This window comes from Haliotis asinina, chromosome 3, assembly GCF_037392515.1.
Source record: "Haliotis asinina isolate JCU_RB_2024 chromosome 3, JCU_Hal_asi_v2, whole genome shotgun sequence".
NCBI classification, from domain to species: Eukaryota; Metazoa; Mollusca; class Gastropoda; order Lepetellida; family Haliotidae; genus Haliotis; species Haliotis asinina.
In genome coordinates this window covers 34,135,084-34,205,462 of record NC_090282.1, presented here as the reverse complement: position 1 = coordinate 34,205,462, position 70,379 = coordinate 34,135,084, and the positions used below count along the sequence as shown (strand labels likewise).

General features: G+C 41.0%; 2 protein-coding genes and 1 pseudogene across 2 annotated transcripts; all 3 read left to right on the top strand.

Annotated features, from left to right (window-relative positions):
• The first annotated feature begins 16,660 nt into the window (after nt 1–16,660).
• LOC137277854 (serine/threonine-protein kinase pdik1l-B-like) lies at nt 16,661–19,026 on the top strand. Its single transcript, XM_067809818.1, has one exon. It carries the CDS (start codon nt 16,745–16,747, stop codon nt 17,576–17,578), a length of 834 nt encoding a protein of 277 aa, XP_067665919.1. The 5' UTR covers nt 16,661–16,744; the 3' UTR covers nt 17,579–19,026.
• An 8,997-nt stretch (nt 19,027–28,023) lies between these two features.
• LOC137277852 (deleted in malignant brain tumors 1 protein-like) lies at nt 28,024–51,644 on the top strand. The gene is made up of 20 exons (XM_067809817.1): nt 28,024–28,204; nt 28,772–28,838; nt 30,521–30,651; nt 31,499–31,639; nt 32,642–32,732; nt 34,163–34,284; nt 35,184–35,315; nt 35,680–35,764; nt 36,487–36,602; nt 37,985–38,134; nt 38,689–38,770; nt 39,639–39,763; nt 40,325–40,489; nt 41,786–41,870; nt 42,485–42,609; nt 43,112–43,270; nt 44,132–44,222; nt 44,912–45,042; nt 46,132–46,284; nt 46,976–51,644. Exons 1-20 carry the CDS (start codon nt 28,147–28,149, stop codon nt 47,095–47,097), a joined length of 2,331 nt encoding a protein of 776 aa, XP_067665918.1. The 5' UTR covers nt 28,024–28,146; the 3' UTR covers nt 47,098–51,644.
• Nucleotides 51,645–54,843: 3,199 nt separating this feature from the next.
• Nucleotides 54,844–64,373, top strand: LOC137277853 (CUB domain-containing protein 2-like; annotated as a pseudogene).
• The last annotated feature ends 6,006 nt before the right edge of the window (nt 64,374–70,379 follow it).

The following is a 70,379-nucleotide window of genomic DNA, read 5'->3' as shown; positions in this document are numbered from 1 at the left end:
AACAGTATTTGACAGTATCAGCTAAAACCAGTGTTTCTCTGCAATAATTTATGGGTTACTGGGTGACAAGAAGACATATTGTATATGGGTAAACAAGGGAGATAATTTAAAGACATCACACACTCTCATGTCAATAAAATTTCTGGTCAGACCCACTCTACAAGGGTCAATTGTTATTATTTACATCTAATCAACTTCTTGGGTTCATGTACAGCCCTTAATTCATGTCTGGCAAAAAGAAATACTGCACAGTGAGGCATTAAGAGATCATGGTCAGAAACTTCCAATGGATGACGACGACCGAGTGGGGGAAGTTACCAGTCAGACATTGTGGTGTTTTAACTGGACTGGGGTACTTAAATGTACTGTATGTACCTACATATCCAAGTACTGCAACTGCTACAAGGTGGTAAGACATATCGAAGAAAAGGGCGTGTGCTTGATTAGACGCAGTCAACAACAGACTTCAGACCGGCTTGTCGAAATACCACATTGTATGTGAAGGCTTCTGTTTCTGCTGTATGTGTGCATACACACCTCCCCATTCATCAACAGGCATTCTGCAAGCTGAAAATAATGTTGCTATTATATTAAATGTCAAATCATAAAATCCAAAACAGCAATGAGACAGTTGCAGATAAAACAAGAAATAATTTTGAAAGTCATATGTGTTAAAAAGGGGGATTTTTTTTAAAATAAGGAAAGAAAATTAAGTTGATTCACATGCAAAATGGGTCAGACAGACAGAACTGACCATATGCTTCAATGTTTACATTTAAAACAAGGGTTTGTGACATGTTCTGCTGTGCAATGAACATATTTCATGATTTTCTTATCATTTAACTTTAATTTGACCCTCAGGGGATAACCTCAGACACTCACATTGTTATAATAGTGTTGATTTTGGCTTACTTTGTTGTCAAATTCATCAGTTCCAACAAATTTAGAAGCAGGTAACCATTAATCAAAGGTAGAACTCACCATAGGGGTCTATTACCACTGTTTGGCCTCAAAACGAAGCAACGTTCATATTCACAACACTAGAACAATCTATTCCACTCAATACAGCCCCATCTTTACTCCCATTACCTTTAAATTTGCCTCCACATTCATACTGACTTGTTTCCATGGTGAAATAAACACAGGAAAGCATGTAAAGTATGAATTACTGAAATGTGCTCGAACCCTACAGGTTACACAACACCAAATGTTTTCCCATAGACTTCTATAGTAACCTTATATTTTTTTTAAAATATCCAGGCTATCAACAGCCATTCCATGTACACATGGGCACAGTCTGGCCTCTAAACTACAATAAAACACAAGTTGTGGCCAACTTGTCCGGCACATTTGCCAAGCACAGGAAGCGGAACACATCAACCCCCAGCTCCGCACCGAATGTCACCTACTTCAAAATATAGGTACACACATAAGCATAACCCATGGTGATAAAAATGACAGCACTAAATACTTAAAATTGTGGTCAGTTTTAATAACAGGGTGGATGTGCTTTTAAAACACATACACATCTTACACTATTTCATCCAATCACAGCTGTCACAGGCCTCTGTCCGTTTGAGTTGTTTCATACGGTCCTCGCTCGGGCAGCATGTGATATTGATATAGTGTAGTGGAACCTGTAATATCTCACAGTTAGAACCAAGCGTATACGTTCCGTTTGGAAGCACCGAAGCGATACTTGAGTGAAAAAAGATGCCTTTTACCAAAGGGGACTATACGATTTATGAGGAACTTGGTAGCGGAGCCTTCGGGACCGTGTTTATATTTATGGCATTGTATTTAATGGACAATGCTACAGTATCATGCAGATTCATGAGGATTCGTTCTCAGAAACAATATCGCAAATACTTCACGGATGATCCGTATGCATTCGTATTCTCAAAAGTGAATAAATCTAATTTTCCAATTTCTCCTTTGTATTTTGCATGTTAAGGTGTTTGTTTAGATGTGTGTTGAATATTATCAGAATTAGGTGTCGCCATAAATGGTGTTGTAAACTTATGTGACATTTGCATTGAACTTATAGAAACCTTATTTCCATCAATCAATATTCATATACACAAGCGGAGCCTTCGGGACCGTGTTCAAGGCTAAAAGGATATAATATAAGCAGTCAAAGTGTTAATGTATTCATCATTAAAACAATTCTCTGCCTGACAAGGTTTCTCCTAACGCTTATAAGTTTCATTGTACGTTTCAGTGTTGGTTTTGTTTTGATGCGTCTATAAATATTCTTATGATTTTAGAATATCTTAATAGATATTTGCGCGACAAGTTAAGAACACGAAAGTGAGATTAGTGTTTGGTAGTCAAATAAACAGTCAAGTATTATTTTCTGTTGCACATATGGAGTAGTATATACAATGGGGGTTCTGGACCACTTTCAAGAAAAGTCTCTACAAAGCCTTATTTAGTAAATAAGGCTTTGGTTGGGACCTTAGCTCTTGCTACTATTACCCCTACTACAAAAAAGTTGGCGTGCCTATGTCACGTTTACTGTGTGTTGGTAGGAGGTAACACTGTGCCGTACGGTACGATCAATAATTCTTCTCTTACAAACCCCCTACCCGGCCCATCCCTCAAGTAGTACAAGTTAGGTTCGTCGGCTTTTATATCCACTTTATCTATGTTGTAAGTTTTGACTGACCATATAGGATCGGTGGCCCGCTTACGGCTATCACCCTCGTGTTCCCCCAGCTGGTATAGATACCTCACTAGGGCCCTATCTGGTATCTGTTTCTCCTTCCCACGCAATGGAGCGGCCGACTCTGCAACTATTGATTTTAGTTTGATAGCGTCTGCCGGTTTCTTACCGGTGAGACGGGTGACTTCATGGTTGATTGCCGACACCACCTTGGGTAACCTCGTGACCCATTCAGTCGATCGTTTTCCAGGGGTGACCATCTCCCTAGCATACTGATGGCCGAACAAGCGCTCAGCCAAAGTCCTATTAAATCTCTCAACTATGGCTTGGCTGCGATGGGCTCCGGCTGTGCCACGCCTGACCTTTGTATCATGTTTGGCTAGCAGTTGTGACACGGCACCCATGAACTCCCGTCCGGGGTCAACTTGCAGCTCTGTTGGCCACGTCAGCGGACTGCGTTTGTATATGCGTTCGAATCCTCTGGCTACCTGGGCCGAATCTTTCGTGGTCAAGGGTTCGGCTTCCTTGTAACGACTGGCTACGTCCACTACGGTTAAGGCATACTTGTACCTCTTGTCGTGGGGTAGGAACAGTAGGTCTGCCTGGTGAACGCTATTAGGTATGTTAATACCGAACCTCCTTCTAGGCACGTAGCATGGTGCCGGCAAATAGATCTGCCACAGGGCTTGTTTTTCAAGCCACGCTTTGGCTTCCTCCGGGGGTACTCGCGCTAGTTTAGCTAGCTTATCTACTGCGCTAGCTCCTTTCCAGTACCCACGCGGGCTGTAGTAAATAGCCTCAAATTTTTTCATGTCCATACGCGTATGTGTTTATCCCATCAATAGCTATCCAACGTTTCGTGTCCATAGGCGACAGGGACGTCTTGTTTATAGTCAGTCCGTATATCTTATGTCCATCACTTCTAAGTGTGTTCATTTTATGCCTAAAGGTACGGGTCTTGAACAGGGCTTCCTTGAATCTGGCGTGTTTGATGTGTTGTTTCACCACATACTTCTTAACCCCCTTAGCCTTCCGGATCTCACTATTGTCGGCTTTCAGTATGGAGTACATCTTAGGTCTCAAACCTATGTACTCGGCTATGGGCGTGCCAGCACACTCGTCCTTCATCTTACCTAGGACCTTTTTATTTACCGTACTGTGTATGGCATGGGTCTTAGGGTAGTCGCTGGTGTCGTATAAATCGAGGTGTTTTTTCATGTCCTCGTACACGTCCTCGGTTCGAATCTCCATCAGCAGGGAATCCGTGTCAGTGTACAGCACTTCACACCTGTCACCGTACTGTTTCTTGAGCTCGTTGTAGTAAAAGTCGTACATCAGGTGTTTGGATAAATCGAGGATGCTCATCCCCACGTAAACAGGCCGGTTGAATTTTATGTGGCTTTTCTTCATGTGTAGGGCAACCAGGTTGTCTGTGAATATCTTACTACGGTTGAATGCCGGACTGGCTATCAATCTCCTGAGCTTGTCTTCCTCACTCGACCGAACCAGCTTCACGGTCACGCGTTTCCTCAGGTTCTCCATAGTCTTACCAAACACCGAGTTGTTCATGAGCTTGTAGAGATTTTTCTCAAAATCACTGGTGGCTTTTTTTCGTAGGTCTGTGTTCATTCTGATGTAGGGCTCCATCCATGGGCTCTGGTTGAACATGAGCACCCTGTGTATTTTGGTCAGCCTCATACCCAACGACAGGTACAGCTGTAGGTTGCGCTAGTGAACGATGTACTTGGTCTTATTCATTAAGTTAGGCACGAGTTTTTCAACGTCTGTCACACGCCCACCTAACAAGTTATGTTGGTACTCAGACATCCAGTCTGGGTTAACCCTCATACGTTCGGGGGCCAGGGGGTAGCTGTTGTGTGATGTGTGTAATTCCTTGGTATACTCTAAGTCAACCTCGAGGATATAACCTTTGTTCGAATCTGGTGCAACCCCCATAACATCAACGTGGGGTACCCATTCGAATCCCCCTGTAGGTAGATACTGGCTCATGGCCCAGCCGTACAGGTTGTTTGCGTCGAGGTAGAGAATGTGATTGGTTGGCTTGTTAGGATCGTAACCTTTCACGTATTGATTATTTGCTTTCGCGTATCGTTTGGATGCCATGGAAATCCCACCTCGCAAGCCTTTCTCAATGAATAGGTGCATGTCGTAATCTGTGAGCAATTCCAAATTAACTCCGGTCTTTTTAAGCAAGGCGTCCCACGACAGACCTGGGCTGGTGTAATACCATGCGGGGTCGAGTTTATACTGCTTGAAACACGTTCGCCTAAAGGTCTCAAACACGTCGGCTAACAGCAGTACATCTGTCCTCAAGTACAGGTCGTGATAATCACCCAGGTTCTTACAACCCAGTTTATTCCATACGTTAGTCGCGTGCGAGTAATCATCTCGTGAGACGGACGCCTCATTCAGCTTGCTATAAAAGCAGTCAATAGGGGGTAGTCTGGTCTCGGTGAACTTGACCCAACTATCCATGTACTCATAGGGGTACACACCCTTCCTCATAAGCAGGGGTCTAGTCTCGGCGCCTGTGTATCGATCGGTGATAGGGAAGGTATTGTTGGCCTTGACCAGACTGTCGAGTGACGACAGGAGGAACTGAAACGAGTCAATGAACCTAAGTCCGTTTAAGCTGAAGGAGATGTATCTCTCCATGTTGTTGGGGATGCACGTTATATTACCATCGATTTTCGCGATGGCCTGCATGATCAAGTGTGAGTCGTACCCTCTCAAGTTGTGAAAGACAACGGGGATGTTTATTGTCTTAGGGTTGATTTTAAGCTTGAGGTTGCACGCGCTGTGAGCGGCGCCTCTATACTTACCAGTTATGTGGCAGTGATCTCTCACCGAATCACTGTTAAGTGGTGAGTCACACACGTGACAGTTAGTGCTACTAGCGTGAGCTAGCCTGTCGACTCGGGTCATACGCATGGGAGCGATTCTATACAATGCATTCCTAATAATTTTTTCTTCCTCCTGCAAACACTTTAGAAACCTTTCAGCCGCGTCAGGGCCCCTATACACTACCGGAGCTTTCGTTTCCCCGTCACAACGGACGACAATGTATCCAAACGAACAGGCTTTATGCTCGTGTGTTTTGTGGGTGAAGCTACCACCACTGGGGGAATCCCCACCCACAACCAAGGCTTCGAAGTATATGATATAAGGCACAGACATTTGGTTCTTGTGGTTACTGAATTTTAGGATATTATCACCTTCCTTAGGCATGTCGACTCGTATGGCCGTCTGCCCCACACCTTGACAATCATCCCGGTGGGATTCTAATAAATCAGCTCGGGTGAAGCCATGTAGGCATCGTTCACAGAAGTGGGTCTTTTCTCTGTGTGCCGATTGGTCATACAACAGCCTGCTAAAGTGTTTTATCCATGTGTAGTGATACTTGTCACCTCGCTGGATCATGAATATATTGATAACTTGGCGATCCTTCACCGGGCTGACCCTGTGTACTATTGTTGTGTTACCTTCGTGCCCAAAGACATTTATAGCCAGATTATTCTGTTTTTCTACTTTAGTGATCTGGGATATGGGGGTGGGTTCATCTATACCATCCCAGTTGAGCCCATCGTCTTGGGGATAGCTAGAAAGCTTATCTGAATGAGTGTCAGCTGGAAATAAGGCTGACCTGATAGCTTACCTCAGGCAATCGTTTCCTCTATTCTCAACGTTTACTATGGCATGTTTGTTCCTATAGTAGGGGGGTAAGGCTAGGTATGATCCGCCTCTGAACGGCACGTAGTTAGCTATGTCTAGATAGACATTATCGATTTTATCTACAGCCCACCCGGACCCCAAGTGTGTGTAGCGTTCTAGGTATTCTCGTATCTGCTGAAAACTGGTATCGATTGATGCGTCAATGGTCTCTGTATGTGTGACAACCTCTTGTTTACCTCGGAAGTAAGGCTGAACATATTCAGTGGTACTCCCAACCTGCTTATCGAGCGACATTTTCACTGTGATCTGAAACTTGATACTTCCTAGGTTATTTAGTTCCTGGTTGACCTTATCAGCTATCAGAGGCTTGATATCTGTAATGTCTATGTTTCTATCAACGTGCATGCGCCAACCTCTCAAATAGTTGCCTACAGCGCGCTCAGTGCGCATGAACTGTAGGTCAATAGCTCTATTCTGTCGTAATAATTCTACAAGCTGTGGTTTTCTCATACGGGAATACCCGCCTAAACCCAAATCGTGTGCCTCGGCTTTCAGTTGTTTTACAGTGGGACGTGCTACGGGGGCATGTGATAACAATGCGGTTAACCCGGCTCTCCCCAGGTTTGAATAACCCGTGTATCCAAGCTGTTTTGCTTGAGCTTATAATTGTGTTACCGTAGGAGGGGCTTCTAAACCTAGTAATCTCAACAATGCTGACTTCCGCATTCGAGAATACCCGATCACACCTCTCTGTTTTGCGACCCGCTTCAGCTCGCGCACAGTAGTCATAGTGTTTACACCTAAGAGAACCAATGTCTAATTGGTTCACAGTAAAGGGAAAACATTTATTTGGTGTCTATCTTGAGCAGTCGCCTACGTTCTTTTATGTAGTCTTTTTTATTCTCGTAGATGAGTTGATGTCTGACTACGTTCGCTCCGTGAGCTTTACATAGACAGTAGTGCCCTTTAACCCCGATACCACACACAGAACACGTGTAGTTAGGACTTCCCATATGGAAACAACAGAGCCCCTGATTCCTGCATTTCCTACCACAGGCCTCGGTCTTCCCCATAAGTATGTATTCGCATCGGTATGGAGCGGGTCTCATGTTTACTTATATAGGTATTTTAATTTAATTGCTTAGCAACCAACGCAGTAGCTGCTATACCCAACACTATGAAGACCAGTTCACGATTCATTTGCCCCTTGGATGGTGTGTAGTACTGAGCGAGTGTGGGTTTATTGAGCGGTTCCAATCGTTTACCAGTTAGTAGGTAGTATTCTTTCATTGCTTCATCGACATCGTTGAATGTTTGAACGGCATGGTTTTCACGCTGGAGTTGTTCGTTAATAAAATCGATCCTCTGGAGGCGTTTTTTAGCGTACTCGGCCTGTGCCTTTTGTAAGTTCTCAGTAGCGAGATCGTGCCGCTTCCTTTCTTCCTGTATTTCAGCCGCGTGATCATCTCGTAGTTTCGAGAAGAGGAAATTACTCCCGGAAAATGCCAGGGCATTCACTAACGCCCCACCGACCATCATAGCTATCGTGGCCATCCCTATATTTATTTCATTATATTATCAGGTATTATTCCTTGTTTTACTAGGATGTCTTTTGTGGCCATCGCCATACCAAGGTTCATTATGAGCATACCCATATCCTGCAGGTTGAAATCTAGCTTGATAGTTGGTTGTTTAAGCACCATTTTAGTCAACCGAGCGTACCCTACGGCTAGACTGGCGACCACTGTGGCGTGGTATGCGTCGTTGACGAACGTTTTCTCCTCAGACATTATGTATATATAAAAATATTTAAATTATAACATGATATGCGGGTCGACAGTGGGGGTTACCACCTCAGGTACCACCTCACGGTGAGGGTTTCCCTCAGTGGGGGTACCCACCACACCCCCACGATATAACCACGAGATAGCCAAGGCAGCAGTTACGCCTACAACCAACAACAGTCGGGGGTTGGTCACTTTATGTTGGTTACACCACCGTTTTTTACCGGCAGCTACTCTCTTAGGATTCTTCTGTCTGGTCACTTCCCTCACTGTGGGGGTTTCCTCCAGTGGAGTTTCCCTCACTGTTGGGGGTACCACCACTGGGGTTTCCTCCTCCCTGGCATCCATTTATACTATTATTATTATTTTTTCTCTCAAATTGACAATGCTTTGCCGTGATAATCGCCGCCGTCACTGGAGCCAACAACATACCATATTTGTGGTACAGCCCGCAGCTGATAGAACTCACGGCGTGTTCGATAAAAGGGTCTTTCTCGAGGTCTTCCCACAGGTAAAGTCGGCGCTCTGGTGGAATGGGAAGGAAGTATGACACAATACCGGTGTATATCTGGGTCATAGCCGATCCTATTGTCTTTGTCATTTCTGCTCCGAGCCGGGACTCGTATCTAGCGTACAGCTTATCGATTTCTTCGGCTGACATTTTGTGAATGTTATCCGGAGTGTAGTCTCCAAAGTAATGTTTGGCTTTGCCGCCAACAGCCAACGCCACCAGTTTCTCTCGCTTATCATCAGTGGGGCCTGCCGGCAGCGTGGGGGAGACCCCCAACTGTTCGAGCAATTCCTCACACTCCATCTTATAATATAACAAGTAAGATTTAGTTTTAACTATATAATACCCGATGCAGAAAAAACACAGAGAAATGAAGGTTAAGTTGCACACGACAAACACTTCAAATATCATAGCTATATGCTTAGCTTTAGCTTAGCTTTGCTTAGCTTTGCTTAGCTTTGCTTAGCTTTGCTTAGCTTTGCTTAGCTTTAGCACACCCTATATGCTACTGGTTGGTCGGTCTTTAGCACGAGCTTAGCGTGTTTAGTTTCAGCGAGCTGTTTCTTCACACGTTCCCGTTCTAATTTGCTCATCACATCGTTCTCTCTCAAACACTCCTCGAACGAATCCCTGTCCTTGCAGTGAAATAAGGCCACCCATCGCGTCTGCTCCCTGAGGTCTTTCAACACCAAGTTGAACTTCTGCGTTAGCACCCAGACGCTGTGATTTGCATGCCGGCCGGAGAAGGCCAGGTACGATAGCATGTCTCTCTTTTTTGTTATCTCGCGATTAGCGCTGCAGTCGTCCAGTATGAACAGCGTCGGTTCCCCTTTAAATTTCTCATGAAGAGCTTTCAACCAGTCCTGCAGGCGTGTTCCAGGGTCGATTTTGTGTACGTCCGGGTCCGTCATCACCCAAGGTCGCGCGTACGTTTTATTCATGCTCAGAGTAGGGCACATGATAACGATGTTATCGAACACATCCTTGTAGTAACCCTCCAACATATCCAACACGAAAACGGTCTTCCCACAGCCAGTCTGTCCGCACACTATGGCGCAGTGTGGGTCAGTGGGCAGTTGTGGGTACCCCCGGGGGGTGTGGGGGTCTCCCCCACTAGTAGATGGCTTGCACGAATCTCCCATTGTCTATATTAAGTTGCGCGTCCATAATAACGTACAGATATAATTTCAACTTACCAGCGGGTTGAGCCTTCTTAGTAATCTGGATGGTTATCCCTTCGCTGCCGTTATCTATACGGCGCCCGCTACCGTGCAGTTTATCATCATCCGTGGATCGCATGTCCAACCATAGGGCGTACTTGGTGGTCAGGTATTCACCGATCTGCACGGAGCCGAGGTCCAGGTCCTTTGTTATGTAATCCCCCACTGGTAGCTTTTTTATCTCATCCCACTGCTGGTGTGGTCTCATACCATGACTGAACAGCTGGTTGGGCACGCCCTCGATGGTCACTTCCACCTTTTCAATCTCGGAATGGCTCGTAATCCTCCACGGGGATGACCAGGATACCTTTCATCGATCGCGCCGGCACGTTCAGGTTGATATTCCACACAGTGTCGCTCTTATCTCGCATGACTGATCTATGCCTCAGTACGCGATCGTACAGGATAGCCATCTTCCCAGAGTACTGGCTTCGAACCTGCCTGGCCAGCTCCGGGTTAGTGACCATGTCGAACTCCAGAGAGATGTTGTCTATGGTATAACTGGCCTCATCACCGTTCGGCGTACGCACTACTTTGCTATAGTCGTTAAACGTGAGCTCGTATTCGAGCCTATCACCCAGCGCGGCCTGGTAAAACGGCGCGTGTCCCGTGAGCAACTCGAAGTCGAGCGGCACGCAGAATCGATTCCCGTATGCTCGAGCGATGGCCTTTTCACCGTCCGATAGCTTGTCTAGCTGGTCTTGCGTGAAGGCATACCCTATGCGCGACCGGGTTGATTTGCTGATGCCCTGGTACACATCATTGACTCGTTCTCCCTCGCTTTTCCAGAGATCCCCGTAGCAGTGAAACACGTCGCTGTCGTCGATGCTCAGCACCTCGTTACCGCTGATCTTGACGGTCGTTTTCTTGATGATAGCTCGACCCACGTTCCGCACTAGCTCGCGTTTGTCGTTGTCGGAGGTCAACGTGATATTGAACGCCAGTCGAACAGTGCCTGGTACAATGAGGTCATTCTCACCAAGGTTTGGAAATCTAACCAGCAGAGTTTGATTCTGGTCTATCTTGCTGGTATTGTTGGTGATGGTCACCGACTGGCGCACGGCTCTGGCACCTAGTGGCTCTCTCAGTCTTCTGAAAGGATCTATTTTTCTGCCGTACATTGTTATATAAAAGAAATATATTTTTAATACTAATGGATGAAGACATAGATATGACGGAGATGCCGGGCGATAGTGCCCAGGCATTCGATGATGATCAGGAGACCTCATTCAGTACTGGCCTACAGCTGGATGACGAACTCATTAAGGGCGACCTAAGATTCCTCCGAAGTTAGTTCAAAGTCTGGAAGGCATCAGGGACGCCCCATCGGATCAAAACATGACTTATGATATTAAAAAGGTGTTGGCCGACTACGAGAACAAGCCCTTCCCGGGTCTCAAAAATACCTTTCGGGAACTGAGGGGGTTGGACCTGTTGATGCAAACCATTCGTGGTCATCTCTGGAAAAGCACGGCCAAAATTAGCGTGATAGACGACCACATCGCCCATGAAAAGGATAAACTAGGTGAAACTGAGGACGAGGCTCTGAAAGCCACCATCAAGAAACGAATACGTGATTTGGAAGAGGAAAGGCAGGCCTGGCTGGAGACAGCATCCTCCTTCAAAGAAAAGCTTCGATCCCAGGTCAGCCGTATACGGGAAACCATCAATCAAGTCCTCCACCGAGACACCACGTTAGCAGACAGGATTCGGATATTGTTCCGGGAGCAAGGGATCACCATCGCCAGCATTCTGACTGCATTGGGTTTCATCATATCAACCCTGGTGGTGCCACTGACAGGGGGTACCCCTGTGGGGCCTGCCGGCGGCGGGGGAACTCCCACACCTGCCGGCGGTGTTAAAGACTGGATAAAAAAACTCGGGGAACACCTAGCTAAACTGGCTGGTAAAGCCGCCGAAGCCCTTCCCGGCATCCTGGGTAGCATCGTCTCGTGGTTGTTGGGCGCTCTGGCTAAAACTGCCATGTGGCTCAGTCAAAACATGTGGGCAGCCATCGTCGCCGTGGCGGGTCTGGTGTACGTAGCGGCTAAGAAATCTTTAACCAAATAAGTCCCAAAGCTACCCCACCAACCACCAGGGCCGTTTTATTATCAATATGATTGGTGGCCTGAATATGGGGGTGTGTGTGGGGTACCTCCACATGAACTTTAGACTCCGGGGGTGGCGCCACTATACCCGTTTCACGTGGTGGGATGTGTGGGATATAGGGGGTGTTAATATCGGGGTTGATACCCAACTTTTGATCCGCCGTGGCTATGACTATTTTGTTGTTATAACCCACCACTTTTTTTACTCTCAGTTGCATATCACTCGGAGCCATGTACAGCCCCACGCCGAACACGTAATTGACTTTCGATCTGGCGTATTCTAACACGTTTTGGTAACGGTCGATGGCCTGCGGGAGATCAACTGGAGAATTGATAGCATCCTCAACGTTGGAAACGAACTGTTTCTGAGCGTCGTAAGCAGTTCCCTTACCTAGGATGTTGGAACGCGCACCCAACAGCGCCCACACGTACGTTCGAATTGAGTCGTTCAAGCGTATTGTACCAGCACGAGTGAATTCTTTCGATGTTTTTGAGATCATTTTAGTCCAGGCTGTGGCTGCATCAGGATTGATTTGCTTTATACAGCTGACATGGACCTTTTCATTCGTTGTGGGACCTGTAAATGTATGTTTGCTTGGGTTGTATGAACCATCTTTAGAACCGGCCTGATATGTTCCGGACCTGTAGAAGTACACGAGAACTATACCGAGACCATGGTTCACACCAGGAAGGCGAAAGTCTTTATTCGTTGGAATCTCAAACTCCCCACAAACACGTTCATAAGCGCGTTTATCATAGGGGTTATTCGTCATACTCCACGCTTTATCTTGGGGAAGAGGAGCACTTATTTCCTTCAATATTCGTCTCGTTTGATAATAAATATGAAACAAAATAACCGCCTTACTCAGTTTGTCTATACCCTAGTCTGGTGTCACACCCGACCCTGTCGTCGCACACCACACAGCAAAGTTGAGTTGGTTCTGCCAAAACTGCATTGGGTTTTGATTCCAGTTTACCACCGCCTGCGCGTTATTAACGGACACGATATAGTTTTCAAAGATATTAATAAAGGTTGTTTTAAACCCCGTACTACCTTCCACCACGATTTTCAAGTGTGCTAAATCCATATTATAATATATAAATTATATATTATAATATGTACATAACACTTCCAGGAATAACGAGCGGTGAGGCCGTTCAGCTGACGCACGCGATCGATAACACGTCAGGTCAACTCGAAGTCGCACTCTGCGATATCACCTACCTACCGCAATGGACTAACATCAACGCCAGCAACAATAAGCTGTTCGTCAGTGGGGCTCGCAGCCAGATAACTGACAGCTACTACAGCGTGTGCTCTCTAAACGACGAGGTCTTCAAACCCCTGGGAGCCGAACTCAAGATGAACGACTCAAACGGCACAGTGGTGTTAATCAACAACGGAAGAACCTCCTTGAGGTTCGGCCGACCATTAGCGAGGATACTCGGTATGTCTCCTGACGAAATAAAACCAACAACAACCGTCACAGGCACGAAGTTACCCGACCTAGTACCGTACCGAGAGCTGTACATTCATCTCGGTCAGGTGAGCACAACGTACAACATTCAAGGAGGTCACCCTTCCACTATACTGAGAGCAGTGCCGGTGAAAACTGAGAAATACAACGACGGTAGAACCGAGTCGTTTTCACCACGGCAGTATAAGAGATTAACCCAGGGCAACATATCTGAGCTGATAATATCGGTGTTAGATATAAATCATAATCCTGTAAATATAGGATACCTCAGCTTAACGCTTCATGTAAAATGACCAGCGCACAAGGGCCCGGAGTGAAAAAATGCGTCAATATCGGGATCTCCGACCTCGGAGACACGCGCGGTTTCGACGCTCCCGGAGTAGATGGTAAATCGTACGCCTTGCAACTGAAAAACAACATTTACAAACGCGTTGAAGTCTCCGGTGGAACCCTAAGTGATATAGTAGATACCACAAGAGCAACAGTCAACACTAAGTACTCCCTTGTCAACACCGGTGATAACTGGATAATATACCCATCGTTCGGGGGTAAACTGTTCGACTTAGACGATGTTGAGAGCACTACCGTCGCCCGAAACAAGCCATATATGCTCGTCTTCACCGAAGATGACAAGTGGGTGTTGTTACCCGATAACGACTGGTTTCTCAATATTAGGCTCGGCTCCCCTTACGTGTTTACTGATAACAAAGACAACCACCTAAACAAAGTCGTGAACAATGGAACCCTGCTCGTGGCTTATGTCCCAACTCAGAGATGTAGCGTAGTCGTCAGCCCACTCAACACTATGGCAGCCCACATGCTATCGAGTAAACTGACCATACAAAACGTGGCATTGCAGTTGGTGTCTGAATTCGAAGGCGTGGTCAAGATACTAGAGAGTCTACCGGCAAACTCAACACTGATCATCAAAGTCTACCTAGGGGAACCATCGGTGAATGATGTCGAGATCGTGAAGGGGATCAAACTGGGGTGGGTGAAACGCCACCAGTATCAAGTTTGCAACGTTTACGTGCGGGTGGGTGTTGGAGCCGACACCAGTCTGGAGGGGGTCAACGTGATCGTGGAAAACAAGATATCACTAACCAAGATCTTCCTGCCTGACAACATACACTTCTTGGGTATGAAGTTAACCCCTGAATTATTATCAAAAAACCAGTTGGAAATTATATCGTAATAGTATAATAATGACCAGTCATCCCAACACTACGCTTAACGACCTAGGAGATACGGAGGGATTCGATCAGCCTGGTGAGGAAGACGCCTTATATATCCTGCACTTCAAAGACAACGTGTACAGACGGATGTCGTTATCAGATTTTAAAGAGCCCAAATGGCTGCTCAACTTAACACCCACCTCACCTTATATCACATTAAAAGAGGAGTTGGTCTCTAAGATTAGGAACAACGGTATCTGGGCCGGGGATTTCATTCCGGAGAAGGAATTATACATGATAATTATGAATATCGAAAAAAATAGGTTAAAGTCTAGAGCAAAAAATAAATTAACATTTAGCAATAATGATTATAGTATATATCTTGATAGAATATTCTCCCCTTTCACACTCATCATAGAAGTCTTCTTTTATTTAGACAAGGAAAACACCCCAAGAGGACACCAAATTTTACCCGGGGTGTCAATACACTGGCAAACCGAACACTTACGCAAATATTGTCGTATTGTTATACAACAGGATACCACGGGTTCTATAAACCGCTTAATAAGCCTCAGTGGGGTTTCTATTACAACAGGAAATTCTATTAGCCTCTCACCTATTACCATGAGTAGAAGTCTAGATCTTGTAGACTTCAAATTCATTAATAGACTTTTAACTGAAACCCAATTAAAATATCTTTCAAAATATATATTATAGGATGGGTCTGTACCCAGTCGTAGAGGAAGTAGCGAAGACGCTGGAAACCGTAGATGGGTTCCGCTTGAGGCAGTTATGTGATGTGAAACGTCAACTAGAACAAGACCGTGACACGCGGAAAGCACTATGTAAGAAGTACAATAGAGCTTTCAATATCGTGGACGGGGCTGACACTACCCTTATGGCAACCAGCATGGGACTAGGGGCGGCAGGTGCTGGATTGTTGGCTACCATCGTGGCTGCACCTATAGTGCTAGGTATTGAAATAACGGCAGGGGTGGCAGGGTTGGCAGGGTTGGCGCTTAAGTTAGTATCACGCAGACTGCATCGTAAGGCATTGAAACACGACGAGATCAGGGTTCTGGCCGAAGCAAAGCTCAACACAGTGAGTGAGCGTATTTCCACGGCACTCTCTGATAGTAAGATCTCAGAAGAGGAGTTTCGTTCAATCCTCTCTGAACTCACAAAATATAATGGAATGAAACAAGATATTCGATCCAAGTCTCGTAAGTCTGCTATCAGCGAGGACGAGAAAAAAAAGTACATAGAACAGGGGATACAAAAAGCCCAGCAAGCCTTTATTACGAACACCAAAGTGATCGTAGGCGGTTCACGTTAAACTGTTTCATTGATATAAACGTGACATAGGCCGCCAACTTTTTGTAGTAGGGGTAATAGTAGCGGCCCAACCAAAGCCTTAGTTAGTAAATAAGGCGTTGTAGAGACTTTTTTTTAAAAAAAAAGTGGGATCCAGATAGGGCCCTAGTGAGGTATCTATACCAGCCGGGGGAACACGAGGGTGATAGCCGTAAGCGGGCCACCGATCCTATATGGTCAGTCAAAACTTACAACATAGATAAAGTGGATATAAAAGCCGACGAACCTAACTTGTACTACTTGAGGGATGGGCCGGGTAGGGGGTTTGTAAGAGAAGAATTATTGATCGTACCGTACGGCACAGTGTTACCTCCTACCAACACACGGTAAACGTGACATAGGCACGCCAACTTTTTTGTAGTAGGGGTAATAGTAGCAAGAGCTAAGGTCCCAACCAAAGCCTTATTTACTAAATAAGGCTTTGTAGAGACTTTTCTTGAAAGTGGTCCAGAACCCCCATTGTATATACTACTTATGGTATTATAGAAGTTTCGAAACAGACCGACGAAAAAAGTATTAGCAGTATGAAAGTAGAATGACATAGTGTTTAAATGTATCTGGTCCATTCGCGTCATCAGTCGAAATATACGCTGAGAGAGAAAACTGGGAAGTCCAGCCATGCTATAAATAGGAGATGACTTGGCAGCGTGCAGTGCACATATAAAACGTCTCACGGTGTCAGCCTGGCGCGGATATTCTGTTTGCTCGCAGAGAGGCGTTACTCGAGTGAAAAAAGATGCCTTATACTGTGGGAGACTATACCTTCTATGAGGAACTTGGTAGCGGATCATTCGGGACCGTGTTCAAGGCTAAAAGGAATGGACGCGGACGGTACTTTGCAGTGAAGCGAATCTCCCTAACAGACAATAATGTAGACAGGGAACTTGACTCCCAAAAGTCTTTACCGAGGTGTAGGTTTGTTGTCTCATTGGTCGACCATTTCTTCTCAAACAGGAACATGTATCTGGTCTTGGATTACTGCAACAGCGGGACACTTAACGACTACATGACAGAACACAGAGTTTCAAACAGACGTCGTCTCAGTTTCATGCAAGACATGATCAAAGGTTTAAAACATCTTCACCATCACGACATCGTCCACAGGGATGTCAAACCGGACAACATCTTGCTGCATACTCGAAAAGGAGGAAGACCAATCTGTAAGTTGTCTGATTTTGGCTTGGCTCGTTACAACGGGAGTGAGGCGGACTCCTATTACGACGAAACCTACTACCTCCAGACAGGCTGTGGCACAATGTATTACATCGCCCCAGAAGTCCTGACCGCACATTACACTGAGGCGTGTGACATATTCTCCCTTGGTGTGGTGTTCTATGCCATGTACGCTGAAGAAATGATGGAAGATTCCGACGGTGAAACCCTGATTGCGACCGTCGACGACGACACCCCTTTCTACCAAGCGTCCAACAAGACCATCAGACGGAGGGTGGACTGGGCTGTGGAAAACAGGGCTATCGCCGACTGTATCAAAGACATGCTTCAGAAGGACTGTCACAAGCGGATGGACATTGATGAGCTGGAAGTAAACTTCAAGATGGCTGCGTTGTAGTAATCCTATATGTATGATCGACGACACATTTGACATACGCTGGGGACGATATATTCAGTTCTATTACTACTGTTGTGCTTAATGGACAATGCTAAGTTCCCTTGCAACTCATGGGGATTCTTTCTTTGATATTGAACGTTTTATTCAGATAGCAAACAGGCTGTTTTCCACGCTTGTGATACGGAGATGTCGCTATCGTTCCGTGTATCCATGTCATTACTGATGATTATGATACGTGAACATTTAATTGGATCAAAGCATTATTACTCCATATTATCTCGAATGTGTTAACACCATGTAAGATAAAGGATCCAAGTCTTCCGTGAAATGCCAACAGCCGAGACCAGGTGTGCAGCTCTAAAAAGAAGTCTGAAGGACAACTGTATATATCTGGTCGGCCTGGCATGCGTCTTTCCTCTCTCACAGTCTACGCCACGCCTTATTGTAGTCACTGCTGACTACTACAGTTATACTGCTTTAATGAAAGAGGTTGCTGAAACCTTTCGTCATAGCTGTCTTATCATGGTACATCGGCAAAAAGCGGGATACCAAGAACCACCTTTCGTCTCCTGTAAACAAACCTTCCTGGTTAAAGAAACGGATTGTGTTGCATTCATTCTACACAGCTCTTGAAGGAGTGTTATGTTTTCTACTTGCCCTTGTTCGATGTACTTTCTCTTTTGCCTATTGTAACCAGGTATTACACTTCAGGTATTTTGATCATAACAAATAACAGATTGCGTTACGCTTGTGCATTCCATGTAATAATATACTTGTATTATTTTATGTTAATTGTATTAGGAAATTGTATGTGTAACTATAACATGTAACTATTCAGGGAGCGCATGTAGCTACTAATTGCCTCACTTTACTAGATATACCAAACCGAAGGACATGTAGACAGAACGTAAATCCTGCTGCTATGTGAAACGTCAGGGATAACAAAGAGCACCGACCTGATTGATGACAGAACTGTCCTAGGGCAGACTCGGACCATGTAATCGGAGACAGATCTAAAGTTAAGATTATGAAGTGGGGGGATTAGTTTGGTCGAAGTAGGATGGAAAACAAGGCGCATGGCCTGTCCACTGTCACTTAATCGTATATGAAATCTTAAGACAGTCAGGTGAAACTGTCACGATCTGCACATTGATGAATGTATGACATATCACGCTGCTGAAGACACGGGTTCGATTCCCCGTATGGATACAGCGTCTGATGTCCATTTCTGGTGCCCCCTACCTAATATTGCAGAGGGCGGCGTAAAACCGTACTCACTCACTCACTCACTCACTCTCTCACTTGACGTTGGAAAGTTTAGGAGAACTAAACTAGACACGTTGGAGCTCACTGCGGTCACAGACATTCAGGTTTACTTACACACTGGTGCTAATTACCTGGATTTTCTTTTGTAACTGTGTGATATAATAAACACTATCGCACCGATTCTTAAAGTTGGTTGTTCCTGTCCAGATGTTGCCTTGGAGAGATGCTCCAAAACAAAAAAATCTGCGTTACACAATATTCAGCACAGAATGAATGAATGGGTGGATGGATAAATGAATGAATGAATGAGTGGATGGATGAATGAATGAATCGATGAATCAATGAATTTTCTTTATTTCCTGCAGTAATTTTGCAGAGTACAGTGAATTATGACATGAATACAAAATACATGATTATGTACAACGCATTTAATAGTGGGAAGAAAATTAAGCGTATGCATGTATATTATATTGGGGCGTACCTGAATGAAATACGAATCATAGGTAAATCCTGCTCTGTAGGTTCCACGAACTAATGCTCCTGGCTACAATGTCAATGAATTGGGCCCACATGCGGATGTCAATGTTGTCTATGGTAGGGGTGATGCCACCACGTAGAGTAATAACCCTCATGTCATCAGTGCTGCTCTCCAGATTGGTGTATGTCTCTAGTGGCAAGATATCGAACAATCGTTCATACATGTTATTTCTGTGGCTAAACAGTTTATTGCAGTACAACAACTAATGCTGTACAGTATCATCTGTCTCTTCATCACACATAAGAGTCCAGCACTGACCGGTAGTATCTCCAGCTTCACCAGGCCTGCTGTACTGATCAAACTGAAAGCTCACGTAAGTCGGGCCGCATGGAAACTGCTGTCTCTATACTGACGTCTCTCTGGCAAACTCTGCTTTATTCAGTACCTTTTTGCCAGTCGTGACCTCGATGCTGCAGAGTCCTAGAGTCTGTATGGTAGCATCAGTTGGATATCGCACATGGAATGCTTGAATCATTCTTGCAAAGTATGTTTGCAACCTTGCGGTGTTATCCCACAGTTTGCATGAAAAAGGGCACTTGCTAATTATAAGGTAATACGTTGCCATGTCTTAGCACAAACTATGGATTGAACCCATCTTTGAGAGATGCTATTATACTTCTAGCAGAACAACAGGCTCGACTCGTTCTCTCACTTTGTGTTACGGCATGAACTTATGATCCTGAATAGATTGTACTATTTGTTTTACAAACACGTGAATGTCATTCATTTTACAGTAAGGTTCATTCGTATATTTCCCTCCGCTCCTTGAACACAAGAACACAACTCTTAGCCGGGTTGTAGCACGGTCTCCACAGGCACGAGTAATCATGCACAATGTTTAAGGAAGCCTGCAGTCCATGATTAGTTGTAGAGATCTAAACGTACGTTGGTAGAAATGAGACGTTCATATTGGTCCATATGATTTACGTTAATCACAGGTGTATTATAAAAGAAGAAGATATTTAACCTGAAAAACCGTCAACAAACTGTTTATCAGCTGTTTTTTCTGATAACGTTCGTTTTAACGTAGAGGCTCAGACACGTCAAAAGAACAGCGTGTCATTTGTAACTTAGCCCTGTGCGAGGATTCCTAATTTAGGTCGCCGACATCGTCGTTTGTTTCGGAATTGTCTTTAGAAAGTATTAAAATTTGGCATCTTAAATAAAAGAGATTGCGTCCGACCCACTATTCGCCCCCTCTTATGTTAAAATCTGTTTGGAATGTAATTTAATTATCTTGAAAGGTCAATTATACGCGTATTTAACATGCACAGATGCCATGTTTAGAATTTCAACGGGAAATACGTGAACACGATGCCCGCCATCAAAGACCACATTACATAATACACAGGTCTTCATGTGACCTCTCGGGTTTCATGGACCCGTGTAATAACGTTCTGACGAAGGAGAATGCTCACAGCAATTGTCATGGCTGACATTCCACATTCACAAGGACGGGCCTCTTAAAGATCAATAGCAACGTAACGAATTATTACACTGAACTGAACTGATGCCATAAAAACCGGAAGCCGGGTCATGACAGAAACAGATGTTGTGGAATTGAGCAACATGCGGTATGCATGAATCGTCACTTATCAAGGGTTGAATGGTGTGTAGCTCATGTAAATACACGTTTCTCAGAAATAACAAGAGTGGGAGTGTCATCACAATGTGTTGACAAACGTGACATATAGTGGCATACACGACAGCGCTTGGAAACACCAGTGATATAGACCAAACACCAAATTGAAAATGACAAACAAGAAGCACTCATTGATTCAGTATCTAGTATACCATCCACGCGCGTCAAAGACATCGGTGTACCTTGTTCTTATGCTCCTAATCAAGTTCATAAAGGAAGCTTGCAGAATTGCATTCCTCTACTAGACCTCTGCGGAGTCCTTGTAGATCTACCAGTGGTGAGTGACGTGTGTACACGAGTCAACCGGGTTCATCCCTGATGACTAGGAATAGATAAATCCATGGCAAACTTTTATGTCCATGCATTAATTTAGCTACTGAAGACGAGTACCATCTTTATTCATTTGTACATTATATAGCACGCTACGAATTAAATTAAATACTAAACCTAAAGCGATGCTGCAATCTATCTTTTGCAAATACAACTGTATATATTTTGCATTGAGGCCTTCGTACTGCAAATAAACACTTGACTGGACTGGTAATGGGTGACGTGTGTACTCACGTCGACCGATTTCATCCCAGGCATTCTCAGTTTTTCTGTTGTTTGCGGGGCATGCTGACTACTCTCCAGCTAACATAGAAAACGTTTTAAAATTTTGCGGAGTTTTTTTTAACGTTTTAAAAACGTTTTGACGAAACATTGGAAATCTTCTTAAAACTTTAAGTAAATTTGTTGATCATGTCATCCGTAATTATTAGTGAAAATGAAAACAAAACAATAATATGTTTCAAAGACTACTTCATTTCAACAATACGTAATTATGGAAAATAATAAGTCATCTTTGTCGTCGGACTCTTTTTGCATCTGTGCTGACTTCTGAAATAAACACAAACAAATTCAATACATATTCTTACCGTCACTTCACTGTTGATAATGCTAAATTACTGTTTTTAATGTTTCTGTATCGTGAAACTATGCTGACGAGTTCAAATTCCCACCAGTATTTGTCGAAAACTTACAAACTAAATCAGATAGACAAACCTCAGTAGACAATTAATCACATACAATAGGGATTAATTTATTACAAACCAAATAAAAACAATTTGTAAAATTGTGCAGGTGATTTCATCTGATTATATTGCATGATACGTTCCCAAAATATGAGCACTACATAACGAAGTAGTGCTCAACTTAGTTTTACGGAAGTGAATATTGTGTATTTCTTACATTTGATCCAAGTTAAAAATGAGAAGTTGTCTTTTAATGGCAGGAGGAACTTTTGCTTAATGGTATTTCTTCATGACACATCTCAACCTTTTGTTTAAAAATCGCAGAGTATATTTACTTATGAAGTTAGTGAGGAATTTGTTGTGAGGAATCATGGGATGATTGTTAAGGATATGACGAACTGTTTATGCTAGAAAATAAGGAACTGGAGTCACAGACTCGAATGTAACATTATTCCCCTATTTGCTGTCTCGCCAATATGAGTGAGTAAGTGAGTGAGTTTAGTTTTACGTCGCACCCAGCAATATTGCAGCTATATGGTGGCGGTCTGTAAATAATCGAGTCTGGACCAGACAATCCAGTGACCAACAACATGAGCATCGATTTGCGCAATTGGTAACCGATGACATGTGTCAACCAAGTCAGCGAGCCTGACCACCCGGGACCTTCAAGAGTGTCTGAATATTTGGATATGGGGCAGAAGACACGGGAAGATTCCTATATTTGAAAACATGTGTACGCTTTGGTAATTTAATAAATGCTAATATTATAGGTAAGGTAATAGTCGACGCTTCTTTGTAATTTAATTGATATCACTATGCACTCTACTTTGGATTATTTGCAAACACAGATATACTGTGCCATTGTTGAATATGAATGTGCATTAATTAATTTTTCCATTCTGCAAACCTCATTTTGCTTGTACTATTGATTTTGATCTTGTGTACATTGATGCCCATGTAGTAAACACTCTTTCTAACATTACGTCACAAAGTTTTTATGTCACCAAAAATATCTATTTCATATACGTTGAGAAAACATCATAGGAATACGTACAGTTACAAACTAAGGACGAACCTCTTTTTAGAAAAATGACGTCTTGTCACATGTACAGTCTTCTACATCCAGTAGCGAGCGAATGTTCCCACCTGCTATGTATAGAATTCGATTTTGAATGCCCGGGTTCTGTTGTGTACCTGATAAAGTTTCTGGGAACATTCCTGGGAGCTGACACGAGATAGCAAACTGCCCGTGCAGAGACGGCGCACAGCTGTAAAAGGCGGATTATGCTTACAATACAATGTTAGATATATAGTAAATACTATAGTTACATGTACAAAAATAAGTGATACTAATGAACATACTGTTCCACTTGACAAAATGCTCACAACACTTTCAGGTTTTTCTCACAAATATTTTGTACAGTTGGGATTTCATACCCAATATATTGAAGTTAATGTACATTCCTGCGGTGAACGGGGAATTCTCATCAGGAAAATTTAACCTCAACATGTTTTTTACTGTCAGTTTAATAACGTTGTGATTTGGTTTCACTGAAACTTTAGATAAACCTTCGCCAACGTTTTATTAACGTTTCTTAAATGTTTGTGTGTAGTAGTTAAGATTTTGTTTCTCGATAAAGTTTTAATAACGTTAGTTCAAACGTTTTCACAACGTTTCAAAATTAGGTTAAAAAACTTTTTAAAGACATTATCAAAATGTTTTTATGAAACATTTCGCTGCGAAAAAACAACAGAAAACGTTTTAGAAACTGTCTATCCGCTCTAAGAACACATGCATCGGCTGAGTTTCATGCAGGGCATGATGAAAGGTCTGAAGGATCTCCACCGTCCACCATCGTCCACATCCATGTGATATATTGTGTCTAGGTGTGGTGTTCTATGCAGTGTATGATGATGAAATGAAGGACGATGTACGCCCACGGTGAACGTCTGGTGGCGACTGTCGACGACGATACCCCCTGCCACAACAGCAACAAGACCATCAGAAAGAGACTGGTCTGGGCCGTGAAAACGGAGGTTGCTGGCTGTATCAAAGACAGCTGATTATAATGATCCAAATGAACAATGTACTTGTATTCACAATGCTTATTTCTTCACGACGCGCGTGCCCATGTGAAGTGTGTTGTAATATTCATTGCATACACAGGACAAACAGTATACTTTGATACAACATGAAACATTACAACCATAACGCGGATGTTTATTTAGGTCATTGACCGCTATTATGAACAGGACCCGACTCAAAATGGTTCACAGTACTCTACATCAGGACCCTGTGACTGTGAAGCAGTTCGAGTCGAGGGGTCATCACAAAGTTTTTATACAGTCATACTTTTTATACATACTCCTCGCAAAGACATAGGAGACTGTGCTATTATATTATGATGCACTTCAGTGAACATGTAACTGAGTCTACATTATCCAGGATGTGTGGAGATGTAAGTGACATAGCTGTCAAGCCAATGTAAAGTCTTCCGTGAATACTGTCACACTTGCAGTGAGGGTGCCTCACATGGCCTCTTGGTTCAGAGAGACATTATAACCCACCGTTACTGTTAAGAAGCCAGGGGACAACTATATGCCCAGAGAATTAAACTTGAGAGGACAGCGACAGCTACAGTGCATATGTCCAGATGCATGCCTGTAGGTAGGTAGGTATGCATGCTTGTGGCTATGAGTGCGTGCATGCATAATAAAATAAAACCCTTATATATATGTCTGTGTGTACGTGCGTGCGTGCGTCCGTGCCTGCCTGGGTGGATGGATGCATGTATGTATGTATATATACTGAACATCATTGAAAACGCACCACCCCTAAAATTGTGGATTTCTAAGAGCAGAAGTGAGCAATCTATGTAAATTTTACATATTTGTGTAGACCAATGTTTGATAAAGAAAAGAAGCAAAAAACAATCAAGCAAAACAGTGAAGATTTAATGCAGCTGACAATGAAATAAAGATGGGGTCAAAATGGAAAGTCAGTAGCGTGTATGGCCCCCGTTAGCAGCAACACAAGCTGTGCAACGTCTCCTCATTGAACGGATAAGTCTCTGAATAAAGTCCTGAGGCACTGCATTCCACTCTTGCTGCAAGGCATTGTCGAGTTCCCCAAGGTTGTTGATCTGCGGACGACGTGCGAGGCATTGGCCGATGTAATCCCACAAGTGTTCGATGGGTGACAAATCTGGTGACAATGCAGGCCAATGAAGTAGAGGAATGTTGTTGTTAGCCAGATACTGTATCGAAACACGTGCAGTGTGGGCTCGTGCATTGTCATGTTGAAATGTGTGCAGATCTTGATGCTGGTGAAAGAAGGGAACGACGTTGTTCTGAAGAATGTTGTCACGGTAGTAAACGGCATTCACTCTGCCACGACAAACAATCAGAGCGGTTCTGTGGTGATAACTTATCCCTCCCCACACCATAATGCTGCCTCCACCCCACCGATCGGTTTGCACAACACAATCCTGATGATAACGTTCACCCCGTCGACGCCATACCCGTAGACGCCTGTCAGCATTTCGCAAGTGAAAACGCGACTCGTCGGAGAACACCACACCATGCCAACGTCGTAACAACCACACACGATGCTGTTCAGCCCATTGTCGGCGTTCACGGCGATGCCTGTCAGTCAGGATGGGTCCAACGTAAGGGCGTCGACAACGTAACCCTGCCGCACGGAGACGGCGTCGGACGGTGGAAGCGCTGATCAAACCACGTCGACCCTGGACAGCGTTGGCGGTTCTGGCAGCGGGCAAGGTTCGATCCCGAATATGGCGCCGTACAATGTCTCGATCTTGACGAGGGGTGGTAACACGTGCCTGACCTGGGCGTTGCCGGTCCCTGCTGGTTCCTGTTTGTTGGTATCTGTTAGCAAGCCTCAGAATGGTCGAATGATGACACCCAAATCGTCGTGCAATGTTTCTGCTTGAAGCGCCGACCTGCAACATACCCAAGGCCTGTTCTCGTTCCTCTGGTGACAATCTTGGCATGGCGAAAAAACTTTACTTACGAAAGTACTGCGAAAATGAGAACGGTTTTGTGCCGAAGGTCATTTATACCCCTGAACAGCATGCTTTCTGCATGCAATTTGTGCCCTTCGTGTGTGATGTGCATGAATTTTGTTGTGTTCATGTGATGTGTTCGATGATGTGTTCGAACGATCCGTTTTTAACCATAGAGCGTTATTTACGATCTAGTGTGTTATTATCAAAATTCCCACCATTAATGTTCCATTTCCAAAAGATTCTATTGCCTTATTTCAAAATTTACAGGTGGTGCGTTTTCAATGATGTTCAGTATATGAATGTGTGTATGTCCATACGCATGCCTGTAGGAAGGTAGGTAGGTATGCATAATTGTGTCAGTGAATGCGTGCGTTCGTGCGTGCGTGCGTGTATATAATAAAATCCTGACGGTGCATATGCCTTCATACAAGACATAAATTACAGTTATAGGGTTTCAGCAAGAATCAAGAGGTATGTACACAGTCGATTCTAGGACAGACAATCCGCTAATCATGAACATCGATCTACGCTTGCTTGACTGTATTGATTTTCATATCACAAGGGATTAATATTTAATTCATCATCTTTTTACTGACACTGACGCTGATATTCGCCTGTTCTCGTACGGAAGATATGAATACTGGTGGGGTCATCACGAGTAGCTCATTAAGATACTGTAAGTCCCAACTTAGGTAATTTCCCTTCAGTTTCTCTCCATCTATAGCCCCTGTTTATGTTACATATTTAAATTTTATACTTATGATTACAAAATAGTTTTTAACAACGTTTTTTACAGGCCTTCGATTGCTGGAGTTTGGTATAACGTCATGTATTCATTATGTCTGCAGTACTATTCTAGTCACGATTTGACTTAAAATATGTGCAGCGTTTATACTCATCTCGACATTTTTAATATTCACCGGTCGTTACGGTAGAGCAATGGTTTCTCCCATCTTGTATTTGGCTGAGTATTGTGTCAATAGCAATGTATGTCAAGACTGCTGTTTCGTCTTTAACTTATGTATAATCTGTACACAATCTGTAGGAATTATTGACATGGTTTGTTTGTTCACAGTGATGCTCAGAATTGTCTATTGCTAGTAATGAAACGTATAGAACGTAAGTGCAAAATAACACCGGTGCTCATTCTCGAATATCCTCAAGAATGAAAAAAAATGTCTCTTTTGAGCAAAATGGCCACACATCCAAATGTTTGTGTTAATAGTAAATAGTAATAAATAGTTGTTTGATGGTGCTCTGTGAGCAGCCTTTTTGTAACAGCTAGGTAAAACATTCTCTCCGTCTTCAAATCAGATGGATGTCCCCTCACTGTTAAATGATTGACGATCCATTATGTCCAAAGACCGCAAGTTCATACATACATGGATGCCGCATTTTCAGCAGGCCTGTGGTCAGTAATGAGTACACTACCGGAGAACTTTGCCTTGTGTATGTTTTCAGGATGTAGAATATATTGTCGGCAAATTTCTGTGTGAGTGAGTATGACGTTTACTATATTCCTGCAATATCAGGGCGGTGACCCCGGAAATAGACTCTACACAGTGTACCAATACGAACCTGGATCAATGGCGTGACGACTGAACGCTGTAACCACAATGTTACCACAAAGCCCCGTATATTTGTGAGATGTATTTCCTCCATGCACAAAATATAAGTGGCTCATCTATTATATTATTATGTAAGAGAACATCGGTGCACGTAAGCACTCTCCAAAGTGCCCCACGCATTTCGACTAAAACAGACAGCAAGACACAGAGGCTGGGACACAAACACAATTCGATATAACCTTCAGTTCGGTTTAAGCGTGTTCCATAACAATGTAGGTTTTAGTGTACACAGTAGGTCTGTTAACAAATACATGGACTTTATACAGATAGCATATTTAGATCATGACATCCCAAACGATTCTGATCAGAGTCTACTAGAGGATATACGGTAAACAGTTCTCCGTGCAAATGAACCGACTGCCAGGTCGCCACGAGCCTTGACTTCACCTCGACGAGGAGAGACGAACAAATAACATTCCTCGTCTCGGCTGTGCTAACATCCTCCGGGTGAAGATGAGAGTATGCGTAAATCTGGCCTTATTTCTTCTATTCACAGCTACAGCAGCAAAAGGCAAGTTCATTTTTCATTAAATCCTTACACTTCATATCGACCAGTGGCGATGGACATGTTCACAATGTCGCCTTGACCTTGGGTGTCGATGTAGCGCAGCATGGTCGGTCGGCCTCGATCTGGCTGCATACAACTCAAGCGAAACTGATACAGTCCTCGTGCTGTGGTATAACGAGGATACAAGGTTGTGGTTTATTGTCCAGCTTTAAGGAAAATCTTTCACTAAATGAATGTGCAGTGTTTGTCTAAACCGATACGAGCACCGAATGACTGTTTCTATTTATAGCAACATGAAGCAAAACCGTTAGGCTTGATTTACATATGAAACCAAAGGCCATGCAATGCCATATCCTATCATGTGGTCTCTGATGTAACAAACACCGGACAACACTATCCTTATTGTGATCATTAATATAAAGCGGGGTAACATTACTAACAGCTGCTGCTGAAACCGAAATGTATGAAGATGATGAAAATATGAAATTTCAGCATCGCATGAAACTGTTAAATGTATGGTCTGGTTTGTAAAGTCTTGTATAACAAAACCATGATATATATTTTTGTCAGCCCAGTCATGCGACGCCGACCTCCAAGTATCAAGCGAGACAATGTTCAAGTCGGCTGTCGTAGGAAGGTAAGCCAGTGCATGTACCATGCATATGTAGATCAGCTTTGCCTTGGCTGTGTACTGTAAACAAACCACCCAGCTGACTACATGTGTTTCCGTGCTATAACATGTAAGGCTTCGTAAAAAAATAAATGTTTATCGGGCACGAGGTCGGTATGACTTTTTAAAAAAAACAGTTGATAAAATAATGACCCTGGAGAACACACTTCTATATTTTCTCTTGGAAATGCATCTCGGGAAGTTTAGCACGTGTTAATGAGTAGTGGATTCAGTCGCGCGTTCCCACAAATACCCATTCTTATAGTGGAAAAATGGATGCATGATGATCGGGACGCGACCAAGTCAAAATTATTGTTTTGAAATGGCAATAAAAATTATTACGCACACACATAAAAGTGACGCGGCGATGCCCGAGAAAATGTTACTTATTTTTAGCATAACCACTCTACAGATAAGGGTCACATGTTATCTTGATAAACTCACTGCCCAGCTCCCCTTCTCCCCTATAACTAATGACTTTAGTGTAGTCATAAATAGGGTCTCAGAGTAGATACGTGCGTAGAATAGATCCCCGGAATCCCGACATACTGATCGCCTGAGGCGACTGAACAGACCGACTGGTAAGATGATTTCATCGACTGTTTGTCATCACAGACGGTGTGGATCATTGCTTAACGTACGGATCACACATGCCGAGTCAAGAGTACATACAACCACCTGTCAGATAGACGGAGGAGTGCTAGCTGCATCGTCAGACATCACGCGAATACAAATTATTTTCGCATTCTGTTTTCTACATTCACGTGAAAATATTCATGAACATTGCTTATTGTAAGAATCTCAACGTGAGATAGCTACAGAGCCTATAACCCTGGTTCATAACAAAACGGACGTGCAATAAGTACACATTAAAAGAAAAATCTGTGAATATTTATGGGTGCAAACCACAGTGTATGGTGTGTATGGTTAATATATAATTGTGTAAATATTATAATTGATATACGTCGATATAACTGAGCGCATTGAAATAAAAGCGAAAAATAATGCTTATATAGTTATAAGAAATCCCTGCAGAAAGGTGATCGTACGTTCTGATATTTATTTTATGTGTACCTAAAAGTTAATTATCGGACCGGATCTCGGTCAAAATATTACAGAGGGAAAATTGAATATTTGAGTGAGTGTGTGACAATTTATGTAGACCAAGTTGCACAAGTCATTAAGGTGATAATTAATAGTTTAAACCATAAATCTCTCTCTCTCTCTCTCTTTATGGGAAATAGATATATCTATATTTATATCTATATCTATATCTATCTATCTATCTATCTATCTATCTATATCTATCTATCTATATCTATCTGTTTATCTATCTAACAGACTGACGTCCTTACTGTCCACTTATCTAGACTAGCCTCTTTAACGGAATGAACTTCTATACATCCATGGACCTAGCCCTCATTACAACCTTTGATCAAGGCCATTATGTATGCTGTTTGTAGCCCTTTTCAAACTCTTTCACAACGGCCAAACACGAGGAATAAACACCTTGCTGTGCACTCATTACGAGACTAGAACTTGGGCATTTGGCATAACGATCGGGTGCTTAATCCACGGGGCTACTTACTACCATCGTTATATATTTAATTCTATATTGAATGTCAAAGAAACTTCTACACACATTTCAGCGGCGGGACGTGCACGTGGACAGTAACTAACTCACAACTTTTCGGTTCGGTCCAAGTGACATTCGTTAACGTCAGCTTGAGTCATCACCCGTCATGTGACGACAGTAACAGCATCGTCGTACATGATGGTGGTACGTATTTTATGACGTCACACATGTATCCAGCCCTGCCGATTAAATTTGTACAATTTGATTTGGTTCACATATACACACTCTGTAGGAGGGTTATTTTAGTGTTCATGTGTGTGTGTTACGTTGATCGCCAAGCAGAGTTGCAAATATGGGACCGAGAAAGAGAACACCCTCCAAGACCAGTTTTCACACACACACACACACACACACACACACACACACACACACACACACACACACACACACACACACACACACACACACACACACACACACACACACACACACACACACACACACACACACACCACAACACACACACGCACACACACACACGCACACGCACACACACACACTGGTTTTGTCACTAGCGGGTGTGTTTGCATTTAGCAAATGGTGAAGCTAATATAATTCCCATAGACATTCCGATAACCGTCTTACCCGAGTTCATCCGGGTTAGTTAGATTGTTCTTCAGTAACCGATGCATGTCGTTAGAGGCGACTATCGGGTGGTCAGGCTCGCTGACATGGCTGATGCATGTCATCGTGTCACTCACTGATCGATGCTGATGGCGTTGATCACTGGATTGTCTGGTACAGACTCGATTGTTTGCAGACCGCCCCTATTTACATAATAATAGCTTTACTATTGCTGAGTGCGACGTAAAACTAAAGTCACTTGTATCCCTTTTCTGTTTAGTTAGTAACTGTTATTTTCGTCTTCTGCGGTGTACTGGTTGGTGTTCTTAATGATCATACTTCATCCCAGACATACACCTATCAAGACTAGTTCCAGACTATATTATTAGTCTTCAGCTAAGAGCCTATTGGTGCTTGGTCTTCATAGATTTGTCCGGCCTCATTCTCGGCTTGATATGTCGCAACATCTCCAGCACCTTCAGAAGTTCTGGCAGCGTCCTGACTGTGCGCTACCCTACGGCTGAAGTGACGGACACCGACGCATTTGTTCTACGATATAGTCAATCACGTTTGTATATCTGTAGCTTGTTTGATTTAACTTATTCAAAGTGACTCTAGCTAATAGCATATGGTCCTTGTATGTCTCCGAGTGTTAAATGGGTGGAACGATGCTAACACAGTGATGCGGGATCCATGGCCATGGATTACAGCCATATAACATCACGTAGAGCAATGCTCATTCTGTTGATCTCTGGATTATCTGATTATTTACAGACTGCAGTCATATAGCTGGAATATGTCTATGTACAACATAAGATAACAAACAAACATCCCACCACATCTCTAATTCTTAGGTCTTCTGTATACATTTTTTGTGTTTTTCATCTCCATCCTGACCCGTGCTGTTTCGGGTTAGAACTGATCTTCAGCAACCCACGCTTGTGGTAAGAGGCAATAAACGGGATCAGGCGGTCAGACACGCTGACATGGTTGGCACATGTCATCGTATCTCAGTTTCATCGATCGATGCTCATGCTGTTGGTCACTGGATTGTTTGGTCCAGCCTCGAATACTTTCTGACCGCCGCCATATGCATGCATGCATGTAACTGGAATAATGCTGCATAATACTATGCTCACTCATGTCTATCCTCCACCAGCTAGGGAACGGACAGGCGAAAAGAAATGAAAAGAATAGGGGAAGAATTCTCTATTTTATGAATTAAGACATTCAGACCACTTTCCTAGTGCCTCAAAAATGATAATGTATATAGAGTTGGTTTTCATTGGCAAAACGTTTTGTAGAAAATTAATTCGAAGGAAGATCAAGATGCGCTAGTATTTGTAAGAATTTGCAGGGCATTCAGTTCCACAGTGGCAGACAATATTAAGATGTCAAGTACTTTCATATATTTTGCATCGGGAAGAATGCGGTTCGGGAGGGCGAAATAACAGTGAAACAGACTGTGAAAAGAGGCTCGCCTAACATGGGGAAGTACTGAGGACCTTCTATCATCAGTAATACCACGTATCTTATCAACTGATTCTTTACATGTTGCCCACTGTTACAGGTGTAGCTACCTGTTCAGGACCATCCGTGACCGCTGTCTCAACAACAGAATATAGTATCCTTTCTAATGGGTATCCTGATGGCTTTCTTGTGTAAGTAACCAAACACCTTCGAGTTGTTATTTATGTTCAGTATGCATGAAACGAGACTGTTCTGTTATCAATGTTTTGACATTAAAATATTTGAAATGATTTCCGACTGTTTGGATACTCTATTAAACGTTTTAACTTGACTGTAATTGAAATCAAATGGCTAAATTTTAAATTTATTGATTTTTAGAGTAGGATTCTTGCACTCGGTGAAAGGAGTCAAGTACATGTATATATTTTACCCAAAACAAACTTTCGACGTGGAAACATAGGCCGTTCTGTACACGTCATGTATTTAGTTTCGTAATCAGGGACGCTACGTGTGATGGTTACATCCCTCCAAGTAAACTTCATAAAACACTCGCCATCCGTTTACAATAGTCTCGTCATATGTGGAGGAGCGAGGATTAGCCAGTTATAACACGACTCCAAGTTTAATTTGGAACAAAAATAAGTGTAAACCGTTTCGGGCTTTTCCCGAGTTCTACGTTTTAACTTTTCAAAAAATGAAAAAGACAAAAGGGTAAAAGAAAATTAGAGGAGGGGAGTTTAAGATAATCTCTACATCATCAAACCACAAGACATGAAAACAACCTCGTGATGCGTTATAGTGAAACAATATGGCGTGCCGTGGTATGAAAGAATTAACGCTAATTCACATACACTAGTGAGACCATGTGTGCGGACAAAGGAAGTTGAGACGTGTGACGCTAAACACCCCAACATCATCTACCCTGGTGGTGCATCAGGAATTAGCTGGTTAGATTTCTAAACATGGCCTATAAGGCTGTTAGTTCATTTTTTCATGTGAAAGATTGTAACCCAACATTAGATACATGAGATTGTACATAAATTCAATAGTAATTTGTAAGGACGTCTCACAATTCAAACATTAAATTAGACGGCAAGTACCAGTTGAAGGCAGTGTCTCTCCCAAGGGTTTATGAGGCAGAATATAAAGTGCAATACAATAAGACAAAGTGACACGTGGCTTAAAAGGTTGTTTTATCCGTATCTAAACCACGAAGTGTATTTCATTTAGAGAGAGAAGACAAACATACGTGACACACAACATTCCAAAACTCTTTAAAATATTTAAAATAATATACGTAAGCTATTTCTTTGCAATAATATCGAATATTATTCTAATTCACACGCGATTTCTCATTTCATTTTCTGATTAATGACTGTGTAAAGCATAATATATGCTCCAAACATTAATATGTTATTTTGGGTCTAACGGTGATGTAAAAAGCCAAGGGAAAAAATAGTCAGATTTGACTTGATACTATGTTTTTATGAAACAGTGCCACATGACTAAGCCATGTTAGCCGTGTGTGTAAAAGTAAGAGCATATAACGGCACTCTAGTATGAATGGTGCGTTTGGTGAGTTCGTCATTCACTTAGATACATCTTACTCTCCTTTATACAGATCAATCGAATGTACGTGGTACGTGCGAGCGCCGAAAGGTCAACGAGTCCGGTTATTCGTAGAAACCGCCGGCATCGCCAGCAATACGTGTGAAGACGCGAAAGTCACATTTCTTGAATTTCGTAAGTATGCTTATTATGTTCACAGATATACAATTCAACAGTCATCATGAAGCGTTAGTCATGAGGTATTAACTGAATGGACCTGTAATGCTAATTACGTGACGATGACCTGGCTGGGTAGTCATGCTTTCAGTCACACTTTACTGGTTCTCACACAGGGGATTCCACCTGTGAGACGGATCCCAGTCAACCATGCTTGTTGAAGGGGGCAAAATAGGATTTGATGATCAGGTTTTGTTATTTAATTGATTGACCTGTGAAGATCTGGTGGACAGTTGATCCCCAGCAACCCATGTTTGTTATAACATGCGAATAACGGGATCGGGTGGTCAGAGTGTCTGTGTTTGTTGGTGCGTCATCGACTCCCAGCTGGGTAGATTGATACAGACCAGGCCTGAAACTAAATTCACTCACTACTTAATCGATTCCGGGTCGTCGTAACCAGAAAATGTCGCTCACAACCATTTTGCACCCATGAAGGTCAGGGTTAGAATACTGGCCTTCAGTAACCCATGATTGTAAAGGTGACAAACGGGATCGGGTGGTCTGGCTCATTTTTGACTTGGCTGACAGATGTCATCGTTTCATAATTTCGTATTTCGATGCTCTTGCTGTTGATGACGCCTCCACATAGCGTGAACATTGTTGTGTGCGTCGTAAACTAAACTCACTCACCCATGACCATATTGAGTACTGATAAGCTATGTGTGTTAGTGAGAGAACAGAATTGACACCGCTTTTAGCAGTGTTATACACAGTACATCACGGCGAGGAACACCATTACTCGGCTTCACACATTGTTGCCATTTGGGGAACAAACCCGTGCCTTTAACGCTTTAACCACTAGACTAAACCACCGCCCCTAAAGGAATTCGAACAAGTTTGTGCTTCTTTTTCAGAGCACCCGCGAAGTAATGTGACATGGTGTCCGGGAAGAATCAACGTGTACCAAAGTTGGAGTTCAGTAGCCATTCTGCAGCTGGAAGTATCTAATAATCGTAGTGTCCGTGTGAGGTACAGAGCTGTTGAAGGTTCGGCATTCACATGTTTTGACATATATAACATATACATGTATGATGGTTTTATACATTTAGTTCACACAAGATCTATATGTCATATAATGAATACAGATATGGCAGACTGTCTGTTACGATCCTTAGTCAGATCAGTCCTTGCATTGCATTGGTTCAGACTCAAAGGATCGAGTGGTCGAATTCGCTGATATAGTCATTTGTATCGTGTTGCTTGAATATTGCTTTATTCTGGGTTAGAATTATCACACCAATAGCTTGACCAGTGACGTTTATACCAGTTACAGGTGTCCAGTTATATGTGTTTGGAATGTGCACACCCTTCATGAAATATATTGTGATCTTGTTCATGATTGTCATTCAGGGGATACATGTGGAAGTGAAGATCTTAGGGCTACACCAGAGGAGCAATTTCTCATGACACCCGGCTACCCAAATCCTTTCCCAAGGTACCGTCTAATCTGCTTCATTCCGCTGCAGTGCATCTGGGATTTGTAGACTGAGTTATCTCACATCACAAAGAACATCCGATATTTCCTGTCTCAAAGTGGTTCCAATATCTCCTGTTTCAAAGCAGTTCCAGTATATCCTGTCTCTACATAGTTCCAATATTTCCTGTCTTAAAGTAGTTCCAGTATCTAGTGTCTTAAAGCAGTTCCAATATTTCTTGTGTCAAAGCAGTTCCAGTATCTTCTGTGTTAAAGCAGTTCCAATATTTCCTGTCTCTACCTAGTTCCAGTATTTCCTGTCTTAAAGTTGTTCCAGTATGTCTCGTCTTAAAGAAGTTCCAGTATCTCCTGACTCTAAGTAGTTTCAATATTTCCTGTCTCAAGTTAAATGGCCATTTTTCTCCAGATCTGAAATTCTGCGTTGTCGAAATTAACTCAAAACGGCCGTAGAACAATTCTGTTTCTGTACGACGTTATTGGCCGAACAGTGCATACTCTTCAGGTTTGCGGGGAGGTGCTAAAGCGTATAACTTAGTGAAACATACAGTTCTGTTCTAAATACTTTAGCGTTTACAAATCAAGTCATTTTGTGAATTGTGTACTTGGCATATAAGGGTCTCAATGTTGCATTTTCATAACTGTTATATAGCTCAGTTATAGAAATGAAATTAGGGCCTTTAAGAACGTCCGTATATTTCCTTCCTTTCTTTTCCATGGCGCAGTTACCTTGAATGTCGATGGACAATACAGAATTCCAACCGCAAAAGTGGCGCGATCAGGATAGATATCTTGGAAGTGGATATGGAATGTTCGACAGATCTCATCAGAGTATATGATGGTAGGCCATTTGTCTCGGATAAGGTTTTTGTGCTCAAGTAAATTACAGCTTACAGTCAGAAAGTATTCAGACTGGAGAATTTATTCATTTAGGACAATGCTTTGTTTCAGGTCACATGCAATGATGAGGTTAAAGTGTGTCCTTTATTAATCTAATTAGTAAATTAACTACCAAACGTTGCTGTTCCATCAAAGGTTGTGTTCAAAAGGTGAAGGATGTTGGGACAGTTGAACACGAACGCTGCACATTTCCCTTTTTCTGATTTTGTTTTCTGAATCTTTGTTGTTTATCATGATATTTGTAAATAATTTCATAAAATGCACCCACATCTACAATTCATAATTTGTGAAACAGTTAGACACAACTGTAAGACATCATTAATGTATGTGAGACTCAGTGGTAAAACTTAGTAATAATTAATTCTAACATGTATGGATGAAGAAGGGTTTTACAACTTCACACCTCACTTTCATTTTTGAAATTGTAGATAATAAACATTAGTGGAACGTAATTAATAAGTTTTAATTTTTAAGTTCAAAATCTGTTGAGAAAATGTCAGCAGCATTATCTTATAACTGATTGTTAGGACATTTCGAACGTTTGACCACATTCCCTTGTAAACTGCTGTGTGCTCTAACTGTTCTGCTTCATACTGAATGTGTCATTTATCTGAAACGTTCAGTGCACGATTTTGAGGTGAAGACTGTCAGTGCATGACTGAGGGACTTTTTCACCTTATTGTGTATGATTAAAGGGAATTGTCCTCACCATTAGTGTATGATTAAAGGGAAGTGTCCTAACTATGTTAGTATTCGCTCTCATCATAATGTGTGCGATTAAAGGGAATTATTCTCATTATATAGGGAATATCATTATAGGGAATTTCCTACACATAGCACGACTGTACGATATTCAATCACTCTTTGTTTTCAAAAAGCATTTACCTATCAAAGTTCATACCTAGTCTTCAAATGAACAAGGCTGACAATTCCAATGAACTGACTGGAAGAAAACAGGTTATTGCAATTCATTACAACAGAGACAAGGCAACACACAGACAGACACACTCACTCACACAGACACAGACACAGACACAGACACAGACACACACACACATACACACACGCACGTTATGGCAGGTTGAAACTTGAATAAATGCGATACGACATTCATAAGACACCACACTTCAGGTCTGACCACACCATGAATATGTGTTATGAATCACTACTATAGTAGTTGTGATACAGGTGTTCTCCGAGTCTTAAATAATCCAACCTGCAACTTCGGTGGGATGTATTTCATTCACCCATAAGGTTTCTTATGTTTTCAACAGTAATTGTTTTAATGAGTTCTAACCATTCTTGTGAACATTCTTGTTTCAGCGATAACGTCAACCAAAAAGCTTATTGGGACGGTTTGTAGGGAGCTGAAATCTTTCTATGTGTACGGCCGTTCGGCAATGGTGGAGTTCAGATCGTTGAGGGACAGCAATACAAAATCAGGCTTTAAGCTGAAGTATTACAACACAACAGGTACAGGAATAATCGTAACACTTATATGAAATGATAATCGTGTTTTTATCTTCGTCTTTTTGACTGTTCAAAAGAAGGTATTCTGGGAGACTGACCCCAGTTCTAAATCGCAAAGATCTTTGCATCCAATTCTTGCCTTTTACTACAGCTTCTGGTGTCATTATGCTGTAATTTGAAAATGACATCGAGAAATTCTTCCTTCTATTTACGACAAAAATAGATCACCGAAGACACAAGAGCTGGAAAATATTGTATAGTACTTGGTCGTTGCATCCTTGTACTTTTCTGTGAAAACCACCCGTGAATATCCGGGTTAGAATTGATCTTCTGTAACCCATGCTTGTCGTAAGAGACTAACTGGATCGGGTTGGCAGGCTCGCTGACTTGGTTGACACGGCATCGTTTCATAATTAGGTATATCAATGGTCATGCTGTTGATCGCTGGATTTTTTTTATCTAGACTCAATTATTTACAGAACGACAGCATATAGTTGGAATATTGTTGAATGCTGCGTAAAACTAAACTCATTTACTTTTCTATATTTCTCATCCAGCTGAGCCATGCGGGGGGAACCTGGCTGCGAGCTCTACCAGACAGAATGTCACATCACCAGGATACCCTGTCAACTACCCCATGTAAGTGGAATTCGCTGTTATCTTGGGGAACGGCCTCTTTGGTTACATCTCCACCTACCACTGCCTTTGACCTATTCAACAGTCACACAAATGTCTATTGATGTAATCTGACATAATAGCCAGCGAATATCCCAATTATAGATTATTACAACTGGTTGAAAAAAGTTGTAATTTTTCTCAAAAGTAATCGTTCCCATTAAATTGTCTCCGCTTCCAATCTTGTAGTGCTATGTATGTAAGTTCACAATTTGACCTCTTCCTACTTTTTCAAAACGCACGTGACACGTAGAGTTACGTAATGAAATGATTACGACAAATCGTTCAATTTAGATAAATATTTACCGCACCATTTTGCCATTTGTGTACTGTAATGCAATGCAAAATTACGATAGTTTCGTTTTTCTAACCATCATTTTGTTACCTTTTTAGAAACGTTCCTAAAATGTGTAGAGATGGAATCATTATGTCAAAATCTATCTATGGGTCTAGCGCTTGTTAATTGTCTGCTTTGTGATCATATCTTTTATACCCAACCGAAACGGACTGAACCACATACCGTACATACCGTACCATGTTCAGAGCGTACCGTTTCACCCCTAATCACTGGCTTACTGGAATCATACATATGCCTGCAAAAACTCGCTATTTGCTCCTACCAGACAACAAGACAGTACTTGGATGACCACGATATTTTATGGAGTAACCCTCTTTAATCTTTCCACACATTGTCAACTCTCAGTTCACTTGATGAAGAGATCTGTAATGACCCGAAACATTGTGTGGAAAAGATTAGAAAAAAATAATCTTGATATCTTGATCATCTATAATAGCTACTAAAGGCTGCTAAACGACAACGATTGTGTTTCAGCTCCTTCAAATGTGTCTGGACCATCTCAGCTGAAAATCCGGATCAACACGTCAAGCTGACATTTTTAGCAGTAGACCTGTACAAAATACTTTCCTCATATGGTGACACGGTGTTCGTATATGACGGTATGTATGGTGCAGCTTAGTTTTCACTCGGTAAAGACAGACATTCCACATTCACAACTTGTTCGTAAAAAGCAGCAGATGAATTGTAAAAAAATTGTACATTTGTGAGTGTCAGCAGGCTGGTCAAGATTTGAAATGAGAAATTCCTGATAAAAGTGGAAATGGCAAACGTTGTCTCCAGTTTGATATGTGCTGCACCTTTTCACCATTCTAGACTACTGCCATGTGAAGACCACTAGGGGACGTCCTTGTTTTCATCCTTGGAGATCCGGATTAGAACAAGTCTACATCAAACAATGCTTGTCGTAAGAGGCAACTAACGGGATCGGGTGGTCGGACTCGCTGACTTTGTTGACACATGTCATTGCATCCCAAATGCGTAGATCGATGCGCATGATGTCAGTCGCTATGTTGTGTGGGCCAAGCTAAATTAGTCACAAACTGGCCTCATGTAGCAGAAACACTGCTGACTAGACAACAAACAAACTTCAAAAGTCATTCCCTCTTCGACCAAGTACTAATTAATTTTCGATGACAAAGTCACTTTCTATACCCTCTCAGGTAACACAATCGACGGCTACTTGCTTGGAACAGTGACTGAAAAAGACACTCCTACCTTCACCAGTCAGGAGGCATCTATCACCGTGCAGTTTAAAACAGACGACTATGACCAGCTGACCATTCTCGATAAAGCTGGCTTTATATTTGGATATGAAGAGGCACAGAGTAAATATATTCGTCGCGAAAATATGCAGTCTCCGTATGGTTGGGAGATGCTTTTCAGTGTGTGTAAAAGCTAAAAGAATGATTGATCTTTGACAGTCAATGGTGACACTAGGTGTTCGAGCGAAAAGACATTTTTGGATTACATGATAACGAATTATAAATTATTCATTGTGAAAAAGGTACTGTTTGTCAAAGATTAATCCCGATGTACGAATCAAGGGGCGGGTTACTATTAATCGTTTGGTTAAAACGTGATTACATTTTTCTTTGTTTTCGGCTCACTTAAAATACAATATGTATGAATAATAACAAATACTCACCAACTTTTCTTTTTACCATAATACTGATTGTGAACTGAACAAAGGAAAACGTTTATTATGGAGATCCATGCATACCGTAGAAGAAAAATCTTAGATAATACTTGTCTGTCATTTGTGACGATGGAATATTGCCTTCTGGCTGAAATAAAACAATCCCTTTTTAAATTTTGTAGGCTTTTCGATCACCTCGAGAGATCACGAACTGCTTTTGGAATTCGAAATGTAAATGCTCGGCACTCATATGTAGACGACCACCCATACTATCGCCTAGTATCATAATTATTATAAAATACCATAATTATTTTTATAGAAAGGAAAAAAAACATCCAATTTATTGAAGATGAAGATTTCTGACCTCAAACGAACATCCAGACTTGCTTCACTTCAGGATTAATGCATTACGGTTGCGGCTGGGTAGAAGGGAAAACAGAATGAAATGGTTCAGGGGCAGACACTGTATAATCCTGTAATGTCTGTCATAAGTAACACTGTTTCTATTAGGTAATGCTAGTGAATAAATACCGATATTTGCAAGTCTACGATGTTGCGTGTACATTCATCATTAGGGGCCGTTCATAATTTATGGCTACGGGGTGATGATGATCTTTATGGTTAAGCATGTAGGATGTGAATGGCCCACTCCCCCAACCCCCTTACCCACTTTTCTCCACTAAAATTCATGTACAAAAGAAATGACCTCCTGGATGTCATGTACAAAATCAGTGACCACCCCAATCCCCTTCCCATATTTTCTAAGCATACTTTTATACCTTTTTAAATGTACGAAATTGCTGACCCCCCACAGCTCCCCTGAACAAAATGGGTGACCCGCTCTTAAAACCATCATCACCATAAATTGTAAACGGTCCCTTTAAGGGTGCAGCTGAATATTGTTGTCACCTAGGCGCAGCTAAGCTATCGGTTACAAACAATGTCAATTGAACAAATGCTGATCAGTTATTAATTTTCGTTTCAGCCACGCCGCCCTTGAACCGTGTAATCAGAGTTCGCTTGTCTCCATCCACGTTGCTGTCGCCACGATTCCCAGATGGAGACGTGATGTACGGGACACATATGTGTTGATTGCGAAACCTGCCATATAGCTTGTCAACCATCTAGCATGTCAACTGATCAGCGAAGGGGACAGAACAGGATGAAGAGATCTGACTAGAACACAATGTTTTCAAATCTTTTCAGGCCTATGTAGGAATCTGTGCACATCGATTTACGTGACCTTTTTCGTTTATTCAACACGGCAGAAATGCAACTTGAGCCAAGCTCTCTGCTCTATGTTCATGGAATCTTAAGATGGGAATACCTTATCCATGCAGCTTAACAGATTGGGTCAATGATTTTGTACATGACAAGGATGGGTGGTGGGTGGATGTGTCACTTACTTTGTACATTCATTTTAGAGTGGGGTAGGGGGGCGGGGGAGGCATTTACATTGTATAGTAACACCGTAAAAATCATCATCACTCCACTAGTCAGAAAAGTATGGATTGTCCGTAAACAATACGCGACATCTTGTTTGGTGGAATTATGGGAAATTGTTCGTTGTTTTCCACGTTTCAAGATTCAAGATTTAAAATCATGTTGACATTGACACACTGAAAGGTTTTAGCTGTGACTTATTTTAAATTGATACTTTGTCAATATGGCTGCCTTTTTTCAGGAATATGAACGCCACCTGGACGTTGCGTGCCGACTGGGCCGGCCAGAAAGTGCTGTTGTCATTTGAGGATGTTGATCTTGGAGAAGCTAGTGACTGCAACAACAACTACATTATGGTCTTTCAAGGTGCGTGTGAAAATGTGTGGCTACAGGTCAGTGATGGACACAGCTTGTTGAGAAGGAGGTGGAGGTGGGGGTTTCCACAGAACATTTACACTCGTTTGACGAGAGTTTCAGTGGTCAATTGATCGAATGCCCGAGTCTGGCATCTTTCCTGTCGGGCTGCCTGAAAACATCTACACCAACCCGATTATCTGGCTGATATTTTAAATACGCCCTTTTTGAAAGCTTCGTATGAATAAGATATGTATGAAAATATATTTGATGCGGGTATCGCTTTAAACTCACTGTAAACAATCTTTCAGAAAATATTTCATTTTGTTGATGAATATTGCAAGTTTCTTTTTTCAAATGTCACAGGCTTGGGATGTGACTATTTCAATGCCTGTTGTTTTTATTTTTCATGCTTTAATTTGCGAAAGTAATTCACACCTGAAACAGTAATGCTTGTTTCATTTTGTTAAGCCAGTTCAATACCGGTTGACAGGCGTTATGCTCTATTTGACAGGCAGTACATCATCTGATGAGTTCTCGAAGATCTGTGGGAACGAAACAGGCAAATACCTCAGTCGGGACAGAGAAATCACGGTAGTCTTCAAGACAGACAGCAACTTGGCTAGACGTGGGTTTAAATCTGTACAAGCTTTCCCAAAATATGGAGCCTTCGGTGAGTAGTTACAAAATAATTTATACCAATAAATCTGATATATAATCCACAGCTCGATGGAGTGAGTGAGTGAGTTTGGCAATATGTTAGGGAGAGGACACCAGAATCAGGCTACATGCTTCAGCTTGTGGTGTCGGGATGTGACCATAAGTGAGAGCATAATTCAGGAAGTCCTGGACTGGCTGCAGTGTCATTAACGAAAACAGACTGGTTTTAATATGCTCTGAGATGATCTTGAGAATATACTTGATGAAATATCATGCGAACTGTTTGAACTCAAGGTGATTGTCAGCCATGGTTTGAACTGGGATCGTCAGGTAGACGATGTGCAATAAAATATCAACGTCCTACTATACAGAAAAGCAAACCGTAATACATCCAAACATGCAGCAACATTGTCAAACTTGTCATGCTCAGTTGTGAATGTTTTTGACTGCCTGATGGACATAATGCATCCTACCACACCTTAAAGCCTAATACCTTCGTTGCGTAGGTCCTGTGGGATGCTCTCAGTTTGCTTGCATGTATTGACGGGAGATCCATATGAGAATGCAGACATATCTTGCAACAATAGGCATTTAAACTATAACCTGTCCCACATTGCACTGCCGGGAAAAGGAATATGAGTTTTCCAACACATGTCTCTCACCCTGAGATACAAACTCAAGGGTGATTTGACTCTAACTTTTACTTCATGGTCAGTGTTCCTTACGCATGCCTATCCGGAAAATGAAGTCTTCTTCAACCTTTTCTCTTCGTCGGTACACCTCAGAATAACTCAGCAGAATATGTCTCCAAATGATATATGTGGACATATTTATACATATATATGTACAAATCCCTGTCGTCTATTAATTGCAGATGGCTGCCTCGGTGAAACGTATGAGGTAACAGCTTATTCGGGTAGCCCGTCAAAACTTGAATCGCCTTTGTATCCAGACAGTTACCCTAAGTAAGTTCGAAACTGCAGTTGTAGGTGGTGCTCAAACACATAGCGCTGTAAATGGGTGTGGATGTAAATGTGCAATGGGAGTGGACGTCCGTGTGTTATTTGTAATGAGTGTGGACGTCCGTGTGTCATTTGTAACTTGTCCATGTGTTATGTGTAATGAGTGTGGACGTCCATGTGTTATTTGCGATGAGTGTGGACGTCCATGTGTTATTTGTAATGAGTGTGGACGTCCATGTGTTATTTGTAATGAGTGTGGACGTCCATGTGTTATTTGCGATGAGTGTGGACGTCCATGTGTTATTTGTAATGAGTGTGGACGTCCATGTGTTATTTGTAATGAGCCCGGACGTCCATGTGTTATTTGCGATGAGTGTGGACGTCCATGTGTTATTTGTAATGAGTGTGGACGTCCATGTGTACATCCCTACTTCCCTTTTCAACGTGGGTGAAATATGCGGTAACAGCTGCCGAATGATTTCAGTATCATGAATAGGGACTTGATACTGAATATCCGAGAAAATGAAAGCAAATGTTCAAAGTATATGTATTTCAAGCGTATAGCACATATTTTCCAGTCGTCATATAATCTAGACAGGAAACTTCCATGGTCCAGATACACGATTATCAGTAGAAGGTGAACATATAATGTTTCCTGCAATATACATGAAGCGCCATGCTTTCTCCGCCAGCATGATGAACTGTTCAACGCGTCTGAAGTCTATCTTTGACGACTACTTCATCATGGTGGAGGTGACCAACATGAGCACGCCTCACCCCGAGGACACAGACTGCACCAGAGACTACGTGGAAATCTTTGATGGTGAGAATGGCATCGAAAACGATACCAAAGTGAAATAACAAGAGTGAGTGAGTGAGTTTAGTTTTACGCCGCACTCGGCAATATTACAGCTATATGGCGGCGGTCTGTAAATAATCGAGTCTGGACCAGACAATCCAGTGATCAACAACATGAGCATCGATCTGCGCAATTGGGAACCGATGACATGCGTCAACCAAGTCAGCGAGCCTGACCACCCGATCCCGTTAGTCGCCTCTTACGACAAGCTGAGTCGCCTTTTATGGCAAGCATGGGTTGCTGAAGGCCTATTCTACACCGGGACCTTCACAGGTCTGAAATAACAAGAAACAGCGATAGGGTAGTATCAACCCAAGGAATTGCTATCCCGTTTGACTTTTGGTTCTTTCAAGATATTCGGTCTTACTTGATATACATTTTCCATATTTTTCTTTCGATATTCCAGACTAAGTGAAGGATGTAATCTCAGTGTCCACGATATGAATTGTATTGACTGCCCAACTTGAGACTGGTGAATGGAAGTTATCTGTCTCTTGTGTTACCCGACAGGAGTCAGAAAAAATAACTTAGCCGTCGAGAAATGACTGGTCGTGGAGCCAGGTCGAGAGCGATTTAAGGTTCAAACATCAAGTAATGTGTCTTTGATGAGGTACCCTGCTAAGTGTTTGAAATGCCAAACAAAACAATATTTGTTAGCAATTTTCCAGTTATATGACAACTGTTTGTAAATACTAAAGCCTGGACCACACGATCAAGTGACTGACATGAAGATATACCTAAGCAATTAGGATACGAAGAGAACTCATGAGCATGACATTGTGTTGTTTGAGGGGGTTGAGCACGAACTGCTAAGACCAATTTTAACCCGCATCGTCACCAGTATACGGGAATCATATTACACATTGTACTTTATAGGAATGTCCAGACAAAAGCGATCTGACGCGAGCAAGGGACATTTGCAAATCATATTTGTTTACAGTTGTTGAGTGTGTATACACTAATGCAGCTTCGTGTGTCAGCACCATTTTTGTTCTCGGAGAATTCATTCTATAACAACATTCCCTAAACCACTGCTATAAATATGTTATTCAGGTTCGAGTCCTAATGATCCAAGTTTGGGTCGAGCCTGTGGCAAGTCGTTGCTGAAAGTCAAGTCAACGGGAAATGAAGTATTCATCATGTTTATCTCTGACGCGAATATCGGCGACAAAGGATATCTGATCCAGTATAGGGCCGACCATGAAGGTATAGTGAATAATTCTAAGATTATATTTCATGAAGGACAGGTTGCAGCTTTTCACGTGTTTATGTTTATCGCGCAACGTAATAGACTGCCCCTTATTTTAATAATTTTCCGTTCATCGTTTCAAAACTGAATGAAAGTCGGACATAACTGATATGTATTTGATACATCTGATGACGTTTGCCGACAGTACGTTTGAGATTCAATAGTCATGAGTATGAAATATGAAAACAATTTGTGAAAATAACCCTGATTATTCATGTAATATCATAATAATATAATCGTATAAGATAACATAACAGTATATATAATTTTTCCACTGGACGAGATTGTCGCCAGATGACCGCGAAACTGACGTCGCAAGTTACGATGGTCATATAGTTTGTGGGGTAGCCTAGTGGTTAACGCGTTCGTTCATCACGCAGACTACCCGGGTTCGATTCCCCACATAGGTATAATGAATGAAGCCCATTTCTGGTGTCTCCGCCGTGATGTTGCTGCAATGTTGCCAAGAGCGGCAACTCTAAACTCACTCCGTCACACTCATACAGTTTGACCCTCAGTCTATGAAGGTTCACGCCCTCGAAAATCACACATTTCATCTTTTTCTGTTCTGTTCTATTATAGATTAGCCAGACTTGTCATCACGTTCCGTTATGGAATTTGTAATCCTGTAATGTGTGTACATTTCAGAGAGACCATATTCTCCACCAATTGCCCTCATAGTTGGTCTCACCCTCGGCTGTGGTGCTGTGATAGTGGCCTACATTGTGTACCTAGTTTTGAAAAAGAGAAAAGGCAGTGCCCCTATTTGAACAGTTCTTCACATCACCGCTTGCCTGCTTGATGTAGGAGGAAATGCCGACTTGATGCATTTATATATATTTGGTAATAGCCAAATTGACAAAATACTGTCAGTAACCTCCAGGTGCGTATCCAACTCCTCGGAAGGTACTTATCTCAAACAGGTGCAAAAGCAAGAGAAGAGGACCCACTGGAACCCACACTATCGCAAACACGTTAGTATGTTGAACATAACGACAGAGAAAGCAGTCATACTCCAATTTAGTGTTAATGGAAGTTATTTGGCAGTTATAATCATGGATATACGCACTACCACTTGTAGAGGAGCATCAGTTACCAGTAACTGAATCAGTCGAGTTAAGGGACATCGCCCGTCGCTTTTGGTGAACAATATTTGGTTTAGACAAGCAATAGATTGCATTAATATAGAAGTAAACCATTTGCGGTAAAGCTGGTTTAGGTGCAACGTAACTATACGTCTTTTAAAGACGTTGACTGACGTTAAAGTTGAATATAGAACGTCACTGGAAAAGAATACCCAATCTTGACTATACTCAGGAAGAAATTCCTTTTGATGAAAAAAAATTACAGCGCTGAACACTAATCATATGAATGGATCACTGACAATTAGTGATGACACCGATGATGACGGTGATGACACCGTCGTTAATGGGCGATGCTGGGCGAAAACAGGGATCTTGTGTCAGAAACAAATGAAACTGATTGTCCATGAAACATCAATTTTCCTGTGAATCGGTAGAACTGAGCAGTGACAATAAGGCGTCTTCGTTCTACAAGCAGGTATCAGTTAGATATTGTAATATTCTTCAGGAGTTTTATATTTTATTTTTAACAACATTTCAGGTGCCGAAATTACTGTATACCACTTTGCTGATATTCTTGCATTGCATTTATTGGACGCAAATATATTATACTCTCCACATACATACATACATCGACTGACATAGAACTCGCAACGTTGTAGAGGCGTGCCTTTATATTTGTAAACATGTCATCAGTATCGGGAAGGAATCAAGCGATAACACCAATATTAATCGCTCTGTAATTCTATAATTCGGCCTTGTGTTAACTATACTGGGCATAAATAGTCAGGGATATATGTAAATTTGAAATTATGAATAATGATCTATTTATTCATTGATGTCACACTGTGATAGTAAAACCAAAATATTGTTATTTTGCTTCCTCTCGTCACGAGGACGTTTTAACCACGAAAACATTGTTTGAACCACGACACATTTTTGCCAAGCTTGTAATGTTTTGATTAAGTTTCTCACTGTCTGCCTTTGAATCAAACTGGGATAGTAACGTAGATACATGTTTCCTCTCTTCTTCAGGAATTTGAACAGTTTTACTACTCAGAGATTGTTTTGTTTGGAGCAGAGCATACTAATATTTGTTTTTTTGGTCTACTTTGAAGTTCCTTTTGATGGCATTCGTGGAAGCATGTTAACATTTATTATTGTTGCATTTATCTTTTTTGCATTAATTATGCTGATGCTATGGCCAGTTTTACATTCCCAAATCACACGTACATAATGTACACTGTAGTACGTGATACCCTTCAGGAAGGTTTTAACACATATCCACCATATCAGAATCTGAATGTGTCACATGAAGTCTCTGACCGAGAATCCGGCTTCTGTAGCTTCTCAAGCAATCCTTTACTAGTCACATCACTAGTTATTCGCTAGATATACTGCTTCCCTCTCCTACTGATGTCTGAAAAAAAAACGTAACAAAAATCAATAAAAATCAATCCATCACATGTATTTTAATTCTCGTTGTCAAATTTTTGTGTTGAGGTGTGCGTTTCATCTGAAATCAGCTTTGGGGCATTAACTAGTGTTAAATGTTTGTGTACTAGATATATTTGTATTTGCAACCAATGCAATGTAGATCCTGATGCAGAGAGGTGCTTAATGTACTAGGTGTTAGAGCTGGTCCAAATTGGAATCGGATGACTATGCTATAACATGTATCCAGTGGTGTGAGGCATCTCACATAGTAACTGGTCCTGTGAACATATTGTGAATATTTTGTATAATTTATTGTTGTCTTCTTCCACCTGCGCAACTTCTCACGTGCGTGTACACAACAACCCACTGTAACTAACAGACCTTGGCTTGGAGAATTTTATTCCCGAGATAAATAGTTTAGATCATATTTCATGGCACGGTTGGTGACACCTTTGAATTCGAATAACATTTAGGAGAAATACAATTTCACACCTTGTCGGTCCGTCGCACAGGTATAAAATAAAGTTAGAGCTTACTGTATTTGTTTTAAGCATTATTGTATTGACGCGGAATATGCCTCGAGACCACAGACGCGATGTGGCTTAATGTAGACACGTCTCAGCTTCTATTTAAATAGCACGAGGACGATACATGCATGTTTCAACGTACAGCTGTGTCATTTTACAACGTCTTGTTTAAAATGTTGAGCTAAGTTTTCTTTTAAATACAAGCGAAGAATTTAGCTCAAAAGCATTTTTCCTACGTGTGTGATGTATACAAAATAGCATTTATATGCCAGGTAAACTTTTATGTTTCTCTACCGTCGAAATCTGCACCGATAATTTAAAAATACGCAAAAGTGTTTAATGCAGCTGGTAGCATCCTCTCCCTTTTAGTCTTTTTGGAGAAGCCTATGCATGTATTTTTATTATGTAACTTTGCTTGATCAAACGACGTGAGACTAATGAAAAGTGTCTATTATTCACAAGTTGCCTTGTGCTTTGACAACCAGTGTATGGATGGTACATGTGTATTGTAAACACAGTGAGAATGTGACTAATGTCTATCTATACCTAATAGATGGTTTATCCAGTCATCTATGATGCCACAACTGCTACGTTATATTATTACATATTCTTCAGGTATAGTGTTGATGTACTTTACTTACCGGTGTAACTGAGATTGTACCTGATATGTTAGATTTTCAATATCTGAATTAGATACATTTGTATCAGAGTTTGCCGTGTACATGTGTCACGATCAGAGTTATACGATGGTAAGAGTTGTCTCTGCTTGCTGAGAGATTTGATTTGTTATAAGTGCTGTTTGTTTGCACTTCTTTGAAAGCTGTAGTTATGACATTCGTCACACAGCACAATGCACACTGTGCGCTAATATAGAATTTCCAAGTATCTGTCGATATGTAATGTGACTCACAGCACATTTGAGCAGCACCCACCCCCTTAGGACTTAACTATAGCTACTCACAACTTTAAGACATCTCTCAACCTCTGTGGTGCTCTGCTCTTAAAGTTCATTTAGGGACGGTCGGGTAGCCTAGTGGCTAAGACGTTCGCTCGTCATGCTGAAGATGCGGGTTCGATTCCACACATGGACACATTGTCAGAAACCCATTGATGGTGTTTTGATATTGCTGAACTACCGCAAAAAGCGGCGTAAAACCCAACTCACCTAAGTTCAGTTTATACTTGAATTGATGATCAATGTGTTGAAGGAACCTGTATGTATCCAAATCACATTCACCTGTCTGCAGCATGTTGAAGGTGTGCGGTAGTTGATCTCATGGCCCAGAATGTGACTGCATATTTCCTTTAAAGTTCGAGCTTACCCCAATGCCTTCCTGTTATCTATTCGAATTGTGTTCCGTCCAACAGGACATATCCCGACGTGCAAACGCCTTACGGCCATTTCTGATACAAGATGATATAAACATTAACGAAATAGCTTATACGTTGTTGTCTGGAGCATGTACTTTACTGTTAAAAGGATGAATAGTTCAAACATTCACTAGATCCGTTCTGATGTGACATGGGCATCGTCATGTTGCAGTAGAAAATTTATTATTGTTATCTGTTTCATTTGCCGATATTGTTTCTTGTTATGACATGAATGTGTTGATAAACTAGCTATGTATGCAATTGTTGGAATAAAACACCGCTGAGTGCTTATGTATTATTTTCTGAACTCTGAAATTGTAAAAACAAATAACAGAAACATTCTCAACCTCCACCCATTTAACAAATCTGTTTCAGTTTTCTGATATTGTTTTTTCCTAATACGACATGAATGTGTTCATGAACTAGCTATGCAGTAATTGTTGGAATAAGACACCGGTGAGTGTTTTTCTATTACTTTACGAATACTAAGTGTATTAAAACAGGAACGAATTAAAACAATTCACCCTTCGTCCTGTTCAGTCTGTTTCAGTTCCACGAATTCCCCTCCACCATCACCCCCACCTCCTCACTCCAGTCCTATTATGACATAAATGTGTTCATGAACCATTTATGTGTAATTGTTGGAATACATACCAGTGAGTGTTGATGTATTATTACCGGAATAATAAATGTATCAAAAGTAATCTCAACTTTCTCTACCTCCACCTTTTTTAATTCTTTTTCATTTCTCTGACAATGATTGTTTTCTGTCTAATGTGACTTGAATATTTTCATGAACTAGGGATGTATAATTATTTAAACACATACCAGTGAGTGTTGTATCTGAAATATTGTCTGAATACTAAATCAAAAGAATGGAATAAAATCGTCTTTTCCACCTCCGCTCGTTTGTCCATGCAACAATTTTTTAACAGTTAACAAGTGTCAATCTCTCTAACGTCGTCCTTACCACGTTCATGAACTAGCGCTGTAATGACACTGGAATAGGCAACAACGTTTATGCACTTTGCATGGATACCCAAAAAAATACAAACTTGGTCTCCAAGTCGGTCGTTTCGTCCACGTCATCAGTTCACAGATATAAATTCTGAAATACCGATATAAATATCTACATTGTTTTCATTTCTATTTTCGAAATAGTTACTGGAACAAAACAAAACAGTGTTCACACAAACTGCACAACATGTCAATCCAAAAATCCAATAAGGATAAAAAGAGAAATAAAGAAAAGGGACACAACAAATAGATCATAGCCAAATCATGCATTAGAAAACATCAAACGAAAGTATAACATCCCTAAAATATAGCTGATTATTTGTAAATATCCTGAGTGAGCTATTTGATATCTGCCCCATTACATGAGTCGGACACTAGTTCTAGTTAACCCATCACACATATTACCTCTCACTTTATGGTGAATCCCAGGGACTTTAGTCCACAAGAAACACCCACCTGGTTCAAATATGTATGAAACGTTAATACAAAATATTAACCAGTCAGTATCTTCAGAGCCGGTTCCCAGTTGATTGTGAACAAACATATGTATGTACATGTATATAAATGGACATATATGAATGGACAAATGAAAACGGTATTCGCAAAAATCGGTACAAAAATAAGCCAATAATAATTTTCACACAACACCTGTAATTTGAGTGTTTAAATATTTCATCAAATTGACCAGAAGAAGGCTTTGGGGGAACATTAATAGCAATGAAACGTAGCGTTGATGTTAAAATAGTTGGCAAATATGCTTGTAATTAAGAAAACCAAACAAAACACAGTGACTGCTAAGGAGTTATTTCTGCACATTAAAACGTGGGTAAAGTTTTAAGCAAAATACATTACGTTATGCAAAAGAATACCCCATCTTGAATGTTTTCAGAATCAATTTCATTCTGGTGTAAATGGAAAAACGTGTATATAAAAAATTATGATTAGATCACTGAATAGTTATTCGTAGTCACTTCTGCATTCCAGACAAATAAACTTACTCATTTATTGGTTTGTTCGTTCGTACCTCTCTGTGCAGTAAAATCTACACGGAATCAGTCAGCCATAAACTGCAAGAAATCTTGATATTGTCTGGCATGGGTAATTCCACACATGGCAATACTCACCTCTCAGAGTTGACACTGTCAACCCGTATCTTTTTCAAAGAATAAATGAAGGTGGTTTGATGAGGACAGATGATATCCTTTCAGAGGGTACCTTTATACGAATACATAAAGCTATTTTACCTGTCTTTTGATAGATCACAGGGTCAAGACATATAAACAGGGTCTTAGTTTGGTTTGTTGAGCTGGCACTTCCATACAGTTCATGATGAGGCATTTGAAAAGAGACGATACAATTAAACATTCATACTATTATAGACTGTAACATCTAAATCACACTGTAATGTATATATAGGTCAGCATGTTAAAATGTCAGCTTCTTATATATGACACACCTGTCCATTTCATTTGTGGAACATCCTTCTTTGCTGTCAAGACAAATGACCACAATCTAAAGAGAAAGTAACGTATGTTAAAACTACGTACACTTTTTTTATTCATTCAAATCAGTCGACACATACACAATAAATAATGCAACAATACAAGTACAGAATAAGTCACAATAAGACATAAGTTCACATGGGTAGATGTTATACATACTGGGGATATGGCAGCAATGGTGACCATTTTCAGGCAAATTGTAATACTTTATTATTCTTGTTAGCAATAAACGTTTCAGGTTTGAAAATATCACCTAGTATTTTTAGAAATGTATCCAGTGATAACTTGGTGTTTTAAATACTTGATACATGGATTTATTTTTTTTAACCAGCAAGAACTATACGGTTCATTATGTCAGTATTATGTCCGCAAAGTAAGACTGTATAATTCGTCAGGGTAATTGTTTTCTGTTGTTTGATCGTTAATTATACTCTTTCAGTTTCAGCCAGAATGTTTTCACACATTCATATTCCCAGTGTATATGTATCAAAGTATCAGACTAAGTAATGAAATGAGGAAAAAAAAAAACAGTAGTTAGACATGGTGCCAGTATTCACTTCAAGATCTATTAATCAGCAAACAGGTACTGTACTTTCGAATGGCGTTACACATTAAACACAAATCAGAAATGTACTTCACATGAAGGTTATATTACAACAGAATGAAATACGATAAACTTACGTTATAATGGTATTTACTTGCATGCAAAATATATTTGACAGTGACAGATGAAGCATCAGCTCAGGTGTTGCCTGTAACACTAAAAATATTGTATAGCCATAATCGTCCTGAGACAGCAAGTGCCTCAACTCTGTGTTTACATATACCATACGCCACCACCACAGTATTGCTGCACCGATAAAGCAATATCACCAACTTACCAGTCTGTGGTCTTCAGATTTTCAGTACTGCCATCCTATTCCTTTGATTCCCCATACTCAGCTTCAAGGTTCCGTTCTAATGTTCGTAATTTGTTCGTAAGGGTGAAACGCCAATGGCATATAGGGCCACACCTAAGGATTGTTGAAGGGTGATTTATCAGAAAATGATACCTAACATTGATTATAGCAAAGGAGTGATTGATCGGATTGGGGTTCTAAGGGATGAGGACACATTTGGGATAACCAACCCCAACGCGAACACAACTAACCCTGATGGTTGAAGAAGTAAGCTCATTCGTGCAAGTTACCGCTGCAATGATCTGCGACCGGTAAATTGCATTATATCATGTCAAATCACAAGGAGAGACATCAGCAATATATACTTGAGACAATCGGGAGTGTCCGTAACAGGCGAAGAAAGCCAGTTCCGTTTGTTATCATTTAATTCCACATGCCATGACTTTTGCTTGAATTTTAATCAGGAAAGGTTACTTTTAGGGTGCTTGTACAAAAAATATAATGATTACGTTCACATGCTGCTATAATTAATCATTGCCAGCATTGTCTGGCACATGACCAAGGCTGCACATGTCATTTTTCACCTGATTACACCACTTGTAAACGGGCTTGGGTTGTGGTCTGCTGCGGGCAATCTTGGTCTACGGCAGTAGTGCTTATCCAGTGATCGTTGCATTGATGATGGGAAGGTTTCTAAACCTGGCGTGTTGTCTGCATTTAACAAGAAGCATAACTTAAGGTATGACCTGTTTGATTGTCCGGCTGTTGTATACTTTATCAACATGCACAATGCAAGTATCAAGCGAAACCCCGTTAGCCCGGAAACCTCTGCTATCCGACGACAAATGAGCTGAAAGACAATAATGTATATGTCAGGATACAATTATCCATTAGCATAGACGACTAGCTGACCAAGAGACGATATTCTGGAAGCATTATAATTAGTGTGTGGAATTACGATGATTCGCTGTATTTGCTATGTCTGTTTTGTTAAGTGATATTGCTTTTACAAAAGGTGTACACGAGTCTTTTTTGTGGAATAGATCGTCATATAGTTAATGCTTGAAAGTCTAGTGCACATGTTGGCGAAAGTGACCTTGACTGTCAGGGAACACATATTTCCCGACTGTGTGGACGGTCGGACAGCAGCACTTAATCATACTGTCATTGTTGGAGTCAGCTGCAGGGATGTGTCAGAGCAGAAGACCACTTGCATTTATTTTTAACTGCAAAGGAATGCTCTGGTAGAAACAAAAAGAACTTGCTGGAATTTACATTCAGTTCCGATTACTTGTAAGTCACACAGTTGACACCTCTAGCCTTTCAAAGGTACTTGTTCCCAGTTGAAATTGCAACATGACATATCGCTAACAAAGAAAGAAAGCAGGAATACCACAGGGTTCAGTCTTAGGCATTACTTGTTGAAATCTCCCTGTAAATCTGGAAAGATCTTATATGTGTGTATGTGTGTATATTCGTGTAACAGGGTTTGTGTTTGGGATTATGTATTTTCATATGTGTATGTGCATTTCATTAAAATACGATGACACATGCATATATGTCCTGTCGAACGTTTCCATAAATGTTTATCATTTTCAGTAAGTATTTTTGTCTGTTTTATAACTAAATCTGTCCATCAATCACTTGCCGAATACCTTTAACCGTGTCAATAAGTTATGTTTTAAACAATTCCAACCAATACAAAATACCTTCGCAATCAAAATATTCCAGACAAAGGTGACCCACGTTGTTTTGATGGTCCATATCTTATGATATTTACATGTAGGGTATCTGTTCCGAAGCACTATACGCCATGATTTCATGGTTTAGATACAGGTTACAACAGGCACTGCTTAACGTCTATGGTCACCAAGAGCTGTAACATTAGAAACTTGTATTTAGAGACAAAACACGCTTAATGAATGTAGTTTTGGAACTTGCTTCCTTTCAAAGTACCAACACAACGAAACCGGTTCCTTTGAATCTGCATCTCTTAAACAATATGTTAGACTGAATTAAGGCGAGTACGTTGTTTGCCTTGAATGCTCAAATGTTTTTTTTTCAGTTGTTTCTCTGATATATGTGGCGAACATGTAACATATGAATAACAGAAATAGTTCAAATCCTTCATGTCAGTTTGGCCGTATTATTTCTGTTTTTGTCGATGTTCCTATTACTCAGCACTAGTATTTCTTTTTTTGTCTTAGTTTCCCCTGGAAACTAAATTGTACTCTAGATACATTATCTTACACACTAGGGTCATAACACGAAAATGTCCTCGTGTAATACCCGCCAAAGGAATGTTCTTTCTCAGAGTGATAGGAAAGAACATGTCTGATTTCTAGCCTGTTAGGTACAACTTTGATACACAACACCCTCGGACAAAAGTTAATCTTGCACGAGGCATTCTTGAAATACGTCACTGATTAAACAGTCAGCAAAGATTCTCAGCTCGGTGCAGGACGAACGTGAGTAACAGTCTAAAATGTGTAACAGTCTAAAATGTATAACCTATTTGTATAAAAATGTTGTTGTGTGATCATTTTGAGCAGGAGGAACGTGAGCAATAGTCTAAAACGTATACATACGAGTATATATGTTATTGTGAGAGTGTTTGGCTCAAAGCTCATAAACATATAACTTTTTGTTACGAACAGAAGCATGTTTATTATGAAAATCATCTGTCAAAAGGTTTCAGTATCATTTTCACAATGTTGTGTTCTGGACATGGATTCACGTTTCAGTGGAACGTTAGGATACTTCTTGTGAAGTGTTAAATAGTGTTATAGTGTTTCTACATCGCTGTATTGTAGAACCTTACATTTTGTTTGAAGTTGATGTTTTGCATATTGTTATACGTACTATTGTCAAATCGTTTTAAAATAACCCTTAAAACCAATTACAAATGTTATAACGCTAGTCACGAGATAAAACATTGACATAGCACAAGCCGAATGTGTTGGTTGTGTTGTTGTGTGTATTTTGAGGCCTACGCTCATAAAAGAGCACCAGACAAACTAAAGGAACTTGATTGAATGTAATAAAACGTGTATGTTTTACTGTCCAGCAACTATAGCATTTATTACAAAATAACCTGCGGTTTGACGGGATGACAATACATTTGGCAAGGTTTGTGTGTACATATATTCACATATCGTATACTGGTGTCAGTAAAGAGACCTCATGTTCTAAGGTATTCAGTTCATGGTCTTGCATACTTGAATCCCTTGTATGCTTGTATATCCACATCAAAAGCCTCCCTGAATATATTAACATAACCTGTGGGATGGATGTACATTTTGGGGATGTCAAACAAAACACACCACAACGTACATTACATACGCCATTCGTATAAAAAATACAAAACAGACAAACCATAAATAGTCCACAGTCAACAATAGGCGATGTTGACATGTCTAGATTAAGTTATTAAGTGAAATTTCATGAAAGTAAATGGATTGTTGTTACCCTCTTAGTCATTTGACGAACTGACTGCTTATAATCTGACTGTAACGTACATATTGTTACGTGCTGATATCCAAGACGAACCTTGGAAGTTATTCAATGGTATACCGTTGACGGTATACACATACGAAAGACGGATGATGTAATTATCTACTAAAGAGAAAAGGTTGCTGGAAAATACTGCAAAAAAAAAATCCGATAGCGTTACCTGCATCAGAGGAGAGTTCAGCCCATAACATATGCATGGACGTATCATCTGCGAAAAGACGACTGACGTTTCATAATTCAAAGCGAGATTTTCAACAAGAAAGGGTCACACCATGAGCACAAAAAAGCCACAACTTCCAAAGTATACTTTTAAATAAAATGTTCTTAGATCGTCTTCTAAAGATCATTTTACATTTTAGTTACAACTAAACTGTGTACATACATGTAATTATTGAAAAGACATACATGTACCATGCATGTATATCAGCATTCGTCACTTGGCTGTGCCTCATCATCCTTACTGCAGCTCAGTCATGCGGAGGAAATATTGTGGCCAGTTCCACCAGCCAGAATGTTACATCACCTGGATACCCTGCCAACTACCCAAGGTAGGTAATTAATGAATACGTTTCTGCAATAAGGCTCTGCAGGCAATGAATTGACGCGCCGCTGTACTCCAAAACATTGCAAGTTTCATGCCCTTCTGTGTTGCCTGTAAGTTCCGCAGCTCAGCTTTTGCATCCACAGCCGTATTCACAGATCACAAATCATACGCATTGCGATGTACCCAATCGAAGACCATATTCTGCACCTCTGCACAAATCTTCATTCACATCCCGAATACATAGATATCAGTGACTGGTTGGCTGTGTTTCAGCCCACAGAATTGTGTCTGGAATATTTCGGCTGATGACCAAGACGGTAAAGTCAGATTAACATTTCTGGAAGCAGATCTCCTTCACGGCTATGATGTGATGAACGTATATGATAGTATGTAACGTAAAATTTGGTTTTTAATACGACTTAGCGTACTCCCAAATATATATGTACATAAATCTGCATGTGTGTGTGTATGTACATCTGTGTATGTATATATGTATGTATGTATGTATGTGTGTGTGTGTGTGTGTGTGTGTGTGTGTGTGTGTGTGTGTGTGTGTGTGTGTGTGTGTGTGTGTATAAATGCTTATGCGTCCTATTACTGTGTCAGCTGTTCACTTGGTACTAAAAGAGCGCGCCCATGGCAGGTGCTCCAATATTAGATTGGAATTCGGCATAGCTACTTCACTGTTGTTTCATCCAGGTACTGTGAAACATAAAAATGTGCACTGTTATTCACCTCAATCAAACGAGGAATACATGTATGTGTGTAAATACAGGTGTATTAGTCTAGTTAGTCGATGTGTGTGAAGCCAAAGGTCTCACGATCACTATTGCAAGTCTGTCTAAATTTTGTTGAACTGTTGTATAAAATGTCAGTGCCAAACATTACCAGCCTCAGTTGCCACTCGGATTTTAATGGGCGTTAAGAGCGTGACAGATGTGTAAAGTATTTGTGAAAGGACCACTGGACAAAGATGTTGGCACGAGGCGCTACCTGTAAAGAATGCCACAAATGAAACTAATGATATAGGGTTTTAAAAAGTCGACACATCATACATAAACCTCATAAAAGATGGGGTTCTAGATTCAGGACTTCAACAGCTTTCAACTCAGTGATGATATTGTTGAATGACAGTTATACAGATTTTGTACCATGCTAGAACTGTTTTGTTTGTTGTTGAATGCCTCGCTCACAATGTGAAGGTACTCTTTAAGATACGTCGGCTCTGGATTACTCTAGCGACTGACACCATGAACAATGATCTACGTAATAATTTAGTGTGAGATGACAATCATCGGCTTGCCAGACAGCCATTTGATCCTCGTAACTGATATCTCACGACAAGCTTGAGTTGATGATACAAATCCAAATTCAGTACCGGTGAATAAACATGTAGGGTGAAAATGTGAAAATTGTCAGATACCCTTTACAATGGGTGACGATTCTGTTACACAGAACATGTTTGATGATGACCCTTTTACGCCAGGTGACTCAACAAGCGGCTACTTAATGGGACAAGTCTCTGGAACGCTCAAGGCGACCTACACTGGTCAAGAGAGGTCTCTTACCGTGGTGTTTACAGCTACCAACAACTCGACTAGGCCCAGTGCGAAAGTTGGATTTGTGTTTGGATACGCTGAAACACAGGGTAAAGTTTCATATAGGGAAGGATGTTTGAGATGAGAAAGAAATGAATATCAACTTTAATGCATGACAAAAAGGACATAACTACGAGTTCTAAAAAGAACTGAAATGTACCCGATCTACATTCTGTACCAGCAGTGCATTGTATATTGTAAACCGTTTGTTAACTTGAGGATACTTTCTACCGATACATATATATATATATAGTTTCACTGCTATAAAAAATATTTATACTAATAAAGTCAACAAGCGGATACTTACTGGGACAAGTCTCTGAAACGCTCAAGCCGACCTTAATTATTTATACTAATTATTTATGCTAATACATGGTGGCTCTAGTCATGCTATATTATTTATTCACACTAACTGTGTGTTATCATGAGAATCTATATGTTTCACCATGAACTGACGCCGGAATCAGCAGTGAAATATTGATCAGATCAGGGGTAAAACAAACCCATCCATCGAAATACATAACGCCAGTATAACGAATAATAATCGGTGTGCGCAAACAATATAAACAACACGCAAAATATATTTTAAGCAGATTCTGATCTACTTAAGATTAAAAAGTACCTCAAAACATCAACATATAGAAAAACAATAACTTTTGAAATGATTCAGGATTGTGATGAAAATTAAACGCGCAATAGATTTGGACTACATGTTTATAATTACATTTCCGATAATTTATATAATGCTCCAGTGGCACGGAAGCGATTGTTTGGAAATCTACAGAATCGATATATACATATATTCCTTATATTGCAGACACGCTGCCCCTACAACGTTCACTTGAAGCCAAGCGGGACAAAGCCGTGCTGATGTCACCTAGGTTCCCGTTAGGCAGAGTGAAGTAAGGAGTCATTCGTCACCGACTTATCACATGACGGGACAAGCCGAATGGCCGTCCTCGTCACTTTGAGACTGGGTACCATGTATGCAAACGGCTATAGCTAAAAGCATTGTTACGTTTTGGAACTATTTAAATCATATACCTTCAGATGATATTCATAACACATTTACGATATACCTTCAGGTTCAAAGCGTTGGTAAAATGCAGAAAGAAATTTAAGAAAAATCTCGCACACAACAATTTGAGGGATTCTTTGACCGAAGTACGCCTAGTTCTTCTCACATTCTCATTGGTTTGTCGTATTTATGCCCATAGCGTTCATTGCTAGTGGATTTGCAGGGTAAGCAAGGGAGAGTCGGTAACGATAGGTTACGTAGCTCTCGTGAGTCAAACATTTCTACGAATGTGTGTGGGCGTGGAATGATACATATAAGGGAAAATAACAAGTGAGTGAGTAACCATGGTTTTACGCCGATTTTAGCAAATGTTAGTGAAAATCACAGCGGACGAGGGAAGCGATCATTCATTAGGCTGCCCTACCGCCCGATGGATGGATATGGATGGATGGATATGGATGGATGGATATGGATGGATGGATATGGATGGATGGATATGGATGGATGGATATGGATCATCGTATGTTTTTGAAATCTAATTTTTATTTGTATGCTCATAAAATTACATTGTTGGAACTGTTTTAGATTTACACATTGTCAACATGAGGCCATATTGTTTATGGAGCATGAAAGCCACCTGGTCAGTACGTCCCGAACTTTCCGACAAGGAAGTGCTGTTGTCATTCGTTGAGGTTGGCCTTGGTGACGACTGTGACAACAACTTCATCAAAGTGCACCAAGGTAGGTGTGACAGTGACAAGACATGAGCCTGCAGGATCACAACACGACCATTGTACCCAAGTTGGGAACTGAACCCGGGTCTTCAGCATGACGAGCAAATGCTTTAACCACTTGGCTACCTGATCCCCTGTCTCAGAGCCGAAGTTACCGTGTGACTGATGTATACTTCTTCTGTCATTAGATGGCAGGGTAATATAGATTCATAATTACGTTTATGTCACAGGAAATACGTCAGCGGTTGAGGTTTCAAAGCTCTGTGGTAACCAAACAGGTACATTCTTCAGCAAACACTCGGAGCTGTCTGTGGTTTTCAGGATAGACAACAATCTAGCTAGACGAGGCTTTAAGGCTGAATATACAATGGTTGGATTTGCTTATTTTCGTAAGTATGAAACAACTGACGAAAGATCTTTCCGAAGTTAGGTTAAATGTTTCAGTTCAAGGAAAAAAGATTCTTGAGGACAGAACACTATGGTAGATAGAGGGATTTAGGGAAGGTTGATGGTGTCTAGAATTTTGATAACCAGGAATCGTATTTAGAACTTTGATCTGAGGTGTGGCAAATTCTAAATAGGAAAACTATATGAACACGGCCCTAAATGTCTGTAAATCACAATGTTTGTGTCAGTATTCCTACAGCTATGCAGCAGTAGGGGACTACGGGAGTCATCAGAGAATATCTTCTGATCCCTTTGTTATTGGCAAATGGATATGCTCATGCACTAATTGCGTGATGCAACCGTCTCCATGACAGCCAGCAATCGATTTCTCAATGCAATCAGCCTGATTCATATATCAAAGCAGCATTGTCAACGTTTTGTGTTTGCTGGTATTGGGACCAAGCCTAAGAAAAACGCAGCGTTTGTCAACTGATATACGATAGCGCGTAAACGTTTAGCAGCTTGAAAACGCCGCACGTACTCTTTGAACACGTTCTTTCTCATGTTCTTTATTACATTCATTGCCAAACATTGATGTGTATTCTGGTCACTTGAAAACATAATATTCACTAACCTTATGCACAGCATATATTGAAATTCAAATGCTTATGATATCGAACCCTGTGTTCAGATCCACATCCAAACCACATGTATATAAACATGTTCCACTCATATTCGGCGTTTAGGAAACAGACGTGGGCACTCTCTACTCCTGAAAAATAGAGCTATTTTGACATGGTAGTAGGAGAGAAAGTGAGTATGATTTTACGCGGCTTTTAGCAATATCACAGCGGTGGACACCAGAAATAGGCTTCACACATATTACCTGTGACGAGCGAACGCTTTAACCATTAGGCTACTCCACCACCCACATACGGCAATCTCCATTAGTCATTTCAAAATACGAAAAGATCTTTGTCATACGAACCTTACTGTATTGTGTCCCAAGCTATTGCCAGTGTGTTCGAAACTCATAAAAGCCACTCACTTTGAGTCCATGAAGTTTTTTTCTCCTATGTTCAGAAAATATCATCGAGACGTTTGAAATGTGCCACTATGTCAGAACCTCAAATTCAAAAGGTGAAATTTATTTGACGAGCACTTTGTATTATTATAGGATTTCCTATGATAAACTGTAGTCGTTGAAGATTTCAGTTAATTCCAGCACATGATTTCCAATTCTCACTCAGGCACAATGTTTGTTACTTGCAGCCGGCTGTTACGGTTCCCCGAATGAAGTGCGCGTTTATGAAAAAGTGAAGGGAGAGCTTGAATCGCCATTATATCCCAACAAATACCCAAAGTAAGTAATGGTGATTTATATGATGAATTGTCTGATCTAAGGAACAACAGTTACTGAAAACTGTTATCGACTGTGTTCGTTTTAATATTGCAAGACATATTTTACTTGTTTTGACAACGTTTTTGGTCCATATACAATGGCTGAGAAGGTAAATTAGTTTACATTGGAATGTCCAAACCTACCAATGGAAACTTGTAAACATTTACAGAGTGGTATAGTATGTATACATAAAGTGGTATACTTTCTCCGCCAGCACGATGAAATGTAGAACCCTACTGAAGGCTGTCCTCACTGACATCCAAATTCAGGTGGAGGTGACCGACATGGACATGCCCCAATCCGAGGGATGCACGAAAGATTATGTGGAGATCTTTGACGGTGAGGACACCATGCCAGTTTACACTTCCTTGTATAACCATCAGTGGTGTTGTCAATATTTATAAATACGAGGATAGTAATGAACCCAGGTGATGAATGCATGGTACGTAGAAAGGTCCAAATCCATAATGTACGATGAGACTGAAATGTCACATAATCTCTGAATAGAGACAGGGTTTTGCTTATTCAACTATAACAATATCACATCAGTATAAACATTTACTGTCAACTTGATTCAGGTCCAACGTCTTCTTCACCAAGTCTGGGTCGAGTCTGTGGTCAGACTAAGATAACAGTTACCTCCAGAAACGCCGGCCAAGATGTGTTGGTTATGTTTGTGTCAGATTCGAATGAAGGGGGCAAAGGCTACAAGATCAAATACAAAGGCGTGAAAAGGGATGGTCAAGGTATGTGTACCTATTTCGCAGATGAGTTTTGGCTTATGGCAACCATTAAACTACACAAAGGTACAATAATAGGATGTCTCCCTGTCTTCTTTATTGCAACATATTAAACAATCGTCAATGTGAGACTTCTACCATGAAAGTGTGCATTTTCAGCCACCGAATCGTCCACCCCAGTTGGTCTCATTGTTGGTGTTATCGTCGGCTGCATTGCGCTGATTCCATTGGTAGTCCTTGTTGTCCTCATGAGGAAAAACTGTCTGAGGAAGTGATCACCAGATAAATGTCATCTTCACAGTCGTTATGGAAAACCAAAGCTTTATGGAACCTTTCAAAAACGAACTTAACCAAAGATGTCAAATGTGGTGTAAGTCTTGAAGCAATAGTTACAGATATGTAAAAGTCATCAATTATAGTGGCAAGGTGTTTTAGCCAAGAATTGGGATAAAATATTATCACATGCTAGTTTGGGTTAGAGATAGGTGATCTCAAGTTATGCTCTGGAACAAATATGAAAAATTGAATCATTTGTAATTAAGTTGACAAAAGGATAAACGTATCTGTTTCTGTGCATATGAATGACTATGAAACATTTCTAGTCCGGTTGACAAAACATATTATTTTGGCCAATAAGTTATAAATCATCCTTCAGGTATAAAGAATGCTCTATATCAAATAGCCAATATCCTTCCAATGTTGTACCCACCTGAACTTGAAAGACAGAAAATGGGTGTCACTGTCGCATGTGTTTCATATTTACATCTATATGATACAGGACTCTGCGAGAGAGATGACGTTTCAGTATCATTAGCCAACTTCGTCTTCGCCTAGAGCAATATTCCAACAGCTCTAGTGTGTATATTTCACAATATCTGATGACTGTACAATCGATCATACTCCCTTACTCAGGACTTCAAAGACCAAGGCTACAACATTCAAGGCCCCCAAGCTACCAAGACTATTTTATCGTAGACGGTAGAGGACATTATAAAAGTTGATGCATCACAGACAAAAATGATGTCAGTTGCAGTTCCCTGTGCTAATTTATTTATGCCCGGTGGTTTTCAGATGAACAGTTGTTCAGTCATCAACACGGATAAACCGGACAAAGTTTGGCCAATATTTTTTAACGGACTAACTGATCACGTTCCTTAGTCCTAAACCTGACAAGGGTCACATTGATAACGAGCAGCGGACTAAATCCGGAACCAGTATCTCTAAAGCTAAGAGAACCAAGGTAAAATGCATTTCTCTGTCTTTACACTTGTTTGTAGTTTACACTGTCAAATCACTTGCGTGCCGAATATATACCTTCGTGGCATACTCGTGACTGGCCAGCCATGCTTTGGGCCAACTATATGACATAATCTCAAGTTCACAATAACAACATTATCGAAAGCCTTATCTGTAACTGCGATTATCGCGATGGCTAGAGTAGTTATATAATGACACTCACAAATTAAGTGGTGGCTGTCCAGTAAATTCACTCAGGTATCGTGTGTTGTGTGGTTCGATTGTGCCACTGGTACGTGTACTGAACGAGTTGAAACTTCAGCTGGTTCTTAATAAGTGGCAGAGGACCAAAGCTAGTCATTGCGATACACTAACCAGCATGACAGGACTGGACGCAGGACCAAGACGTCTTACCCACAGACGACACAAGACTCCACCACAGAACCGAGTGGGGCAGACGAGCAACAGTAGAATCCTTCAAACACCGGGTACCAAGATAACTCCTAAAGTCATTATCTTGGGGTTCTCACTTCCTATACGATCCACCTGGGCGTGAACATGATGGACGACAAATACAGCGTCACGGCGGCCGTCATCACGGATCACAGAAGAAGACCAGAGGCAGAACCTCAGACATACCGATCAACATCAAGGTGTCAGCCGTTCACCAGCAATCAGTACATCATTGACAACTCCATCTAAACTCAACGATCATGTGAGTGAACGAACGTTCAAGATCAAGCCAACATTACGAATCATCTGCAAGCTTGTTACGATGTGTGTGAAAATATCTCTCATCATGTACTGTGTACATGTATGTGTTGCTTCTCTTGTATATGTCAGGTATGTTCTATCTTCTACTGTCATTGCTTCATTGTACTCACGTTTGTTATGTTTTCATTAATTGAATATACATTGCCATCTATGTGGTGCTATCAGACATACATATTTATCAGATAGCTGATTGCTGATACAACGTTAGGCGGCATACCCAAGCAAAGTGAAGTAACACATGGCAGTAGCTACATTGCTGATTTGAGGATGGACATAAAAATCTAGACCGGCAATTGTTACCACAATCCTGGCAATTACCTGAAGGTTGTCTGTAGCTGTTCCGCTGTTGTTGCTGCAGCAGTTATGCAGAACGACGAGTATTGAGCCTGGGTTGGTGATATCTGTTGGCATTCTGTCTTTTGGGAACGTGGGTCACCTAGTCACCTTGTTAAGTTGTTGCTGTTGGGTTATCAATAGAGCAGCATTTCTGGCCAGTAATTGTTGTCAACCACAAGATACGTCACAGATGATGTCGGGCGGCGTGGAGAGCGGCTTCAGCTAGTCTCACCTGATGTGATAATGCTTGTGGTGACTGTGGACCATGGGGAATAAACTATTTCTTTCAAAGGAGGCTGAAGACCATTGATGATGACCTAAACAAGGAACGTCTCGGGGATCTGGGGCTGGCTGTCATCTCCTGCAAACATTCAATGAAGGCAGGGCGGGTGGACAGGAAAGGCGTCTGTGAGGATACATCGTTGAACCTACGAATGAGGAAGGCTTCGAATTAGGATGAGTCCAGCTAAGTAGCAACGGTTCCGTCCAAATACAATGTCGGGTTGTTCAAGAAGACATATTCACTCGATGATTGATGCTGTCGGACAGTCCATTTTCTTAAGCTATTGTCGGGGGTTGCCTGTACCGTTGTATCGTGGCACCAGATACTCATGCGTACCATATTTGGAGACTGTGTGTGACCTGGCACGCCTGGAGTATGACCGCCGTCAGTGTTTAGGCACGACTCAATATTGTCTTTGTTGAGAGTGACGGGAGGATTAACGCTTTCATTGTTTGGCCCCGAAGCAATCCGTCTTCGAACAAATAACAAGGAGTATTACACACCAGGAACGGGATGAATTTTTCACAATCAGTGAATAATGGTATGGTTTATATTTAATCATTAGACCATGCTAACAATACAATCAACTTACAAAGTACATAAACTGTGTGTTCGTTATACAAGACGGGGTAGAATAGGCGACTGTGCTTGTCGTAAGAGGCGACTAACGGGATCGGCTGGTCAGGTTCGCTGACTTGGCTGACACATGTCATCGGTTCCCAATAGCGCAGATCGATTTGCATGCTGTTGATCATTGGATTTCTGGTCCAGACTCGATAATTTGTGTGCGACGTAAAACTAAACGCGCTCACTCACTGGTTACACAAGACATATTACATTACATACATATTCCAATGTACACAGCACATCGTCTCAGTGGTGTTCATACATTCAGCATTCTGTAACACCCCCAAACAGCACGAAATCGTTAAGATACTCGACACACTCTATTCATCCTGTAGTAGCTATAGAACAGTATAGTGTCAATCATTATTAAGTAAACAACCATTAACAGGAATATAGAATATATGAGCCTCATAATTAGGGGACGCCAACCTGAAGGTAGTGCCAATGGTAACATCTAGTAAAGAGATGTCCAAATATAACAGATTAAAGTTAATAAAATAGTATTGGTAAAGATTTCTCGAACTTGAAGAAAGTAAAGTTACATACTTGAGTTAATTTACTAAAAAGCCACAGAATGATTTGTGACAGTCATCCGTATTATATATCTATTCTCGCTATCGCAGATAATTGCGTTTACAGATACTACTTAGAATAGCGTTGTAATTGTGAACTTTAGATTATGCCATTTAGTTGGACCAAAGCGTCGATGTCCAGTCGCGAGAATGCCACTAAGTTAAATGTTGCACACACATGATTTGACCAGCGTGAATTACAAACAGGTGTAAAGACAGAGAAATGCATTGTACCTTGGTTCTATTAGCTTTAGAGATACTGGTTCCGAATTTAGTCCGATGCTCGTTATCAATGTGACCCTTGGCAGTTGTAAGATGAAGGAACGTGGTCAGTGATTGTGCAGTCTACAGTGCTTTTGACTTTGTTTGTTTGGTTTATGGTTTAGCACCGCATTTAGCAATATTCCAGTTCTATGGCATACCTGTTAAAGAAAAGCACTTATCTGAAGATATATATGGCTTGGTGAAAGAATGAGTGTGGTTCTGCCAGCTGTAACCAGTATTCCAGCACCATTACAGCGGTGAACACCCGAACTGGGCAGCTTCAGGTTTTAGTAACAAACATATGTAACGTGATTGTTGTTTCATTTGTTTTACATAAATATGGGCTGAATGCAGTATATAAAGAATGCATTATAATAGTTTATTTTAGTTTGGATTCTGTTTGGGAATTCCAAGGTGTTTGTAAGACTAAATGGATACCAAATTAAATTCATGCGTAGAGATAAGGATTGTTACACTCACACAAATATGGTGATTTTGTTGCTCAAAGCTGAAATAATATTCAGTGTAAAAGGGCCCATATTATAAATAGAAAAAAATGCGTGGTTGCTTTATGAACTTATGCATCGGTTAGGACAGAACAGACATAAATATGACAATATTGCCCGTTTTAAAGTGTCAGTATTTTGACAATCCAAATGATCGTTTGAAAACAACACTGCAGTTTTCTGAAAATATGTATCAAATCATATAATTTACATTCCATCAAGTTCGATTTTGTAAATATTTACTGTTTCACTCACGCCCCCATTCTCGTAACAAAAGGAGGATGCCCAATAATACTGAAAATATCAATTTATGTATTCATTACATCATAACTGATGGTAAGATAGCGACAGTTGTCTCACGAAGAGCATGATACAAGGTCATCTTTATGATGTGTGCATTCGAAAGATATGAAAAAGTTAACTGATTCTCATATCCTGTGTCATCGCAGTTGTTTCACCATTTATATAAACAAATTTGTACAATGCTTTAACTTTATCAGGACAGACAGGGAAGACGCTATGTGTGTTTGTGCATATTTGAAATAGTATATGCATGTGCATAAACTTTGATGTTTATCCCTATATGACGCCAACAAAGGGTTCATCTATTAGCGTTATCCTATGCATACTTCATAGCATACATTTCATATTCTAGACGTAATCTTTCCATCTCAGATTCTCTTCCAGGTGATGATGATTTGATATCCTGATCTTAAGAACAGGTTTCGATTTTTGAAAAAAAGGAGTGGTTGTAGACGTTTCAAAATAGTGTATCGTAGTATCATACATACATACATACATGCATGCATGCATGCATGCATGCATGCATGCATGCATACATACATACATACATACATACATACATACATACATACATACATACATACATACATACATACATACATACATACATACATACATACATACATCCTTTGCAATCACATAGAAGAGTACATGTTTCTTGGTTTAAAATGCGACCAGAAAGCGGATTTATATTTAAAAATAGGTCTTTAAATGGAAACAAAGTATCTGTCACCTCGCTTAGTATTGTGTCAGTTGTCTGTAAAAGACTCTAAGGTTGTTGACTGGGGCGTGAATATTTGTGTGTCTTATAATTGACTATTCACATTGTGCATTTGTATAGTCATATTTATATATGACTGTACATATGCCTATTATAATTATAATGTGCTTTCTATATTTGTATCATATCCATTCTTGCATAATTAACATAATATTCAGTTATATCTGCTGATGTTGTCGTGCCACGTGTTTCCCGTGTATCTCGTCATGACGTCATATATAGTATCACCATGGCAAGCATGTGTACTGATTTACATATTTTCCATATCAAAGAATTACTTTTGCAGCGCCATGACATTTAAGTCTCATTAATGGACATTTTTTAACTTTCTGAATATTTTGTCAATAAATAATACAGTTGTACACGTACGCCGTGTGTTTTGTATCAGGTATAATCGCGTCATTTCCTAGGCCAGCATGTTATAGATAATATCATTGCTGATCGATTAATGAGTAACCGATTTACCTTGGTATTCTTCAATACCCAGCGGTCATATCCACATGTGTTTTATATTTGGAATGATATGTAAATATGTCAGTTCAACTTTGTCATACCAGAGGGTGGTATTGGGATTTTTCAAAGGCACCCAGTTCGATCCA

Coding starts and splice junctions, on each gene's coding strand:
- LOC137277854 (XM_067809818.1), top strand. CDS start 16,745: ATGCCTTATACTGTGGGAGACTATACCTTCTATGAGGAACTTGGTAGC.
- LOC137277852 (XM_067809817.1), top strand. CDS start 28,147: ATGAGAGTATGCGTAAATCTGGCCTTATTTCTTCTATTCACAGCTACA. Junction 32,733..34,162: donor TATCCTGATGGCTTTCTTGT/GTAAGTAACCAA, acceptor TCCTTTATACAG/ATCAATCGAATGTACGTGGT. Junction 43,271..44,131: donor CCCAAAATATGGAGCCTTCG/GTGAGTAGTTAC, acceptor TATTAATTGCAG/ATGGCTGCCTCGGTGAAACG.